The sequence below is a fragment of the Phaseolus vulgaris genome, chromosome 4, assembly GCF_051622355.1.
Source record: "Phaseolus vulgaris cultivar YP4 chromosome 4, ASM5162235v1, whole genome shotgun sequence".
In the NCBI taxonomy this organism is placed as follows: domain Eukaryota; kingdom Viridiplantae; phylum Streptophyta; class Magnoliopsida; order Fabales; family Fabaceae; genus Phaseolus; species Phaseolus vulgaris.
The window spans coordinates 29,543,550-29,615,638 of record NC_143501.1 but is presented as its reverse complement, the minus strand read 5'-3'; the positions used below and the strand labels follow the sequence as shown (position 1 = coordinate 29,615,638).

Below are 72,089 nucleotides of genomic sequence, written 5' to 3'. Positions count from 1 at the left end.
AAAGAATTACTAGCAAGACTAGTAAGAATAGGGGAATGATCAGAACAATTTTTAACAAGAACCTGATAAGTACAAGAATCCCATTCATCCAAACACACTTCGTTACATAACGCCCTATCCAATCTTCTATGAATTCTATGGAGCCCTCTCCTTCCATTACACCAAGTATAGCAAGTGCCAGTAAAAGGCATACAAGAAAGATCATTAGTATTAATCCAATCAAGGAATTCATTGCAAGAAACTTGATTAGGAGCCACCCCTCCTTTACAGTCATCCGCCGAGAGCACAACATTAAAATCACCCATAATACACCAAGGCCCTATGAAGGAACTAAGATCCCTCCACAAAACACGTCTAGCCACGTATGTGGTAGCACCATAAACACCTACAAAACTAAAACATTTATCATGCAAATGACAAGTTACAGAAATAAATTGTTCATTTACCAAGAAATTTCGAACCAAATTAGGAACCGACAAACACCAAAGCTTAGCAACTTTATTAACAATAGGAGACGTAGCCACCAAATGCATATTAACAGATTTGAAAATGACTTCAAAAGCATCAGTGTACGACACCATAGGTTCAGCAAGAAAAACTAGAAGAAGTTTATGTAGTTTGAGTAAACTAATCAACATCTCCACAGTTTTGTGGTTTCCCAATCCTCTAACATTCCAGAAAAATGAAGAGACTTTCATTGCGACGTTGTGGAAAGAACTGCCTTAGCAGTTTTTTTGGATTTACCATTCTTCTTAGGTGGTCTCCCTGGTTTTCTTTTAGTGCAAACTATTTCCTCCCCAGTATCACTGTCATCCTCCTCCATCTTGTTGGGATCAGCCCAAAATTTTGAAAAAACATTTGTATTTTCCAAACCATCAAGAGAGGAAAAGTGATTTTGCAGGACCAACGATAGTGCTTTTGTTGAACCAAGTAGTGTTCAAGCTTTGAAGAATCCAAACCCTTTGAAGGATGTTGAAGGCTAGGTTGTGCTTGTTGTTGCTGAGTTGTCCTAGATAGGATCCGGGGTAGATTGTGTATGTAATCCACTCTTTGATTGAATCCAAAGCATAGGCATTCTCAATCTTTTTAAAAGAAAAGTGTTTTCAAACTAAGTGAAAAACAACCGATTGTTTTGTCGAAACAACCAATTGTTTTATACTTAGGTGTTTTTAGAGAGATTGAAAACTGTTTTTCAAATGGTTGAGCTGTTAAAACCAAAACAACCGATTGATTCGAGGAAACAACCGATTGTTTGTTTTGGTATCATAACAGAAAAACTGTTTTGTGCTTTAACTGAGCATTAAATGATTTTCTAACTGTTTACGCTCCAGTTTTTAATGCTTTGACCAATCTTTAAATGCAATTAATAGTTTGTTAAGATTTGATAACAAACAACATCTTTCATATATTCAAAAAAAACATATTTGAGTTTTGACAATGCAGATTTTAAGATTTTGAGAAGTTGAGATTGCTTAGAGATTGAGATTGATCAAAGTGTGTGAGATAGGATTTATGCTTGTATTGATTTCAGATTTGTTTCTGTAACAAGTGTAATCCTTGTATCTGTTAAACAAGAATCTTTGTGTGGTTGCTGAGAAGTGCTGTGTGTTCTTGAGGGGATCAAGATCAACATTCTTAGTGTTGGTGTGTTGGCCAAGAGAAGTGTGTGTCTTGAGGGGATCAAGGTCACTTTCTTGGTTGTGTTGTATGCGATCTAGGTTTGATTACTTAGTGGAATTCCTCAGTGGTTTCTGAGAAGACTGGTTGTAGCTCTGGGTTTAGAGTGAACCAGTATAAACATTTGTGTGCATTCTCTCTATCCTTAATCTCTTTAAATTCAATTTCAATATTTGTGAATTGGTATAAACAACCGATTGTTTCTGTGAAACAACCGATTGTTTTTCTGGTGCTGTTGTTTTTGCTTTGTGTTTTGGCAAACTGAATTCCTTATCATTTGTTTCTCGAAGTAATTTCATTCTTGGCTTAAAATTTTTCGAAAACCCTCTTTAAACAATTCACCCCCCCTCTAGTTTAAAGCCATATATTCTAACAACTTTAACATTTGCAGAAGATTTAGCCTTCTGAGTTCAACAATGGCACTAGACGTACCAATATAAGGATCACCTCCCACATTTGTAGTGTCTAAACCATCAAGAGAGGAGAAGTGATTTTTTAGCACCAACGACGAGGATGGTACAGTCACAATAGCAGAGACCTCCTCATGATGACCATCATTGGAGTATTGGTTAGGGTTGTAGTATGAACAGGTGATTTAACCCGCTGAGGAGAGATGGGACGTAACTGAGGTGATACCACCACAGGAGTCAAGACCTCCACATGATGAGCATCAAAAAGAGCATGAGACTCGGAGCCCATGGCTTGCATACCAGCAGGTGAATTCCTTAGCGTCCCCCATTTTTGGGAAATCCGAAGTGTGAGTGGGCAATCCCTGCCTGGATTCATGATCTGAGACATCTTCAAGAGAAGGCATATCAGCAAAATCATCCTCCACTCCACCTGGTTTATCAAGAGCAGTATAACCCAAGAGTGACCCTGCTTTAGCTCTGCCAGAAGCATTAATGGTCAATTTATCAGTGTTACCTTCCACGTGCTTCGGATGCGGATCTTTTTTACGGTACTCTTTACGTTGTTTTGGGACCTCAGTCCTCCCCTGATCTCGTTCATAAGAAATTATCTTATGAGAAGATTTATGTTGAGACCCAGGAGCACGACCCTGATCATGAATCACTCGGCACTGAGCAAGCTCATGGCCTATCACCTTACAGTGAGAACAAAAAGGAGGGAGTCATTCATATTCCACACCAGCTACAACGGTAAAGTCTGAGCGTTCAACCCAGAGATGATCAGGAAGAGGAGACAACATATCAATATCCACCAGCACTTTAGCAAACATACCCCTTTTCTTTCTTATAGTATTCTCATCCAAAACCAAAGGAGTACCAAGACATTTTATGATTGAAAAAATCACATGTGGCCTCCAATACTCCAAAGGCAAACTATAGATTCTAACCCATGCCTGAGTTTTTGTACTTTTCATGGTAGTTGGAACAAAATCTTTTGTCCAGGAAAAAAGTCTCAAGAAACCCAGAGATAGCTTCAAGGAACCCACCGCATGTCTTCTAAAGAAGCGAACTCAAACTCATAAAAACCTTTCCCAAGAGGAATTGCTTTCCACGGTCCAATAGCCTTCCACACCGGCTGCAACTTTTTAGTTAAGTCCAGGTGTGTGAGAGGTTTATCTCCCTTAGAAAGAATAACCCGACCATGTAAATGAGTCTTGCAATCCTCAAGGCCAGCCAAGTATTCTATCTCATCGATCCGAACCACAATCATGTCTCCCTTAACATAAGGAGTGGGTAACTCGGACAAAGAAATATCGCATGTAGTTCCCAAAGCTTGAGCAAAATTTTTCTTTTGTCCAGGCTTAGCATATACAGTCTTCGCAGGAGATACTTCCCTATCCTTCAAACAATTCCATGGGATGATGAAACCATTAGAACCCTCCGCCATTCCAAAAGCCACTACTCACCGCACCACCGCCATATAGAGATAATTAATTATCGTACTATTTTTAATATTTATTTATTATATTTTTATTTTAGATAGTTCAAATTAAAAAATATTTAATATTATAAATTAAAGTAATTAATGTTTTATTATATGGTATTATATGAAAATTAATCACCTTGAAAAATGTTAAAAAGAAATTCAATGAAAAAGTAATTTAAATTGAGAAATAAAAAAAATAAATTTATAAAAGAATAACTTTGATTAATATTTATGTGATGGCAGATGATTGTTATTGCTTGAAGTGTCAATCTAACTGAGATGTCAGGTTGCATAATGATGTCTAAAATGAAAACTTTTATAAAAAAAATATTTATTAGATAAACTTATTTAAATGAAATGATTTATCTATAATAAAAATAACATATACAACTTTTTAAAAGTAAATAAAAGTATAAAAACATTTAATAATTTTAAAAATTATTATCATATAATTTTTTTTATAAAACACAAATTTCATTTACTCTTTCCTTTTTTTATTTCTCTCTCTGGATATATATATCCAAAGAAAGAAATAAAAAAAAAATGTTTTTATACTTTTATTTATATCCAAAGAGAGAAATAAAAAAAAAGGAAAGAGTAAATGAAATTTGTGCTTTATAAAAAAAATTATTGCCGGTTGACTGAGTTGCCGGTTGACTTCAGGTTGAATAACCCCTTTTGTATCTACCTCTTCTGGAACCGATTTCGCGTCTCCTTGTCGCACTAGAATAAGGCTCCATTAAGATAGAGGGCGCCCTACCTGTTGATTACACTCTGACGATCAAGTCAGCTAGGACTTATCGAAAGTAACCAATTAAGAAAGTATATTAAAAATAATGTACCTTTACTTGGAGACTTATTCTCCTTTTACTTCCTCACAAGCAACATGCAACCATTCTCCATGGAGATAAGCAAATCTTAACTAAAAATATATTAAGTACGTCAATCTTTTATCTCTAACCGAAAAACCACCTGCCACGGGCACCAATGATCTTCAGGTCCGCAGACCCACTTTTTGTTACCAATGAAAATGAAGAGGTTATTCCACAAGAAAATGAAAAGATTGAAAGAGATATCTGTCTTGCCATTCTTGAGAAGGAACTTAGAATTTTATGGCAAAAAGATGAGAAAAAAGTAAAGAAAAACAAGGTATAAAACATCCAAAAGACCTGGAAAAAGAAAGGAAGATAGGGTATAGATATGAAAAATTGGGCCAAAAAGGAAATAGTCATAGAGATGAGGAGCATAGTCATAGAAGAAAGATTTATAACCCTCATTATCAAAAAAAGGAAGGGATGTGTTTTGAGCCTAGAAGTTTATATTATTCTACCGAGCCTGAAGTATACATTCCTTACTTTGATGGAAATAAAATTGTTGAAGCATATATAGAATGGGAAACAAAAGTTGATCAAATCTTTGAAAAACATCAATTGGATGAATTTAGCAGATTTTCCATGGCTACCCTGTGTTTTCAAGAATATGCTAGGTCTTGGTGAACAAAAAGGGAAATTGATGTTAGAATTGGCAGAAAATCAAAAGTACTTAATTGGGATGAATTGAATATGTGTATGAGAAGAAAGTTTGTTCCGTCTTCATATGTGAGAAAGAAAAAGCTTAAAGAAGAAATGAAAGAGCTTGTAGAAAAAGGAAGAAACTTTATATACGGAGAAAAAGAATATGCTAGAAGAGAAAAATAGTTTAAAGAAAAATTTCAAGCTCTTGTTAGAAAGAAAGAAGGAGAAAAGAGAAAGAGAGGAGAATGAAAGGAAAGATAGAGAAGTGATGTGAGTTGATTTTAGGTTGATTCATTAGGTGACACTTTTTAGAATTAGGATCGAAATTCTTAAGCAATTAAGGTGAGAAATCTAAGGAAAATCCCCACTGAACATTAACTTAACAAGTGTTAAGTAGATGTGAAGGTTCATTTCCAAAGATCAAAGGAAAAACACAAGTATAGGTGATGAATGAATGCTAAACAATGTGCGGAAACATGAACACAAGAACAAGGACAATTTAACCAATTAAAATACCAAACAAATAGATTGAACCAATTAGAATTAAGAATCAAGACATCTAAACCAATTGAATTCCAGAACACAACAACAAAACATGTTTAGAATTTGATATGGAATGGAAATGGAATTAAAAGATGAATGATAACAAAAAATTATGTGGTTGAAGCAAGGGAAGAGGTACACGCCACTTGGAAGGTGAATAGACTCCAAGATAAGTGAAGGATGCCGCCACTTGAGAGTTTCCAAAGACTCATAAGATAAGACTAGGAAAGGAGAACAAATCTCACAAATTCTCACTCAATTTGAGTATAGTAACTTTACTTCAATTTCAATTTTATTTTACATGAACCAAGCACCCCTATTTATACTAGTAAAGGTCCGGTTTTATGGTGGGAAAAATAAAAAGAAAAGCATTTGAAAATGCCGCCCAAACATGGTAGGTGTGACTCCTCGTGGAAAGTGTGACTTTGCTACTACTTCTCATAAGCCCTAAACTCCTATTCACACCTCCCTTTTATGTTATATTTTAAATCTACTATAAAGAAATTACCAAAAGATACATCAATTGATGCTCATCTCGTAATGCTTGTGCCCTACTTGTAGTAATCCTCTGAGGCATGGTAGATGATGTAATCATGGGTTGGGCTTGGGCCTCAGATTAGGCTTGGGCTTGTTGGGCTTGGGCCTCAGGCGTCCTCTCTCCTTGGTCTACATCATGCTCCCCGAGTGAGAGAGAATTCGTCCACGAATTTGGAAGACCTGTAGAGAAAGGAGTTAGATCACTGATATTAAAAGAATGACTACCAAGGTATGTATCAGGCATATCTAACTCATAGGCATTATCATTAATCCTTTTGATGACTTGAAAAGGACTATCACCACGTGGCATATGTTTGGACTTCCTTTGAGTAGGAAATCTATCATTCCTCAAGTGTAACCAAACCCAATCCCCGAGTTCAAAGATTAATGCCTTGCGCCTTTTGTTGGCAAGTTCAACATACTTGCCGACCTTTCTTTCAATTTGCAGCTTGATGTGATGGTGCAAGTCTTTAATAAAAGAAGCCTTTTCAAAACCATCCTTGCACAACACCTCATCAAGTACAAGAATTGGAAAAAGGTCAAGAGGTGTGAGGGGATTGAACCCATAAACAACCTCAAAAGTAGTATGGGCAGTGGTAGAATTTACTACTCTATTATAAGCAAATTCAATATGAGGTAGTAGAAAACAAGTTCCCGAAAATAAGGCATCTTAACATTTGACCCAAAGTTCTATTAACCACCTTAGTTTGACCATTAGTTTGGGGGTGGCAAGCAGTAGAAAACAAGAGTTTAGTGCCAAGTTTTCCCCACAAATTCCTTCAAAAATGGCTTAAGAACTTTGAATCTTTGTCGGACACAATACTTATAGGAAACCCATGCAAACGAACTACTTCCTTAAAGAAGAGATTTGCAATAAAACAAGCATCATCTACTTTGTGGCATGGAATAAAGTGAGTCATTTTAGAAAACCAGTCCATTACCACAAAGATAGAATCCATACCCTTCGATGTCTTGGGAAGACCTAAGATAGAATCCATAGAAATATTTACCTAAGACATTGTTGGGATGGGAAAAGGGGTATATAAACCATGGGGCTGCACTTTAGATTTATCCTTCCTACATGCTATGCATTTATCATAGAAGTTATGTACGAATTTGTGCATGTGTGACCAAAAGAAATGTTCATGCAATGTATCTTAAGTTTTAGCTACCCCAAAGTGTCCCATAAGTCCTACCTCATGTGCTTCTATAACAAGAGATTGTCTTAAAGATCCATGGGGAACACAAAGTCTTTTTCCTTTGAAAAGAAAACCATTATGTATGAAAAAAATATTTGTGTCCTCCTTTGGAACACTCTTGATAGATAAGAGAGAAATCAAGGTCATCATTATAAAGTTCCTTTATGTGATCAAAACCTAAGTATTGAACATCCAAAACATTTAACAAGGTATAACGTCTAGAAAGAGCATCCGCAACCACATTTATTTTACCTTGCTTATGTTTGATCACATAAGAAAATTGCTCAAGGAACTCCACTCACTTGGCATGTCTCTTGTTAAGCTTGCTTTGGCTTTTCAAATATTTAAGGGATTCATGATCACTATGTATCACAAACTCCTTTGGAAAAAGATAATGTTGCCAATTTTGCAAAGGCTCTTACAAGAGCATAAAGTTCTTCATCATAGGTGGAGTAGTTGAGATGACTCCCCTTGAGTTTCTCACTAAAATAAGCAATAGGATGACCCTCTTGAAGGAGAACAACCCCAATGCCTATATTAGAAGCATGACATTCTATATCAAATGTTTTAGTAAAGTTAGGAAGGGCTAAAATGGGGGCCTTAGTCAATTTTTTCTTTAAAGTTTCAAAAGCTTGAATTTGGTCATGTCCCCACTTGAATACCACATCCTTCTTTACTATAGCATTTAGTGGTGCAGCAATGGTACTAAAGTTTTGCACAAACCATCTATAAAAACTAGCAAGTCCATGAAAATTTCGAACTTCATTAACATTGGTGGGTGTTGGCCAATGTTGAATTGTTGCAACCTTTTCTTTGTCTACATGCACCCACTTTTGATGATGAGAATCAAATAAAGGAGGCTTTTATTAATGGAGGAAGAGGACATCCACCCTCACATTTGAAGTTCTTTCTTCTAGTCTTCTAAAAATTAAAAGAAGACATAAAATAAAGATGAGGCCCAAGCCCAAAGCCCAAGCCCAAGCCCAAGAAGGCCAAAGCCCGAAAAGCCCAAGTCCATCCCATGAGGGGAAAGGCCAAGCTTTGAAATACTCTAGTATAGTTTTAGGAGGTGTGGATATTAAATAAAAGAGTGTGAATATGTAAAAGAAAGTCACATTGTCCATGTGACTTAGGAGAGTGGTGTAGGTGTAGTTTTTAGGAGGTGTCATAGTAGAAAAAGGTCACACCTCCCATGTGACTTGTTTTTGGTGGGAATTTCAAATGAGTTTTATTTGAAATTTCCCACCTATTTTTCAGCACCTCTAGGCTATAAATTAAGGTGCTGCCCTTGTACAATTCAGATTTGAATTTAGACTAAAGAAACTATACTCAAATTTTGAGAGAGCATTGGAGAGCTTTGTGCCTTCTTCTCTAGTCTTATCTTGATGGTTCCATGGTTACCTCAAGTGGCGGCTTGCACACTCATCTAGGAGTCTCCATCCTTCTAGTGGTGTAATCATCCAACCATACATCCATCTTCATGAGCTTTCTCCTCTCCTTCCTTCCTTCTCTTTCAATTGTTCATGTTTAGCTTGTTGTTCTTGAATTTCTGTTCGGCAGTTTTCAATTCTTAGGTGTTTTGGTTCGGTGCCTTTGTTTCCTTGCTGTTCATTGTTGTTCTTATTCATTTTCAGCCTTTATGTTCGGTTCTTTTCAGTTTTTAGCTAATTCTATTCGGTGCAATTGCTTCTTCTTTCACTTTAATCGGTTCAATTTGACTATAATTGGAACTTCCATATGAGTTTGGATTTGGTGCTAGTTTTGGTGAGTTCTTGACTTAGAACATTGATCCAATTCTAAGAAAAAGTGCCTAACTATTGTCCAACTCAAGTTGATTCCTAAGAAGGTCAAGAATCATTCTCTATTTTGCCATTGATATCACATCATGTGGTATCATGAGTCTTAGGTTCATTCTTGTTTAATTTTGAGTTGTGTTGCACTTTATTTCAAGAGCTCTTTAATTTCTTGCAATTTACATTTCTGTTTTTAGGCTTATTTTGAGTTTGCTTGCTGTTTTCTTTATTTTGCCTATCAAGTGTTTGAGTATTTTCCTTTTTGAATCCATACAAGTTTTGTCTTAAGTCTTGTTTTTCCATAATTGTCATCACTTCTTGTAGTACTTTTCTTGAATTTTTTGTTTCTTGCTTTGGTGTCATATAATTTTTTGAGTTTGATATTTGATCCTTTGTTCATTTTCTGTTTTAGAATTGAGTTCTTACTTGTATTTTAGACCTATACAAGTTCCTATACATAATTTTCCATTATGTCTTTGCTAGTTCTTAATTCTGTTTTTCATTCCTGTTAGGATTCCTCTGTTTTCTGAAAACGTGCTTACTGTTTTTGCTTATTGCAATTGATTTACTCTCTGAAAAATTCTGAAATTCTGGATTTATGTTCTTCAAAGTGTTATAAAAGCATAGCAAAAAGAAGTACTCAAAAATTCAAAGTACACAAAAAATGATAAATAAAATACAAAAAGTGTACAATTCTGCCGAAAAAAATACGGTAATCTGGCAGCGATTTTGAAAAATTTATCTCAATTAATTGGCTTACTGTTTTTAAGTAATTCCAGTGCCATTGTTGAGTTAAGATCTTGAAGTTTCTATGGTTAAATTTTCATAATCCAGTTCGCTCTATATCATTCCAGTTAAATCAGTGAACATCAAACATAATTTGCATAAAAAATATTTTCCAGTAGCTTGTTTTTGTTTTCTTCATCTACTCTAGTGCTTTTCTTTAAGTATTCTTTTGTGTGCCTATTTTTTCATTGAGTTCCTTCTTTTCTTGCTTGTCTTTTGTTCATTAATCTTTGAGTTTGTCATACATCTAGTACTCCTTTTGTTCTAGCCTTTCTTTGCTTATAACTTTTTCTTGTTTGTCTTTATTGTTTCATTGGTTTTGTTGTGGTTGGCTTTGAGATTGGTGTGCTTGCTTTGACATATTTCATTTGTTGCAACCTTTTCTTTGTCTACATGCACCCACTTTTGAACTAACAACAAACCCTAGGAACCCCTTTGGCCTAACATGTGACTCATGATCTTCTAAAGACAAACTATAGATTAGTATATCATCAAAATAAACTGTTGAACCAAGTGGTGTTCAAGCTTTGAAGAATCCAAAACCCTTTGAAGGATGTTGAAGGCTAGGTTGTGTTTGTTGTTGCTGAGCTGTCTTAGATAGGATCTGGGGTAGATTGTGTTTGTAATCCACTCTTGATTGAATCCAAAGCATAGGCATTCTCAATCTTTTTAAAAGAAAAGTGTTTTTCAAACTAAGTGAAAAACGACCTGTTGTTTTGTCGAAACAACCGATTGTTTTATACTTAGGTGTTTTTAGAAAATGTTGAAAACTGTTTTTATGATTGACTTGTTGTCAAAACCAAAACAACCGATTGATTCGAGGAAACAACCAATTGTTTGTTTTGGTACCATAACAAAAAAATGGTTTGTGCTTTGACTGAGCATTAAATGTTTTTCTAACTGATTACGCTCCAGTTTTTATTGCTTTGACCAATCCTTAAATGCAATGAATAGTTTGTTAAGATTTGATAACAAACAACATCTTTGAATATATACAGAAAAACAAATTTGAGTTTTTCACTGATTTTGCTTAAGAGAAAAAGTTGAGATTGCTTAGAGATTGATCAAAGAGTGTGAGCTGGGATTTTCTGCTTGTATTGATTTCAGATTTTTTCTGTAACAAGTGTAATCCTTGTATCTGTTGAAAGAACTTTGTGTGTTTGCTGGGAAGTGATGTGTGTTCTTGAGGGGATCAAGATCAGCATTCTTAGTGTTGGTGTGTTGACCAAGAGAAGTATGTTTCTTGAGGGGATCAAGGTCACTTTCTTGGTTGTGTTGTAAGTGATCTAGGTTTGATTACTTAGTGGTTTTCCTCAGTGGTTTCTGAGAAGACTGGATGTAGCTCTGGGTTTAGAGTGAACCAGTATAAATCTCTGTGTGCATTTTTCTCTATCCTTAACTCTTTAAATTCAGTTTTTATATTTGTAAACTAGTATAAACAACCGATTGTTTCTGCGAAACAACCGATTGTTTTTCTGGTGCTATGCTTTTAGCTTTGTGTTTTCAAAAACTGATTTCTTAATCAAGATATTCTCGAGGTAATTTCATTAAAGGCTTAAAAAGTTTTCGAAATCCCTCTTTAAACCATTCACCTCCCTTTTAGTTTAAAGCCATACTTTCTAACAATTGGCATCAAGAGCTTGGTTCTTGAAAGTTATTCAAGTTGATCCAAAAATCTTTTTTCTATGGTTGGAAAACAATCTTTTGAGGAAGGTGCTTCAATCTACAAACCACCTTTATTTTGTGGATTAAATTACAAGTATTGGGAAGCCAAAATGAAAATATTTGTGGAATCTATTGATCAAGGAATTTGGGATTCAATTGAGAATGGTCCTTACATTCCAAAAATTAAAAAGAATGGTTCTTTCATTGCAAAACCTTGGTCTCAATAGACCAATGATGAATGTAAAATGGCCAAGCTTGATTGTACTGCTCAAAACATAATAGCTTCTGCACTAGATACTAATGAGTTTTTCAGGGTATCAAGATGCAAAACTGCTAAAGAGATGTGGGACGCACTCAAGGCTGCTCATGGAAACAATGAACCAAAGGAGGCAAGGTCAAAGAGTCAAGCAAGAAGGAAAAGAAGGCAAAACAAGAAAAGCCTCAACCTCTGCTTCATGGCCAGAAAGGAGGATGACTCAAGTAGTGTAAGTTCATCAAACTCCTCAAACTCTGAAAATTATAGTAAATTGCTTCTAGCCTTTCAAGAAACGCATGAAGAAGCCAACCGATTGGCCCTCTTCAACAATCGGTTAAAGGGAAGAAATAGCTGGCTTGAAAACAGAGTAAAATCACTGGAAGAGGAATTAGAAAATTCAAAAATAGATTTTGAAAACCTTGAAATTGTTTACAAAAACTCCTCTTGCAAGTGTGATACTCTTGTTTGTGAAAATTGCGAAAATCTTGAAAAGAATGTCCACTATCTTGTTAAAACTGTGGATAAGCTTTCTAAAGGTCAATCCAACTTTGAGAATGTCTTGGCATCTCAAAACTGTGTTTTTGGAAAAGCTGGATTGAGTTTTAACCCACAAAACAAACAAGATAGATTTTCAAAATCATTTTCGAAAACGCTAGAAAAACAACCGATTGTTACATGCTTCTATTGCATGAAAAGAGGCCATTCTGTGAGGTTCTGTAAAATCAGAAAATATGTTGTTCTTAGGGGCTTTATGAAGTGGATTCCTAAGTGTAATAAAGATTCAATTGATAAATGTAAACCAAATGGGCCCACATTCATAAGGGGACCAAATCTTTGTACTTGAAAATCTTCTTTGTAGGAAATCTTGGAGGAGAGCAAGCAACAATGGTACTTGGACAGTGGATACTCCAAGCACATAACAGGGGACAAATCAAAGTTCCTGAGCATCTCCTTTAAGCAAGAAGGGCATGTCACCTATGGGGACAACAACAAGGGAAGGATTCTTGGGAGAGGATCCATAGGAGACAAAGACATCTTGGTCATCCATGATGTGCTCTATGTAGAAGGTCTAAAGCACAATCTGCTGAGCATTAGCCAACTATGTGACAAGGGATATCAAGTGATGTTCAAGTCAAACACATGTGAAATCTGTCTACCCCACACCAAAGAGGTAATATTGGTAGGTAAGAGAGTCAATAATGTGTATCTTCTAGATATCTCTTCACCATGTTCAATTGGTTGTCTTCTATCCAAGCAAGATGAGTCTTGGCTTTGGCATAGAAGAATTGCTCATATTCACATGAATCACTTGAACAAGTTAATTTCAAGGGATCTTGTGATTGGGCTACCAAAGCTCAAGTTTGAGAGGGACCATATTTGTGAAGCTTGCCAAAAAGGGAAACAAGTGAAAAGTTCTTTTAAAATAAAAAATGTTGTTTCTTCTTTAAAACCCCTTGAGCTTCTTCACATGGATCTTTTTGGACCATCAAGAACTATGAGCCTTGGTGGAAATTATTATGCTCTTGTTATTGTTGATGACTTTTCTAGGTTCACTTGGACTCTTTTCTTGGAATCAAAGAGTGATGCCTTTTCTGCATTCAAGAAGCTATCAAGAAGGTTGCAAAATACAAGGAATTGCAACATAGGCTCTATTAGAAGTGATCATGGAGGAGAATTCCAAAATGAGAAGTTCAGCAAGTTCTGTGAGAAGATGGGGATTCTGCACAACTTCTCTGCTCCAAGAACTCCACAACAGAATGGTGTGGTAGAAAGGAAGAACAAGTCTCTTCAAGAGCTAGCAAGGACAATGCTTAGTGAATCATCTCTTCCTAAGTACTTTTGGGCGGATGCAGTGAACACTTCTTGTTATGTGATGAATAGAGTGGTTATTAGGCCTATTCTGAAGAAGACTCCATATGAACTCTTCAATGGAAGGAAGCCTAACATCAACCATCTCAGAGTTTTTGGGTGCAGTTGTTTCGTTCTTAACAATGGAAAAGAAAACTTGGGGAAGTTTGATGAGAAAGCGGATCTTGGCATCTTCATAGGGTATTCTCTCACAAGTCATGCATATAGAATCTACAATAAGAGGTTGATGACTGTAGAAGAATCAGTTCACGTTGTCTTTGATGAGGTAGATCGCAGAAACATCCAAATCCCGAAGACCAGAGCTGAAGAGGATGAACAGAGCATCAGTTTGGAGAAGCTGGAAATTTGTGCAGAAAAACAACCGATTGATTCGCAGAAACAACCGATTGAAATTTTGCAACAGAGTGAGTTGCCCAATGAGTGGAGGATTCCTAGAGATCTGTCAGTGGAAAACATCATAGGGCAGATAAAGGAAGGTGTCTCCACACGAAGCTCCATCTCAAACTTCTGTAGGCACACAACTTTCGTCTCACAAATTGAACCAAAGTCAATTGATGAAGCTCTCAAGGATGAGAAGTGGGTTGAAGCTATGCATGAAGAGTTGAATCAGTTTGCAAGGAATGAGGTATGGTTTCTTGTCCCTAGAACAGATGAGATGAACATTATAGGTTCGAAGTGGGTGTTCAGGAACAAGTTGGATGAAGATGGTGTGATCACAAGGAACAAAGCAAGGCTAGTTGCCAAAGGCTACAATCAAGAGGAGGGCATAGATTATGGTGAAACCTTTGCCCCTATTGCAAGGATGGAGGCTGTGAGGCTGCTGCTGGCTTTTGCTTGTATGAGTGGTTTCAAACTCTTCCAAATGGATGTCAAGAGTGCCTTCTTGAATGGTTACATCAATGAGGAAGTATATGTAGATCAACCACTAGGTTTTAAGATCATAAGCATCCCAACCATGTCTTCAAGTTGAAGAAAGCTTTGTATGGACTGAAGCAAGCTTCAAGGCAGTGGTATGAAAGGCTTAGCAACTTTCTGCTATCTCATGGTTATGAAAGGGGAATGGTAGACAAGACTCTCTTCATCAAAAAGTCAAATTCAGAAATAATTCTTGTGCAAATCTATGTTGATGACATCATCTTTGGTGCTACACAAGATAGTTTGTGTGAAGAATTTGTGGCTGCAATGAAAGGTGAGTTTGAAATGTCTATGATGGGAGAACTGTCTTTCTTTCTTGGATTGCAGGTTAAGCAAACAAAGGATGAGATCTTTCTATGTCAATCAAAGTATTGCAAGGAGATTCTCAAGAAATTTGAAATGGAGAGTTGCAAAGAAGCAAGCACTCTAATGCCATCAAGCTGCTATATGGATGATGATGCTGCTGGAAAGAGTGTAGATCAAACCAAATACAGAGGATTGATTGGCTCTTTGCTATATGTAACAGTTAGTAGGACGAACATCATGTTTGCGGTGTGCCTTTGTGCAAGATATCAAGCAAATCCTAAAGAGTCACACTTCAATGCTGCAAAAAGAATTCTGAAATATCTCAAAGGAACATCATCTGTTGGGTTATTGATATGATTCCAATAGCAAGATATCGATGATTCTTTGACATTTTATGGAATCAACTTGAGTTGGAGAATGAATAGGCACTTTTAATAGAAATGGATCAATGTTCTATGTTTCAAGAACTCACCAAAACTTGCACCAAACACCAAACTCACATGGAAGACCCATTTCTTGCCAATTGAACCGATTAAAAGAAGTAAGAAACCAAATGCACTGATTAAATTGCTTAAAAACTGAACTGAACCGAACAAACAGTAGGAAATGAAGAAGAACCAAACGAATCCAGCAAAAGAGAAGAAGCACCGAACTAAAACAAGAATTAAGCTAAAGTACCGAATGAAATTGCAAGAATAGGAACCTAAGACATGTTTTAGCTTCGTATGAACATGGAGATGAAATGAAAAGATGGAGAAGAGAGGAACTTATGTGAATGAAGAGCTTGGTTGATGGACACGCCACTTGAAGTATGAATGCTCCAAGATAAGTGTGCAATGCCGCCACTTGAGAGAACCAAGGCGCTCAAGATGAGACAAGGAAGAGGAGAAGACAAGTTCTCACACACTCAATCACCAATTTGGGAGAGTTTTGCTACATCAAACATCCATCCTCCATTATGAAGGACCTAAGCCCTCCTTTTATAGGAGCAAGGGCCGGTCATTTGCTTACAAAGCTTATTCTATAAGCTACCCAAAATACTCCTAAGCTCACGCCCCTACTAAGCTCACTCCCCAAGCTTCTAGAATTTTCTAAACTAAAGCCTATAGATGCTTTTACAAAAGAGGTGTCTAATGTTTCCCTCTAAGCACCTTTTAATACAAAAGATACTATAAAAAGAGAAAACAATCTTCCACTATTCCCTAATTCCTTAAACTTGCGCCTTGTAAGCCTATGAGGTGGGCTAATGACTTCTTGAGTGTCCTCAACTTGGGCCTCTACCTCCTCTTGTCCTTGATTGTTGGCTTCTATTTCTTCTTGATCTTGATCTCCAACAGTTATGGTATCCTTCTCACTCTCCAATTCATTTAATTGGTTATTCAAATTCTGACTTTGCAGGTTGCAAGCTAGATAGAAAGAGCACAAGTGGCACTTGCCACCTTCTTGGCTCAAGCCTAATCTCATGGCATAGCAAGAAGAAAGCATGTATTGCTCTCTCTACTGCTGAGGCTGAGTATATTGTTGTTGGAAGCTGTTGTGCACAAATTTTGTGGCTCAAATAACAACTTGCAGACTTTGGATTGAAGATCGACAAAGTCCCTTTGATGTGTGATAACACAAGTGCCATCAATCTTACCAAAAATCAGATTCAGCACTCAAGGACCAAACATATTGAGATAAGGCATCATTTCATCAGGGATCATGTAAACAATGGGAACTGTGAAGTGAAGTTTGTGGAGACCAAACTGCAGTTAGCTGACATCTTCACGAAACCACTACCAAAAGAAAGGTTTTTCTTCCTAAGAAATGAGTTACGTATCATTGATCTTAATAATCTCTCCTAAATCTGTTTTGATACATGTTAAAGTCTATTTGTGAAGACAAATAGGGGGAGAATAAATTGGTCTTGTGTATCTTATCTGAAACTGTTTAAATAAGTTGAAATTTCTGATATAAAACTATTTTATGTTGCTGCTGATAAAAACAACCGATTGTTTCGAATAAACAACCGATTGTTTATCAGGATTTATGCTTTTAATGTGTGAAAATCTAACCTGCTGCTGTAAGAAGCATTGGATTGTATATCTGTTATTTTTTTGCAGGTACTGCTTCAGATTCAATCAGATCAAACACAAGCACCAGGGATTTGTCTTCATCAAATAGGGGGAGATTGTTGAACCAAGTGGTGTTCAAGCTTTGAAGAATCCAAAACCCTTTGAAGGATGTTGAAGGCTAGGTTGTGCTTGTTGTTGCTGAGCTGTCTTAGATAGGATCTGGGGTAGATTGTGTTTGTAATCCACTCTTGATTGAATCCAAAGCATAGGCATTCTCAATCTTTTTAAAAGAAAAGTGTTTTTCAAACTAACTGAAAAACAACCTGTTGTTTTGTCGAAACAACCAATTGTTTTATACTTAGGTGTTTTTAGAAAAGGTTGAAAACTGTTTTTATGGTTGACTTGTTGTCAAAACCAAAACAACCGATTGATTCGAGGAAACAACCAATTGTTTGTTTTGGTACCATAACAGAAAAATGGTTTGTGCTTTGACTGAGCATTAAATGCTTTTCTAAGTGATTACGCTCCAGTTTTTATTGCTTTGACCAATCCTTAAATGCAATGAATAGTTTGTTAAGATTTGATAACAAACAACATCTTTGAATATATACAGAAAAACAAATTTGAGTTTTTCACTGATTTTGCTTAAGAGAAAAAGTTGAGATTGCTTAGAGATTGAGATTGATCAAAGAGTGTGAGATAGGATTTTCTGCTTGTATTGATTTCAGATTTGTTTCTGTAACAAGTGTAATCCTTGTATCTGTTGAAAGAACTTTGTGTGTTTGCTGAGAAGTGATGTGTGTTCTTGAGGGGATCAAGATCAGTATTCTTAGTGTTGGTGTGTTGACCAGGAGAAAACACAAGTTAAATATGCAGAAAATAAATATAGGAGAATTAAAAAAAATATGAAAAACCAAAATCAAATTTGGAGGCACAATTTTGATGGAGCTTTGGTATAAAGGGGAAAGGCAGGAAGCAGAGGCTGCTGGAGTAGGGTACATAGACGGATGAACGAGAAACCAAAGTTGGTGTAGAGGGCTTGGACACTAAGGTGCAAATTGGGGAGCTGTTAGAACGCTGGTGCATAATGCTCGTTGAATATTAAATATTAGGTGATGCAGATTTTACTTTTCTGGAACAGTGTTTGGGTTTTGGGTGCTGCTATGACCTTGTAGGTTTGCTGTCATTATGGTGCAATATGTGTGTTGGTTGGGGTTATAACTTTTCTTTTTGCAGGATAAGTCACACTTTGGTTATCTTCCCTTATTTTGGTGGAGTACCTTTGTGGCTGTTGTATACGGGTTGGGATACCCCTGAAGTATCCCTCTTAATTTCATTTATTTATTGCTGATAAAAAAAAAATTGGATTCCCCAACAACGACGCCAAATCCCCAGCAACCTCATAACTCAATGGGAAATTACAAAGAAATCAACCAAAAAGGTTTAGCTTTCCATGCCGAGGAAAAGCAAAAGTATTATAAAGAAGAAAAGAAAACTAGGTTTAGAATGTGTTTGCTCCTATGAAACACGATCTCAAAAGTTGCTTTTTCCTTCCACTGAAGTCTCTTCTGTAATCTTCTTTCCCATCACAAAATCAAATTAAAATCTGCCTTATGATATTGTTTTACAATTATCAGATGTTTCCTTTCCTGTTTCAAATTATTAAACATATATCTTCATTCCCGAATAGTCTCAGATTTTATTCTTACTTTTCTTCCAGAAATATTGTTTCCATTTTTCTTCAGATTTGTTCTTTGATTGTAATTGATTTCAACATCGTTCTTAGAGATATTGCAGAAGATTTTCTTGAATAATATCTTCAAAGTATATTTTCTCTATTTTTGAAGGATTTTGCAGAGGAATTTTAATTGCAGGATTTTTATAGAATACCCCTACAAAAATTTGCATTCAATTCCTTTTCTCAAATATTTGCATATTTAATTCTCTCATTCTTTATTTCAAATTTTGATCCAAAAGAAGCAACTTGGTTTAAAAATACAAAATAAATATAAATAATAATTAAGACCCAAATAAACCCAATTAGAAGTATATTAATTAAAACAATAGATTTATTTATTATTGCATTCCAATAATTTATGATTAAAGTTAATAAGTGATGTGAGTTGAATTTAAGATTGCACATTTATGGGTTACTCTTTTGTTTGAGTTTTGACATTAGCAATTATGGTGAGAGACCCAAAGAAGATTCCCACTGGACACGAACTTAACCAAGTGGTTAAGTAAGTGGAAGGTGCACTTCCAGAGGGCAAAGAGAAAATACAAATATGGTTATTATGATGATGAAGGTGCGAAAATGAAAGACATGAAAAGAAGAATAAGATGATGAAGAGGGTCAAACATAAATGAATAAAAGTATGAAAGAATGGCATAAGGAAAAAGGAAAGAAAAACACAAAGGTGAAGAGATTAAGAGATGTTTATGGAATAAGGAATCACGCCATTGGAAGGGGAGGAGACTCCAAGATAAGTGGTGAAGAGCCGCCACTTGAAGTGCCCAAATACCCAAGATAAGACCCAATTTCTAGGAGACAAAGCTCACTAAACACTCCTGCAGAGTTTCCTTTCCATTCCAAATTCAATGTGAAATACATGAGGCAAGGCAATCTATTTATATAGGAGAGAGTGTCTTGCAGAACAAGATAGAGGGGTAGGCGTGTCATTTGTGCAAAGAAACCCAAAACCTAGAAGCACATGTCATGAAAGGTGGGCTTGCCACAAGACCAATTTATGCTAAGTACACCCAATTTATGCTAATTGAACCCTACTCTAGCTTATTCTTATAATTGGACCCCCAAAGTGAGCATAATCTATTTACATAAACTTGTCTTTTTAAAAATACCAGAAGAAAGAACATTTGATGCTCTGACCTATGTCCAATTCTTCTTTTACCGAGGTCCTTTTAAAGTTTGGTGGGACCTTGTCTTGGATGTTGAGATCACTGACTTAATTGTGAAGTGTTTATTATTGAAAATGAAGCTTTGATACCTCCAAATCTGTTAAGAGAGCTTGATGCATGTGCTGTTATGTTTGGGGTTTAGTTCTAGGTAGTTTAGAATTTGTAAAAATCATTCTTAATCCAAAGCACAGCTGAATCAATCTGGTTTTGACAATAAAAAGTGTTTTTCTAAGCTAAGTGAAAAACAACCAATTGATTTCTCGGTTTAGTCGGTTGTTTTCCACCCAGTTTGTTTGGAGGGTTTGAAACTGTTTTGGCTCGTGTTTAACTTCCTAAAACGGCTAGTTTGAAAAGCTATAAATCTAGGTTACCCCCATATTTGAAAGACACAGAAAGAGAGATTAAGAAACAATTTTGAGGAAGATTTAATTCAAGCTTTGCTAGATTTCCTAAGGCTGTGCCATTAGTTCAAGAAGTGAATTAAGATCTTTGTGATTTCCTGTACACCAGGTGTAATCTTTTCCTTCTATTCTTGTAATTGTTTTTCATTTTGTATACATGTAAAACAGTAAATCTGCAAGTCAGAGGGTTGTTCTGACTGTGTGTGTGAAAAGGCAAAGAGAGTGTGTGTTCTTATGTGGTCAAGATCACCTCTTTGTGGTGTTTGTGTGTTGTAGTCTGTTGTTGATTACCTAGTGAATACCCAGTGGTTTTCTAGGGACTAGATGTAGCTCTGGTAAGGAGTGAACCAGTATAATTGTTTGTGTGATCTTCTCTCTCTCACTCATTTAAAATCTGGTTGAATTGTGATTTTATCTCTGCATTCACTAGCTAGTGATTTAAAATCCTGTCACTTGCATTCAACTGTTAAAGTAACTACATCAGGTTATCAAACCTAGATTTATATTTTTTTTATTGCTTTTGGGCTCGCAATTGTTTTTGGGGCTCTTTCTTCACTTTAAGTTGCAGGTGTTACGCTCTGCTTCTAGAATATAGTAGAGTAGAAAAACAAGATGATGTTGTTGTTTGGGGTCTGTCTTTGTTGGGAAAACACAAGGGAAGGTAATATGTAGTGATGTATAACAACAATATAGGATTTGTTAGGTTATGATTTTATGGACAACTTTTTTTATGTTGATTATACATACTGTTTGTTTAGATTATGGATTGGGTTTAGATAGAATCGATGATCACGTTTATTAGCTTTATGTCGAGAGATTGAAACAAATTTGTAAAAGCTTGAGGATTCGATAGAATCATATTTTTTTTGTTTTATTGTAAGATTTTGAACGTCTTTTGAAAGGTTATGCTGACACCATAACTTATGTGCATAGGATTAAAACATTTCTAAAATATTTCATATTTATTCATTTATTTTTATTGATAATATATATATATATATATATATATAACTCAATAAATAAAAAAATATATTAATTTCTTAAAAGAAATTTTTGAATAATTAAATATAATGATCATGAAAATTGTTATTGAATGGAAATTTATATATTAGACTTTTATTTAAAAAAATGTTTAGTAATATATAGGTAAATTATTCACGTAATATATGTGTTGTAAAGTCATTGTCGTATGGAAAAAAGTCATACAATTATTTTTCTCCTTTTCTCCTTGACAACTTTTGAAGTGTATAAAACAACCTTATAATAATATTATCGGTTAAAAAAGTAATTATTATTAAATATGCACATCCTTAATATTAGATAGTTTTTTTTAATTCTATTATTTATTACGTTAATATTAATATACTATAATTGGTATGTAATCGATTTAAATCACAATACAACTAGTTTCGATATTATCTTGAATTATAAACACTATATTCAAGCTTCACAACAAACATTCAACATACTTTGAGAAAACTTGTCGTTGAGTTCTTTTCCATTCTCTTTTTTCGTTCGTGTATAATGATGTAAAATTCTTTGTCGTCTCACAATTATTTCATATCTTTTTTTAGTGGAAAAAGTTTGCCCACTAAGTTTTTTTTTTTTTTTGCGTGTTTATCAGTCTTGTTCTGCTTTTGGCAATGCTCAAAGTTATATATGTGGTTGTTATATGTATGGTTGTGGTTGTGGTTCTAATTTTCTTCTTTCTTCTTTTTTTTTCATCTTTTTGAATTATTATTGTTTATTTTATTAAAGAATAAATTGAATAAAGTTGGATTGTTATTGTACTCTTGTGAGTATTATTGTTAGATTGTTACATTCCTTATTTGCCTGTTAGTTTGGTTTATCTCTCCATAGGAGTTGGAGGGAGAATTTCTTGAACTTATATGTCCTTATCAAATAGTAGGTCCAATAGTTTTTTAGTTAAAAAATTAATATCATAGATAAAAAATATATTTGGAATTTTTTTTCTATACAAACTTCTGATACGAAAATGGAATATTTTTTTTCGTATATTTTAAAAATAAAAATGTCCAAAAGTTATATAAAAATTCAACAAATAACTTTTACATAAACTATAATTTAAGTCATAAATATTTTATTTTTATTTTTTTCAAGAATTTTCTTTTCCTCAATCTAACCTGTCTCGGTTATACATTATTTGACATCTTTATTTTAGCATATTCTCCACAAGGTCTGTTGCATTTTAGTTCTTTCAAAACTTAAAAATCCCCAATTGAAATCTGAGTTATCATTTCTTATAATGTGATAATCATGACCTAGAAAGAGATTATTGAATTTGCCTGTATTCATTTTAGTTGAATTTTTCGTCATTAAGAGTGAGTTTGTCTGTATCCATTTTGTTTCTAAAAGGTGCTTTCTGATGAAATAATTAAGCAATTGTTTTAGCTTTTTCATGCATTATATAATTTTACCTTTTAAAAAAGAAACAACTTTATGCTTTATTTAAAAATAAATTTTATTTATTTATTAAATAAATAATTTTAATTATAGTAGCTAAAATCTTAGTATTAATTAGATATCAATCTAAAATTAGTTTATAAATTTTATTATTAATAAAAACTATTTTAAATATTAATATTTTTTTTTAATTTTTAGAATAATATTTAATTTAGTTAGTATTGTGATTAAGGCCACAACCGGTGTAATATGTTACCGTAGTAGTGAAGGCAAAAGCAAGAGAGAAATAACTTTAAGCACGAGTGAGCAGTGAGAGCGTAAGGCAAAAAGTAGGATAAATATTACACTGATTGGATTAACCAACAATGTAATATGTAGCGCCAAAATCATTTTTTTTAAAACTTTATTTTTTAACTTTGAAAAGAACATATTATACCAGTTGGTCAACCGATGTAATATATGTCAAATATTTATAAAAATGCCACCTCATTTTTATTATATACTTTCTTCATACTCTGATTTTGTTACATGATACTTTGATTTTGTTACATGATATTATCATTAAATATAATTATGCATAATAAAAGCTATTAAAAATTAATATTAATTGTCCATGTTTACGAAGATCTACCACCGCATCCACGAAGTAATCTCAACTCATATTTTTATTTTTATTTTTTTAAACTCTTAAGGACATATTACACCGGTTGGATTACCAATCGGTGTAATATGTGTAGTGCCCAAATAAGTTTTTCTAAAAAAATTATTTTTTAACTCTAAAAAAAACATATTACACCGGTTGGTCCTTACCACTAATGTAATATATTTCAAATATTTACAAATATTACCGTGTTTTTATTTACATTGGTTATCAATTAACCGATATAATATGTCGACTTGTTGTAAAATACTTATTTTTTGTACTAGTGTAGTGACTTTATATTCTTTGTTGATAGAGTTTAATGTGATTTATTGGTTAGATTTTATATTGTAATTAATCAGAAATAATAATTAAACAATTTAAAATTAGTTGTTATAAAAATTAATAAATTATTATTATTTCCAGAAATGAAAGAAGTATTGGTGCTGTACAATTTAAAATCACTCTACTGTTATTATTAACACAGCCAATATAATGGACGTGAACATTACAGCATATGAGTTAATACATGATGTAATTAATCAAACATTCTTCAAACTTGCTCAGAAATTATTTGAAGACACTCCAAATTATAAAATAAAAGAGACACACTGGTCATAGTTCTGAGCTTGAATATTATTATGTTGTTCATCTTCCTTCAGCCAGAGTTCTTTCCATGAGCTTCTTCATCTTCTTTCTTAGCTTCCTTTTTCTCATTTTCTGGGTCTTACTTTGCCTCTTGCTTCTTATGCTACATCAAACAATTCACATATATATAATTCTTTTCAGATTAAAAGGTAGTCCATCACTTTATTTATGATGCATCATAAAAAAAATTATATAAAACAAACCAGAATGACATGTATAGAAGATGCATAACAAAGATTTTACATAAATATATTTGAAATTAAGAAAAGGGATGATGAGGAAAAATATGATTGATTGAAGGAAGATAGATATGTGATTACATGAGCACTAGCTGGAGTAGCACCAACTTCTTCAAGAGGCTTGTGATGCTTCACCTCCTTCTTCTGATCAACTTTACCACCCTCTTTGTGGTGGTGCTCCCCAGCCATGATGACAACTTTATCACCCTCTTTTTGGTGGTGCTCCCCAGCCATGATGACAACTTTATCACCCTCTTTTTGGTGGTGCTCCCCAGCCATGATGATTGATTGAGGTAAATAGAATTTGAAAGTGTATAATTAGAGAAATGGGTTTGAGGTGTGATGGGAGAGTTCAGAAGCTTAGTTCTTCTATTTATAGAGCAAAATGATGATCATGGTAACCATGTGTGATTGGTTGGTTACGTACACCTTTCTTAGACCACAATAAATAATGATTTTATGGAAGATTTACAAACTTCTCACCCAATTTTACACTTAATTTATGCTTGGTGATATGATTACAAGCCAATATTTGAAAAATATTATTTTCATAACTCAATCAATTAATATTTAATTATATTTAATTAAATTTTTTTCTCGAACGGGATTGAGACCCAAAGAACTATTGAGACCCCTCCTTGGTCGGTCGGTCGTGCACTTCAGTTACTCTCTCCACAAGTTCCTTCCTCTCCTCTGCTCGCTCCATTCCTCAGCCTTCTCGTAATCCAGACTCGGATGGTATCTGCAGAAGACACCTCGACGCTCAAGTCAGTAAAGGTATTTAACACTCAGTTATCAATGCACTGTACTGGATGATGATCCCCTTATTCTTGGAATGTGTGCTATTTATATTACCTTTACCTTAGTCAGTAAAGGTATGCGTCTCTCTTCAAAGTTATGCATTCTCCAATCTTGGTCTTCTTCTTGACTCCCATAGTGCATGTAACTTCTAGAGGCTCTTCTTTGTTCCCATCTCCTTCCTCTAGGTTGTCTCTCTTGAGCTGCTTCTAGTCTTTGTAACCTCTCCACTAATTGTTTCATCTCTTCTTCTTTTTGGGTCAAAGTCCTCTTGGTTTCTGCAAGTTCTCCCAAAAGAAAAGCCTTTTGAGGAGATTGTGGCTTTGAAGATTCTCCCGAAGACAAATGCACCATGACTTGCACCAAAAAGGAAACAAAAAAATTAGTGAAAAAAAACAACAATTTTACCCACTCCTCACTTGTGTCACTAGGAAATTTTAGTAAAGGAGGGAAGAATTGTAGGCACTCAATAAATATTTGCACTCAAAACACAAAGGTCTACACTTGGTAGCAATCACTTCAAGTTAAAGATGACAAAGCTCTTACACTTGCTTACTCAAGATTCCCACAACAAAACTTAAGAAAATTTGAAAGACAATTAAGAAAAGATCAAAAGTAAGAAAGCTAAACCAAATTGGAAATAAGATGAAGACAAAACTTTAACAAGATAAGCAAAAAAAAGCACGAAAAAGACTCAAAGAAAACTTACTTAAACTTTAATTATGAAGATTTGGAATTTCTTATAAATTGAGAGACTAAGAGGGATTAAACTCCACAATTATGAACACAATTGGTCATATACTTAGAATCCTCTTTAGAAATTTGCAAAGTGAAAGTTGAAATGTGAATGCTTCTCAAAACTCTTTTATCTTTGTTTTTCTTTATGGATTCAAAAGTTTTGTATCCTTTTTGTATGCATATTTTTTGTTGTCATTCCACTTTTTACTTCTTAAAATGATGTTAGGTTTGGATTCAAATCATATGAACACTTGCATTCTATGTTTGCAATTAAATCAACCACTAATCACACAACTTCCAATTTGTTTTGAACTCTGCACAATTAAAATCAAAATAAGTATAAAGACTCCTAGAACACTAAGAACAAAGGACTCAAGCAAAAGATGTAAGGAAAAAAAAATTGAGACAAAATAAAATTCAAAAGCGGAATTTAAAGTGCTTAATGAATAAAAATTGTAGAATTGTAGATGACAAGAATGTAAAAGCGGAATTTAAATTTCTTAAAGGTAAAAGCAAAAATTTAAATGTGCTAGAAAATAAATTGTCAAAATCAACTCAAAGCAAATAAGCACAAAATAACCACGCTCTAAATATCACATGATGTGAGTTTATTTTAGGATTGCACATTTTAATTGGTTGCTCTTGTTTATGATTTGAGATTAGCAATTTAAGGTGGAAACCCTATGAAGATTCTCACTGGAAACGAACTTAACCAAGTGGTTAAGTAAGTGTGAAGGTTCACTTCTGAAGGGCAAAGAGAAAAACACAAGAATAAGGTGATTATGATGCAAGGGGCGGAAATTAAGAACAATGGAAGTAAAGGATTTTGAATATAATATTGCAGGAACAAAGAAGCCAATATAGCATGTCTTTTGGGTCTCAATAGTCTTTCATTACCTTCCCATACGTCTTTAGTAACATGTTTATCTTGGAGTCGCAATAGGGACATATTCACGGGAAGGCGATGAGATGTCATAGAATTCTAATAAGATGATTCTTGAAAATACAACCAATTTTTAGTGTACCTTTGTAGATAATTCCAAAAAAAAAAGAGTATTCCTTTGTAGATATCAAATATAAATACATTTTAATTATTTTTATTTTATTTAATGAAATTATATTTTAAATTATATTATACACCATTATCGATAAACATTTATCTTATTATTATTATTATTATTATTATTATTATTATTATTATTATTATTATTATTATTATTATTAAAACTCGTCTGTGGTAAGAACTATAATTAATAAATAATCTATATTTGTAAATTTAAAACTCTAACACTATAAGAAATCTGGTTTCTGTAAAGATTATTTAAGTTCTTTACTTCTATAAATGTTATTTAAGTTCTTTACTTCTATAAATGTTATCTATTATTTTTATAATTCAGTGATAAATGTATCAAATAATTAATTATTATAAGTAAAGAACAGTAATAATATAATAAACAGAAAATAAGTAATAGTATTTGTTTTTTAATTTTATGGTGCATACATGCATCTTTCTTTAAATATCATATTAAAAACATTATTAATTAAGCATTAAATACGAATATCTTCATTAAATGTTCGAACATTGATTCACTATTTTGTTCAAATATTACCTATTTTATTTTTAAGTGGTTTATATTTATTAATTTTTTTTATAATTTTTTTTCTAGATCTAGTTATAATTTTGTAAAGATAGATAAAAGTTATTTTTAAAAGTATATTTAAAATAGGAACTAAGGTGGTAAAAAGTGTGAAAAACATAACAATATTAGCTGTTTGGGCTTTTCTAACTCAATTGATGATTTAATTCAAGTGAGACATTGTATACTCAATTGATGATTTAATTTAAGTGAGACATTGTATATTTCTTAACAAATTTCTCTGGGGTGGCAGGAAAGCTGGTTAGGATACAAAGGAATTTTCTCTAGGGATGGGGTGCAGACGGAAGAAAGATTGTTTGGGCTTCCTGGAACTTGGCTTGTAAGCCTCGTGAGTTTGGGGGCTAGGAATTATAGATCCAAAGCTGTTCAACTTGGCTTTGCTGGGGAAGTGGATTTGGAGGTTGGGTTCGATTGAGGGCGGCCTTTGGAAGGAGGTTCTCATTTCTAAGTATGGTGGGTGGAGAAGTTTGGGAGAGGAAGGTAAAGGTAGGAGATGCTCTCTTTGGTGGAAAGATTTGAAAGAGGTATGGTCTTCGGAGGGTTGGGGGAGAAGTTTTGAAGACAGTTTCAAGTGGAAAGTAGGTGACGGGAAGGACATTTACTTCTGGAAGGATAGTTGGTTGAAGGGTGAGGCGCTGAAGAATTTTTATCCAAGATTGTTTTCTATTAGTTCTAACAAAGACGCAAAGCTGACGGAGCTTGGTTTTTGGTCTAATGGAATATGGGTTTGGCAACTAGCTTGGAGAAGGTCGTTTTTTGACTAGGAGAAGTCGATGGCGGATCAGTTGAGTCAGCTTCTGCTTGGGGCTGGGGTTGCCCCAGGAGAGGATGATAGTTGGATTTGGAAGGATGGAGGTCTCCAAACTTTTATAGTTAGCTCCGCCTACAATCTTGTTAGGAAGGACAAAGAGGCGGATTCTTCGCCGATTTTTCGTAAGTTATGGAGGTGCAAGGCAGTACCTTCTGAAGCGCTTACGGCTTGGAGGGTGTTGGAAAACAAGCTTGCTACTAGGGTAAATCTAAGTAGAAGAGGGGTGCTGATAGAAAGCTTGAGGTGTTGTTTATGCGGGAAGGAGGAAGAGTCTTGCAGACATTTGTTCTTCGGTTGCAGTTTCGCTTGGTGAGTTTGGTGTTTACTACAGATGGCTTGGGGTTCTGTTTGTGTCTCACATTGAGCCGAAGTTTAACTTTGATCAATTTAGGATGAATCTTCCTTCAGAGTCGGTTCATATCGTTTGGAACACAATCTGGGTAGGGGTGGTTAGTGAAATCTGGAGTCACAGAAATCGTATAGTTTTCAAAAGAGGAGTGACTGATGCGTCTGAAGTATTTGCTTTGGTACAAGTAAAAGTTTGGTCTTGGGTCTCTACAAATTCTCGATTAGCTTCGTTCTCCTTTTCTGATTGGTGTTTGGAACCTATGGAGTGTATGAGGTTAGTTTCTTGAATTTTAGTTAGGTGTAGTAAGGGCAAGGTTTTTTTAGTTAGTTTTGGAGGTTTTTGGCTGAAATTGGTGTTTGAGTACTGTGTATAAGGGTTGAACCACCCCTGAAGTGGTTCTAATTTATTTATTTTTTATTGCCGATAAAAAAAAATTCCTGAAAAAGCAAAGCATATTTAATAGAAAAACTAAAATGTTTAATATATGAAAAAGTAAAAAGGGTAACCAGTATAATTATAAATTACTAAGTAATCAGGTACTTGTAGAGATTGATCATTGCAAAAAAATGTGAATTACTCTATTTAATTAATTATTTAACTTACTGTTAACATATTTAATTTTCTATTGCAAATTATTGGGCTCTGTTTCTTTGGCCCAACTTTCCTTTTCTATTTTAGTTAGGTCTTAATCTTTCTCTTATATATACACCATGTATTTTACTCTTTAATATACAAGTGAATAAAAGTTTATTTTATATTTAGTTTTCTCTACAAGTAGGGTTTATCAAAACCCTTTTTTTCCATTACGATTACGTACAATTACGTACACTACATTAAAGCATCACATCAGGCAAGGAATATTCATCATCTTCATTTACTGTAATATGGTATCAGAGCCATTTCGAGCCTATCCTAGCGAGTATTTGTGTTGGGCCTATCGTGCCACCCGCTATCGGGCCGCTATCGGACCACCCATAATATATAGTCTCACGCACGAGCTTCTATCTATCACTCTCGGCGTGAGGGGGTGTGTTGGAGATCCCACATCGACTAGAGATGAGAGCCTTTCATAGTATATAAGTGGGTGCAAACCTCACACCATTGAGCCGGTTTTATGGGGTTGAGTTAGGCTTAAAGTCCACTCTTTCGTAATATAATTCACTAAAAAAAATAGTTTGAACCTGAAACAAGTCTATCCTAATAGATACAAACAAAATATAATGATATCAACAAATATTATATTTAATGTATTTATTCCTGTTGACACATATTTTCTATTGTGTGAGCTCATTTGTAACCATTAAAATAATGGTAGTATTTTGTAACTAGAAAGAAAAATTATAATTGTTCACGGCAAAATTATTACTAAGAATAGAAATAAAACCCACAGCAGATTCAAATTTTCATAGCAAAATTATTACTATGAATAGAAACAAAACTCACATATGATTGAGATTGTGCAAGATTGTGCATGTTGTACATAAATGAATATTCTATCAAATTTTGTACTTGCACACACAAATTAGTCATATTAGTTTTTTTTTCTTTTTAGCATAAAGTAGGTCAAATTTTAATTATCTAACATTATTTGTTTATACGATTTTAACTATGGTATAAAATTGGTTTTCTACTTAAAAAAGTACAAAGAGTTTGATTTAAAGGTTGAACTTTTGTCTTGTTTTTAGTAAGTAAATTCAAGTGTCTTTATTAATCATCCATTATAGTAAGAAAATAAGAATGATTGTACGAGGAGATTACAAAAACTTACCCCAAATATCAACACGAATCAACTTAAATATTGTATAAATAAAAAAAGAACTAAAGAAAAAAATTCACTTGTTTTGCAATGGAGAGGCTTTCATTCAGAAGAGTAATCTCTTCGAACTCTGGTATCATAATAAAATAATAATTAAAACTTAAATATATGAAAAGAATGTAACAACTACCAAAACAAAATAGCTAAAGAACTAGAAAAAAGAAAAAAAAAACTAATATCTAATTTAACCTTTATTACCAAATGAAAAGGTAACAAAGTTTATTTAAAACCTGATTTTTTTGTCTCCCCTCCTCGAAAAAGTGGGACAACTATTTATTTTCTTAAATAATTGTGTATAATATTATATAATAACGTACAATAATTATTATTTCCTTAATCAAATTCGACCCCACTAAAAAATATAATAGAATAATTTGAAAAAAAACAATTTGAAACTTTATAATCATTTCAATGAATGATACCCAGTTTTGAATAAGAATTAGATGTGGACAAAGATAATTGATTAAATATCATTGAAGTCTGATTTTAAAATATTTGCTAATAATATTATTTTATGAAATGAAAAATAAATAAATTTTTATTAGCAATATGTACTTAAAATGTCTATGAATTTGAGAATACAAAATTTCAAAATAGTGAATTACTACACAACCATTTCTTCTCTAGAATTCAATTAATCATTTGTAATACTAAAATATTATTAAATATTAATTGGGTAGGACCAAGTAATACAATGAGTTAAGATAGTAAAATGGTCAAATTAGTCATATTAGTTTTTTCCTTTTCAGCATAAAGTAGGTCAAATTTTAACTCTCTATCATTATTTGTTTATATAATTTTAACTATGGTGGTATAAAATTGGGTTTCTACTTTAAAAAAATTACAAAGAGTTTGAATTAAAGGTAACTTTTGTTTTGTTCTTTAAGAATAAAAAATGTCAAATTTCATAATAAAAAGTGCTTGGGTTGATTTTTAAAATTAAACTTTCATTAAGTATATTATATTCTTTTAATAATGTATATTTACTATTAGAATATGTAAAACAAGCGTGAAATATGCAATTTTATATTGCAGAAATCAAATCACAATTAGTTTCCTGCAAACGCGTCTGAAATATAGTAGTGCAGAAAAATAAGATGATCTTATTGTTTGGGTATATGTCTTTGGGAAGGTAATATGGGATAACGTATAATTGTTGTTGACTAGCTCCAATAATTGTATAAAGTCATTGTTGTATCCGAAAAAGTCATACAATTATTTTTCTACCTCACAACTTTTATAGTGTCTTTTTTTTTTCGTGTTTATCAGTCTTGTTCTGCTATTGGCAATGCTAAAAGTTATATATGTGGTTGTTATATATGTGGTTGTGATTTTCTTCTTTTCTTCTTTTTGGATTATTATTATTATTTTTTTATCATTAAAGACTAAATTGAATAAAGTTGGATTATTATTGTTAACTCTTGTGAATATTATGTTGATTGTTAGATTCTTTGACTGTTAGTTTGGTTTTTTTGAGTTAGAGGGAGAATTTGTTGAACTTATATGTCCTTATCAAAGGGTAGGTTCAATAGTTTTTGAGTTAAAAAAATTACAAAACATATCATAGATAAAAAATATATTTGGAAAAAAATTTCTAGAAAAACTTCTTATAAAACAATGGAATATTTTCTTTTTGTGTAAAAAATTTAAAACTTAAAAAGTCCAAAAGTTATATAAAAAAATCAACAAATTACTTTTACATATAAACTATAATTTAAGTCATAAATATTTTATTATTATTTTTCAAGATTTTTCTTAACCTCCAGTCTAACCTGTCTCGGTTATACATTATTTGACATCTTTATTTTAGCATATTCTCCACAAGGTCTGTTGCATTTTAGTTCTTTCGAAACTTAAAAATCCCCAGTCGAAATCATTTCTTATAATGTGATAATTATGAAGTAGAAAGAGATTGTTGAGTTTGCCTGTATTCATTTTAGTTGAATTTTTCATCTTTAAGAGTGAGTTTGTCTGTATTCATTTTTTTCTAAAAGGTGTGCTTTCTGATCAAATAATTAAGCAATTGGTTTTGCTTTTTCATGCATTATTTAATTTTACCTTTTTAAAAAGAAACAACTTTATGCTTTATTTAAAAGTAAATTCTATTTATTTATTTATTAAATAAATAATTTTAATTAGTATTAGTGCAGAAAACACATATTACATCAGTTTTAGGAGATATATTACGCTGATTGGAACAAACAACCAATGTAATATGTGGAATATTACACCGGCTAAGGCCACAAGCGGTGTACTATGTTAAAGAGTTTTTTTTATAAATTTATTAAAATACAATACAACAATTATTGTTGCTCATACATACCATTAGTGATATGCAAACAAATACTGTAATAATCACAAGTCTAGACATGAAAACAAAAATAAGAAATGCACTTACCATCAAACACAAAATCCATATTTTCATTTCACATCATTTACGGTAAAAAAAAATGATCTAGTAAAAGATGATTTTTCAAACAACATATAAAAATTTATCTAAATCTAAAATCACAAATCTGAGAAAAGAAAGGCCTAGCGAGATACCTTTAGAAAGCAAAGTGTCTTCCTTAGCTTTTTCAACTATATCCATAGGCTCCACCCTGAGATCGAAGAAGAGTTAGCAAAACGAGAAACAAAGATAACACAAAATGTAGATTTATAAATATAATTATGGATATTGAAAGCTATTAAAAATCAAAATTGTCCGAATACCTATAAATAGACCACCACACCCACCAAGTAAACTCAACTCATTTTAAATTATTTTTTTAATTTTTTTTAAACACTTAAGGATATATTACACCGGTTGGTCCTTACAACCAATATGTAATATATCCCAAATATTTACAAAAATGTTATTATGTTTTTATTTACGTCGGTTATCAATTAACCGACTTAATATATCGTTATAGTATATGTTTTTTGGACTAGTGTAGTAGCTAAAATCTTATTAATTAGATATCAATTTTAAATTAGTTTATAAATTTTATTAATAATAAAAACTATTTTAGATACTAATAATTTTTTAAAAATTTTAGAATAATATTTAATTTAATTAATATAGTGATTAATTTTTTTAGTTTATAAAATTAATTTTTAGTGACTAATTTAGAATCTAAAATAATGATAAATAACAATTTAAAAACTACGTTATAAATTTTTTATTAATAATAAAAACTACTTATAAATTTTATTAATAAATTTTTTATTAATAATATAAAGTAGTTTATATAGCAATAATTTTTTTAGTTTAAACAACACTATCCAATTTAATTAATATAAAGACTAATTATTTTTTATCTTCAAATTAATTTATGTTTAATGATTTTTTAATAAAAATAAGAAAAAAAATATTAAAGTATGAGAAAAATAAAAGATTAAATAAGTTAGCTACTAGAACTATATAAAATAAATGAAATTATTTTAAAATATTTTACCAAACATATTTTTGTGTTAGTAAAGTTAGTGTATAAGGTAAAAAATTAAAGAAAAAAATAATTTGAAAAAACAAAACAAATCTACTTGATCACCTATTATAATAATATAATAATATTATGAATTTATTGAGTTATAAAGATAATATATTTGAATATGGGCTTGTAAACATATGACGAAGCATAAATTAAGTGTAGAATTGGGTGAGGAGTTTGTAAATCTTCCATAAAATCATTATTTATTGTGGTCGAAGAAAGGTCCACGTAACCAACCAATCACACAAGGTTACCACGATCTTCATCTTGCTCTATAAATATAAGAACTAAGCTTCTGAACTCTCCCATCACACCTCAAACCCATTTCTCTAACTATACACTTTCAAATTCTATTTACCTCAATCAATCATCATGTCTCACCACCTCAAAAATTATAATAACGTTAATCCTCCTAAGGAGCACCAGAAAGGCAATGGTAACACTAATCCTCCTGAGAAGCACCAGAAAGGCAATGGTAACGATAAGTCTAAGGAGGACAGCCATACGAAAAGTCCTGGAGAAATTGTTACTACTGAAGCTGGTGCTGATGCTGGTGCTAATGCCTTGGTAATCACACATGAAGAAGATCATGGAAAGAAGCAAGAGCCGAAGCAAGAGCCAAAGCAAGACCGAGAGAAAAAGGAAGATAAGAAAGAAGGTGAAGAACCTCATGGAAAGGAAGCTACGAAAGAAAATGAAGAAGAAAAAAAGGAAGCTAAGAAAGAAGATGAAGAAGCTCATGGAAAGAAGCAGACCATCTCTGTGGCTTAATGAACATGAACAAGATAATAATATTATTGAAGCTCAGAACTATGACCAGTGTGACTCTTTTATTTTATAATTTGGAGTGTCTTCAAATAATTTCTGAGCAAGTTTTAAGAATGTTTGATTAATTACATCATGGTACTAACTTGTATGCTGTAATGTTCACGTGCATTATATTGGCTGTGTTGATAATATAGTAGAGTGATTTCAAATTCTACAGCACCATTGCTTCTTTCATTTCTACGTGAACTCACTGAAAATAATAATAATTTTTATTAATTTTTATAACAACTAATTTTAAATTGTTTAACTATTATTTCTGATTAATTACAATATAAAATTTAACCAATAAATCACATTAAACTCTATCATCAAAGAAAGAAATATTTGCATTTTGTAAATTTTATTCGGTTACTTTGCTTTCCTTATTTATCTGTTCCTCTCATTTTCCTATTTGTGGTCGGATAATATATAATACTTAATTTAAATTGACCTAAACCTAATTAAGATTGGTCAATTCTCATATTGATGCTAAAAAAATCAAAAAGAATTCAAATGGAATAATCACGAGTGTTTGCACTAATTTAAAAAGGACAATAGTTCTTTTATAAAAATAGTTCGTATGATCACGGTAAATTTTTCATTAGAGTTAGTACTAAAGTAAGTGAGAAGGAAGGCTAAAAAATTGGAACAAAATAATATAAAAGTTAGGATTAATGCTCTTTTAGATCACTTACTCTCTATCTAATAAAAGTATTAAATTTGCATTAAAAAAATTAAGACCTAAATATTATTAAAAATAAAAATTTAAGTAAATAATGAATAGAAGGTCTATAAATAAATTTATATATTATTTTTTATTTTATTAGAAATTTATCTTATTAAGATTTTTTCTTTCTTTATTCTTTAAAGTTTAGAGAATAACCAATATTTTATTATGTTATCACAAAATATTAACAAGAGATATAAGATAAAGATCAATTCTAATTGCTTTTATTCTTTTATATAGGTAAGTGATTCATTCTCTATTATATAAAATAAGAAAATTACATAAAAGAATGGTTCAATTGTGTTTTTTTTTTTTAATTTTAGATTTTTTATAAATATCAGTATAATCACTACAAGAAAAAATATTTTTAATGGAGGTTACATTTAATATTTTTGACGATTTTAACTTCCGTTAAATTACCCGTGATTTATTTTTTCTCTGATACATCCAGCGTCGTTAACGGATTATCGGTGATTTTAACTAATCTATTGAATGACAATTACTTCTCGATAATTTTTGGAACCCCTGGTATTTCCGATGGTTCTTGGAACCTCTGATATTTCTGGGGGTTTTCAAACCCTTGATATTTCTGGGGGGTTGTCAAACCCTTGGTATTTCTGGCAATTTTCAAATTCATGATATTTTCAACAGTTTTCAAACCCCTGGTGTTTTCAGCAATTTTCAAACCCCCATTATTTCCAACAATTTTCAAACTCCATTATTTCTAATGTTTTTGAAACTTATAAAGATTATTAAATACTATAATAGCAACTAAATGTAACACAAAAACACAAAATGAAACAATTTAGACAACCAAAATCACACTAATAGAGTAATAACTAACAATTGTGTGAAGAAACTAATTACAAACTTAAATTTCCTCAATATTTTTCTACCTTAAACATCTCATTCCCTTTTTTATGACGATGCACCAGTGGAATTGGGCAATTTTATTGTTTGGGAAGTGGATTTGTGCATATTCTATGTTTTTTCTTCTGATAAGGAGATACACACTTAGTGATACTCTACAAGATAAAATAAATATATATATATATATATGTGTGGGATTATAAACAATTCATAAACGTGATAGAACTATATGGTATGGATGACTACAGAATAATACTTATTGTTTTTTTTTTACGTTTAGGACATGTGTGGGAAATGACAATAGTTCTCCAAAAAATATATCATTTTAAAATAAGTTAATAATGAAATGCATTAGTGAAATACCTTGAAAGGCACATGAAGAGGCCTATTGGCTCCCTGGCAAAGGCTGTTTGCCCACTGTCACAATACAACCACAAGCCATGGCAACCAAAAAAAAAGCATGTAAAACAAATGATACCCAAAAGTTTAAACTAATATTCAAATGAATTAACCAAAAGTTTAAACTTTTTCTTACTCCTTACGAATAATACCAATTTTAGTTTCATTATTTACAAAATTGTATCTCATTGATTTAGATCCTTATACATTGTAATTTTTATATATAATCTAGAAAAATAGTTATAAAAAAAGGTTATATAAAAAAGGTTGATCTAAGAATTATGGGGCAACAATTGTGTGAAGGGAATATACATTTGAGTAAAAGATAGAGAAGACGCACAGTATAAACAAAACAAAAGAAGCACGAAAAGCGAAAAAAAGAAAGGTGAAAAAAAGATAGCATAAGAAATAAAGAGGGTTTTTAACCATCATGAGTCTTTTTTTTTTTTATCAAAATGGGGTTGCTATAAAAAAAATTACAAATTTGGGGCAAGTCGTGTCAATATGTAGAAGTCGTGCTAAGTTGGCACGACTTTGCCACGTCAGCTTGAAGTTGTGTCAACTTGACACGATTTCTGCCATGTCAACCTGAAGTCGTGCCAACTTGGCACGACTTTGTCCAAATCATATTTTTTTAAAATTTTTTTTTTGTTTTTAAATAAATATATATTATAATAAAAGTTATATGTTATGTAATATTTGAAATTAATTTGATAAATAATATTTTTATGAAGGAATAAATACTTAGGTAAAGAAAATGAGGAAATTAATAATCAAATTTAAAATTGAATTTTATTATCAAGCTTGTTTGTGCGGATAATTGCTTCTATTGTGACCTTCGGTTTTGCAATATGAACATTTTTTTGTTTATTTAGAATTGAATAATCTATTTCATGGATTGAATTAGACCTCATATGCTTGGAAATATTGTGGAAAATGTACACTGGGGCGATAAATGTCGTTAGCTGTAAATGACAAAATGAGTAAATAACAATTATAGTGGACAAGGGAGACGTACAACTTGAAACTTCCCACAATTCTCTTTTTATTTTCCAAATAATTAATTCTCATTTCTATTTATTTCCAAATGCAATAACAATTTTTTCATATTTTTTATTAATTTAATAACTAAATTAATATATTGCATTACCGTCAAACATGATCCATACACAATTATTCATTTTTTTTATTGCTTAAAACTAACACTCATAGAAAATTATGTATCAAATTAATTTTAAATATTACATAACTTACTACTCAATATATAAATAAGAAAACTTTACAAGAAAAATAAAAAAAAAATATACATATGACGTGGACAAAGTCGTGCCATGTTGGCACGAATTTCGGAGTTTTGGCACGACTTTTACATATGAAGTCGTGTCATGTTGGCAGGACTTGTCAAAATTTGTAATTTTTTTAAAACCGATCCCATTTTAGCAAAAACGAAAAAAAAGACTCATGATATCAAAATCCCAAATAAAGAGGACACAAGGTGCAAGAAGAGACAACGGTAAAAAGATGGAGTTAGCTGAGAGAATGAACCAAAATATTTGAGACGCATTCCAAAACATGACAAACTCAACAAATTGCAGAGAAAAATATAGAAGAAGCCACCGCTCATGGCTTCCAAACGCTGTCATTCATGTGTCTTCGCCAAATTCTCCTCTCTCGTCGTGCCTTTGTCGCCGACCACGCTCTCTCCACTGCAGTAAAAAAATATTATTATTAAATAATACATATATATAATCTCCAGTCTATTTAAAGAATTAACATTATCTTTAACTTAAAACATCAAGCTAAGCTATTAACTTTGTGATTTTTTTTTAATATATTACCTTTTTTTAATTTCTACAGACTTAGGATATATAACACTTGGATTTTCTAAACATATTCCCTTAAGAGTAATATTGATATGAAACTAGTGAAAATATTGTTTAATTGTTACCGTTTTCATGAATTTTTTTAAAATATTTTACATTATAATAAATGTAATAAAAAGTCAGTCATTAATTAGAATTAGAATGTGTAAGAAGATTCATTAAATAATATAAAAGTATTTAAAGTTTATTATATTTTACATAGATTCAAATTATAAAGAATTTCATGTTTTGTTTGTTTACCTGAAAGATCAAGGAATCAAATGCTTCGGTTGATTGCGATGCTTTGGGAAGGAGTAGCATTGTGGTTAATAGGTAGGAGAGAATCGGAAGACAACGAAACATGGAAATGAAATCCACCCACCCTTCGCCACACACTTTGCCTTAACAGAGGTTTTTAAAACCTCAATTATAGGTGTGGATCTTACTAGACTCTTGCTAGAGGTTAGATAATAAACCTCTGGTACAATTAAATTTATTTTTTTGTAGTGAATAATGTAAATTTAGACGATATTTTTATATGCTAAACAATTTTTATATGATGTTTGTTTAGATGTATTAAACACAACTTCAAATTCTAACAAATTTACTTCTCAAATTGATTTTCAAATTTTACTTTTCACATTGATTCTCCCTCTTATATTTCCAAATAATAATAATATACAAATTAAAAGAATTCGACAACATATTTTTATATTAGTTTGTTTCACATAACAGACTTACATCTAGTTCTCAATAAATATATTGAATTTCATTAAGCAAACTAATACTACAAAGTACAATTGGGTATTGTTTAGACTTGTAACCACTTCTTACTAACCCCTACAAATATTATTTGGGCTCGTAGCCACTCACGACTAACCTCATGAGTATTCTTTGTGTTTGGAGCGTAGCTACTCCTAGTTAACCCCTTCAATATTGTTTGGGTTCATAGTCACTCTTAATTAACCCTTGAGTACTGTTTGGGCTCGTAGTCACTCTTGACTAGCATAAGTATATTTTTAAGATTGATGTCACTCCTGACTAACACCGTCAAGTATTGTTTGACGCTTAGTCACTCTTGACTAACACAATTAGTTTTTGGATCATAGTCACTCCTGATTGACCCTGTTTAAGAGTATTATTTGCCAAATAGTCACTTCTGGATAAGGAGATTACAAGAGTGATGATAAAAATAATCATAGGATTCTACCACAAAGTTACTTTACTTGAAAATCCAAAATTCTAATTGATTTCACTTTAAAAGACATATCTTTTATTTAACTAAATTCGACACTAGAATATGATTCTGACCATATATATATATATATATATATATATATATATATATATATATATATATATATGTCTACAAAAGATGTTGTGAGTGTTGGTTAGAGGAGAAGGTAAGACAAGTTCATAGGCAACAAGTCTGAGGATCTTACAAGATCCTGTGAACTTTAAAGTCAACTTCTTAGATATGATTGCTTTCCCTACACCAGTGAACAGTGTAACTTTTAGAAAATCATGTTTGTCCATTGAGAAACCTAAAGTCTTCTTCCTTTATCTACATCAGATTTTTGCTTGCTCAAAGATGTCTTTAATCATCACAGTTTTCGAAATTTGACTCATAGTTGTTCATAACTAAAGTGATAAAAAAATACATTAAGTTTTTGCTTGACTAACTTCCTCCTATTGCATATCAATGGATGCTTCGATGTCTTTATCTTCCATCTCAAATAAACAATCTAGGTCAACCCCATGATCTTAGAGTATTTCACAATATTTTTGTTGAAAGGTTCTTGTCAAATTGCCTAAGAGATGTTGATGTGACCTACTCATGATGTGGGTGTCAACGTCATTAGCTCCTTTTTTTCTTCATCTCGAACGATAATATTCTCATATTCAAAAGAACGTGTAACACCAATTACTATAGACCTCTACTTAGAACTAAGAGTAGAATTTACCACCATCTCACTCCACCCAATACCACAAGCTAAATGATACATCCTCACCTTTATGAAAAGATAGACATAACCCAACCAAGTACAAACTTTCTTAACATTAGTTACAATACCCAATGCTACCTTTTCACCACTTTTGTCAAACTGAGATCTCTTAGCTCACACAATTATCTACACAATCTTAAGCATATAGTTCTTTTCCATAGGTAGAATGTGAGTAGTCTTCATTAATTCATCCATTATTACTCACATTGACTCATGTTTCTCCATTGTATGTAATAAGTAGATGATAAAACTCATGAAAATATTATTTCACTCCCATTTTGAAAATGACAAACAGTTAACATACTTTCTAATTGTTATTTATTTAACCTTAGATTTTTTATAAATAACTGAGTAGTTACATACTTGTATGTATCTTTCTTCGTACCATGTCACCAAATAAACTTCTTGAAATCTTAATATTTTTGAATCACACCTAGATATAACTGAAGCTGCTTTCATGACTCAAATAATATATCTACAATTTATCATCCCATGGTGTGCATATTTTGTTTCTAAATTTTGAATTACCATTCAATTCCCATATATGTTCACATACACAAACTCATGAGAGAAATAGGACATTTTTACCTTAAAAAAAATAATATCTATCTTACAAGAGATTATTTGGTTCTTAGCGGAACATATTGTTTTTTTTCAAGTACTGATTGTTTAATTTCATTTTTAACTATATTTTAAATAATAATTTATATATTTTTTTATTTATTTTAAAAACATTAAAAATTATAACACAATGTAGCTACGTAACTCTTGACAATATATATGTAATAAAAAAAAATGGGCAATCAACAAAAGAATAAAACACGAATATTATTTTAATTCAAGAAAAAATGTGCTACAAAATTACTTTTTGATCAATAGTTATATATTCATCAATTTAAATATATTAAATTATATTATATTAAAAGCATTTTCAGTGTATTATTTTATAAATATGTTATTATTTCTTGTAATGATTAATTTTTATTTAAATATCATAAATATTGATTAAACAGAAAATCACAGAAGAAATTGTCACCAAGAACAAGTCTGTCAAACGAACTACCAAATACACCCTGCTGCCCACTTCTTTATTTAGGAACATTTTCTATACAAATTTTACATAATAATTGCTCCCAAAAACCTAACAATGGTATGCCATCAGACCTTCTATATAATAACTGCTAAAATACATAACTGAACCCAGTAGCCCACTCCAAATTTCTTTCATAACTATCATAAGTGCCCCTAATCCTATCACAAAACAATACCATTTCATAAAAAGTGAAAGGTGGAGAAACAATCAGAAGAGCTAGCAGAATACCATTTCTTCTTCAATGGTCATATATGCTTTCAGTCTTCCATTTTACTCCCTGTCATGCTGTAAATGAGCCGTACATCTATCTCTTCTCCAATGCATTCCCAAAACTTTGTCTGCGGCTACCTAAAGCAAACCCCTACCAAATAAACAATCCATCAACTTCATCTTGATATTCATCCATTATCAGTTATCAAGCTAAGGTCAACCCAAAATTCGTGCTGATATTGGATCTCTCACAACAAGGTTGCAGACATGAATTTTCAAGATTCTTCACGAGAATATAATAAAATTCTTTTCACGGTCTAGAACATTTTGAACATGACAAACCTCGTGTGAATGGGGACCATAACAAATACTGCCCAACAATCCCCCATAAGCTAAGCAGTGTAAACCAAGCTGTAAAAGGCATGCTACTACATCATCAGCGGAGGTTGGTCCTTCACAAATATAGATGCTGTTTTCAGGTTCATGTGTCATTGTACTTGAACTTTTGGTAGACAATAGCCAACTGAAATTTATAGGATCTTTACATGATATCAAAAATTGGGAATCAGAGATAAGGAAACCCCAAACTTTCTGTGTAATATTAGAGACATAATAAATAAATTCACTTGATACATTCTCAAAATCAGAACTGTTAATTTGACCATTTGATATACAGGTTCTAATCCTATCAATTAATGAACACTTCGACAATTTGAATTTAATGGCTGAAGCAAGGTTTGGAACCATCAGACCCAAATTAACACGCATACTCCATCCAGAACTTCTGCTTAGGAATAACAAAGATTCACCAGCTCCTATCCAAAAATTTGCGACTGATGCAATAAGTGAGGATTCAGAATTGAAGAGATGATGAGTTGCACCTGCAAGTAACAGAGAATATGCAGCACTGGTCCTGCTCATGTCAAAAGCCTTTAACTGATTTATATCTATGTCAGAATCTACAGACAATAAATCACTAGCACAAACTTTATATGCTGAAGCCAGTGTTGTGTACGCTGTTAAAGAGTGGTGATTTAGGGGATGCAGCATGAATTTAGAATCTGATTTTTCTTTAATGTCTTCTAACTGCTCATTTAGACCTTGCGTGAGTATCTTCTCAAGCTTGTCACGACAAGACTCAGGATCACCAACCGAAAGATACTCTGATATGACATCATCAATGCACTCGGTCAATCTTCTATCAGCCATGTCTTTGAGGAACATGGAATATGAACTCGTTGAATCATAACTGAAAGCTGAAATTTCCTAAAAAATAAATTGACCATGATGTTAGGCTGTCTAGTGTCCAACAATCATATCAGTAAGTCGTGGTACTTCCCTTCCCAAGTTTAGTAATAGGAATTTTTATTAGAAAATTGCAGAATGACAAGGCAAAAAAACTGTAGTCGGGTGAGTAGTGGAAAATGTTGGTAAAGGCTGGCTTAACTAAGAGTGGAATATCAATTTCAAAGACTTACTTGCAATGCATGGTCCACGTATGACAAAGGAAGATCACTACATCGTTTGCAACAACAAACAAACCTATACTTTGACCATAGCTCCCACTGTCTCGTTGCCTAGAAAAGAAAAATACAAGTTGAGATTAATAGAATTGATCAATAAATGACGTGAAAGAATGCAAGAACGAGCCAAGAAAAAACGAGGACAAAAACAAGACCAAAAGAGAAAAACTAGAAAGTTTCAAAGAGAAAAGTAAAACTTTAATTATAATGAGAAACACGTTTACATTTATTATTTACCAGACAACTTAGTGTTTAAGTGACAAATTCCCAAATGGCTATGTTCTTATGTAATTCTTATGACAAATAATATAACAATTAATAAAAGTAAAAAAATAGTTCATACATGCCAGCCAGAGAGGGAATATATTTTATATTTAAAAGCAACTACTAGTTTTCAACAAACATTCTTTCCAAGGTGAGATATTAAACAATGAAAAAGGATAAATACAATATATGCAGAGATTTATCAGTACTAGAAATGAAAACATCATAAAATTGTATTCATGTTAACAAATGAGACAAGCTACAGTGTGCCTGTCAAAAAAGATGCAATTCATCCATTAAAGGACACCAAGGAATAAATAATTAGCAATCCCCTCCCCAAGGATGTACATTAGCTTCTGCAGTATCACCCACCAGTGCTGGATAGTAGCAACATTAACTCTTTCTAAAGTCTGAACACATGATTCAAGTCACTCGTGTTATGCTACAAAGGTCAGGCTAACAAAAGTGATGTAGGACAAAGCAGTAAAACAGAAGCACATCTTCACATTTTAACTATCATTGGTTACATGGACACTTACACTGTCCATTAAGATTTCAAGATTCTATTTCTATAATGTGACGGACTGAAAGGAGTGTCCGAATCCAACACAAACCTGCACCTTCTGATATTAGAGTGTTCAAACTCCATACTTCACAAGTGCATCATATTTCATTATTTGTCAACGTCCATCCAATGGAAGTTAAAAATTACATAACTAAACTAAAATAATAAGAATGCTCCTCAAAGGTCTTAACTCAACAGAACAAGAGCCAACTCGTATGAATAATCCATGACGTACATCTATAACAATTACACCGCTAATACCCACTTTTGATTTGATCTCCATCTTGTTTGGACTATTTTACTCCTTAATTAATATGATAAAAAAACCTACAACAATGTAATGTTTTAACTGCATATGAAAAAACCACCATAATAACTACATATAAAGTCAAATTCAAAAAATGAAAGCACTCTCTCATTTCCTATTTAATCGATTGAGAGTGTAAAATTATTTTAATTAACAGAGCATGAATAATAAAAATAATTTGAAGCATACCTTGGTCTGCAAGATATCCGTATAGGCTACAGTGACCTCTTCTCCCTTTTTAATTTTCTTGATACTCCTCACAACCAATCTAGGGCCATAACCCAACATCTCTACATTTTCATGCACAAAATCACATTCGTTAGTTTTCTATTTTTGAAAAGGTAAGCAAATTAAACAATGAATTAACTAACAACAATGACAACCTTTGGCAAATTCATCACTGCTAACACAAACCCCACCACTACCCATCTGCAAAACATAACTATTGTGTCAATATAGGGGAAGCAAAAAAAGTAACATAACGAAGTAGAAGAAGTGTATTTCACTTGTGGATGTGGAGCAATGCGAAGAAGTTCAGGTTCATTGGAAGGAAAAGAGGATAGGATGAACCGGTAGCATGCGTTGGGGGAGCAGCTGTGGTTGATCCAAGAGAAGGTGGGATCGAAAACCGCAATTCCAAGGGCGCGCCCTTCGTTATCGTGCACCTCCACGGCGTTCGTTAGCACAGCGCATAACGCAATGGTAGCTTCCTCCAAAACGGCGTCGTCGTGGGGAACGGCGCGCTGCTCGGCGATGGCTTCGGCCATGACGGTGGCATCGAGCCTGATCCTCTCCGAGACATGGTCGTGGTGATGAGAGGTGAGGATGCGGCGGTTGGAGAGGAGGCCGGCGAGGCGAAAGGAGGGGGAGGGGCGGTGTGAGCGGAGGAGGCGGAGGGCGGCGCGGAGGTGGGAGGAATGGGCGGAGGAAGGGAGGAGGGTCTCGGCGGAGGCGTGGTGGAGGGGGGAAAGGGCGGCGGAGCAGGGAGGGGAGCAGTAGATGAGGGGATTGGGAATGGGAATGGAGGGAGAAGGGCTGGAAAGAGGAGAGAAACAGGCGGAGCAGTGAGTGTTGAGATTGGAATCGTGGAGAGAGAAAGTGAGAGGAGTGAGTGTTGGAGTTATGTCTCTTCCTATTTCTATCTCCTCACTGCTTCTCATCTCCATCTTTCTCTTTCTCTTCTCCACATTTCCTTCATTATCTTAAGCTTTTGCTTGGAATCTCTGAGGGAACATTGTGCCAGTAAACGGGGAATAATCAATAAAAAAATAAAATAATTGATGGAATAAAATTACAAACTATATATATTTTTCTTGAAACTTAATTATAAACATGAATAGAATAATCAATTATGAAGAGAAGTCTTTGAAGCTAAAGAAAGAAAAAATACAAATTATGAATGATCTTGTTAAAATAATCTTTATAAAATATTTTGGCGTCCACACAAATAAAATTAAAAATTATTCATGCGTCACTTCTAGTTTGGATAACAGGGACAAGAAGTGCGGATAGCTATGAGGGAGGAGAGAAACATGATCCTCCATCACTCCAATAGCTTAAGATGATAATGGAGATATAAATAGAAACGATCCTAAAAAAAATAATGATTTTATAATCACAATATTTAAACTCTACATATTCATTGTTTACTTGAGTGTAAAAATGTTTTTGCAGGTACGCAATCCTAAGACATCGAGGAACTGAAGAGACGAAAAGCTGAAGGACCGCATAGTCGAAAAGATTTGAGACTTGATGGAGGAAATTTGACCTTGTTTAACCGTGTAAGAACATTTTTGGCACCCATCGTGGGAACGAAATAAAAATCTATTGAGAAACCACATGGTAGGTAAGAGAAGTATGATGGGAAGCGAAAGACAGGTGATAAAAGAGGAAGATCACCGGATAGATCCCGTGGAAGCAATGTTAAAGATGAAAAGGGAGTTGGAGAACCTAAAGAAGAAGAAGAATGTTGAGGAGATGAATGCATTAATGGTCGATAATTCCGAGATGAAACAAAAATTGGAAATCGGAAGGACGCCTATTGTTAACGAGGAACACCGAAACCACGAGGACTCCAATGCTCGAACCGTTACAAGGATGGAAGGAGAAAATAGTTCGTACCATCACGCCACAAACCGCATATGTCTGTCATTACATTCGGTTGTCGTCAAGAAGGCACCATTTCACGTAAGGGATCATGGAGGTATCACTCCCAAACACATGGAAAAGTCCAACAATGGACAAGTATGACGAAACCACGGATCCGGATGAGCATGCGGATGCCTATGTTACACAAGTCAGTCTGTATATGACCGAGGACGCCCTGTTATGTAGAATATTCCCGACATCCCTCAAGGGAACCGCACTAAACTGGTTCACCAGACTACCCCCACACTCCATAAACTGTTTTGACATTTTAGTATCTGATAGTTGTCGTTTTGTTGTCAAATTAAAATGATTCCTAACACTAGAGAGATGATAGTATAGGAGTGGTCAGATGATCTCAAGTCGTCTCTCAACGAATCCAATAGTGAAATTAGTAAATCAATGTTTATAATATATTTGCAAGTAATAGAAGTTAGGAATAATAATAATGATAAAAAAGGGAGTTGAGATAGTTGTGCAGAAAATATAAAAGAGATTAAAATAGCAAATAAGATCCTAGCCGAAAGGTCGAGAGATCAAAAGACCATTATCTCACGAAAGTTAAGTAAAATTAGAAAAAAAAATAGAAGAATAAAATAATCTTAATATTGTATCAAGATCTAATGGATAAGTCCAAAACATTCAGATAAAGTTGATGAAATGTAATAGCGAACATTATAAATAGGTGATCTAATTAATAGGTAGGTAGATTGTTTATTATAAAGATTACAACTTAATTCAACTAATTCTGACTTTATCATTGGAGCACCTTACAGGTACATCCACCCAATGGAGGAGAGAGTCCAAGCCAACGTGACCAAGAGAAAGTCCAAGCCCATCTAACCGAGAGAAAAAACCCAAGTCAATCTGTCTAGGAACTAGAAGCCTAAGTCATCTACAAGATACAGGAAGGCCATGAGGAGGAGAATAATGGAAGTTATTTTACTTCATATTAAGCCCTTTAAGAACATTTTGATGTCCACCGTGAGGCTCAAAATAATTTAACTGAAGACTAAAGAATGACAAGTAGAAAGGGAGGTCAAGCAGGAGGGATGGAGGATAATCCAAATGTTGTGTCAATGGTTATGCTTATGAGGTTACAGAAGGAGTTTGAAACTTTAAAGAAAACAAATGAAGAAGAGATGAGTATGTTGAGGACTGAAAATGCATATAAGTAGCAAAAGTTAAATGAAGAAACAATTTTAAACACAACTTCTTTAGAAACTGTTGAACCGAGAATACGTATCCATCAGAGTACATATAATGAAGCAAGTTTTGAAGCAAAATAAAGGAGGTGACAAGAAACATCAAGTATGTTCTTTGGAACATCTATGAGAAAGCATCCCTTATTGTACCGCCCTGGTGGTCGGGAGTGATGACGTGGCACCCTGCTACAGTATAGGCGTGTTGGCAAGGCGCCAGGTTGGCAAGAGGGAAGGAAGTCGGGGGGCTCGTGTAGTCGCCAATTGTTAAATTGGCGTGTTCCGATCTCCAGTTTACCAGAATCGGCGATCACCAGGTTAAAGATGAAGTCGCCAGGTGTAGATTCAGGCGACCTGATCATTGGAGATCGCCAGAGCAAGCACATCGCCAAAGATAAAAGAGAAGCAGATTATGAAGGCGGCCGGCGAGACCACAGGGAAGGTGTATGAGGGCACCCTAACTCGCCAGTTCCAGTAGAGATCGCACTCCCAAGTTAGCTATGCACTGGGCAGTACCATGCATAAGTAACTTAGCCAAAATGAGAGTAGAAGCAGCGCCAAGTCAAGGAGGCTCCAGATGATGGCACGTGTACGACTGGATGCGAGCCACGTGTCCAGGTCTGTAACTGCCAGGAGAGAGAAAACAGCCAGGTATATAAGAGTTCTCAACAAACTTTCTGAGGTACGCACGTTCAGTTTACACTCTTTACGCTTGCGAGTGATATAGCTGACTGTGAGAGAGGATTTGCACGGTTCTTGTTCTCTTAGTATTTGGTGATACCGTCACTGACTTGAGCGTTGGAGTGCGATCGGCCGCAGCGGCGCCGCTCTGTTTCTTTGCAGGTTCTTGAGGTGGATCTCGAAGAGGAACGGAGGTGAGAAGCGGTGCGCACGTCGATCCTTTGACGAAGCAGTTTCCAGCGTTCCGGTCAACAGGCAAGATCATCAGGCGCCCACCGTGGGGCCGTGTAAAACTTGCTCCCATCCACAGCGTGAGTTTTTGGAAGTTTTCGAAGTTTTCTGCGTGGTTGTGTGCTGGTGCAACCATCGTTCGCTGTTTGCTTGAGTTTCGTTCGGTGAATTTGCGTTTTGTACCGTTCGTTTGGCTTTTCGATCGGTGGAGTGAGGTTTCCTGCTGTTTGCACGTAATCTGTTTGGTGGAAGTTCGAGTTCTTTCGCTTGTTTGGTTGTTCGCGGGGAAGCAGTGGTTTCTGGTGAAGTGGTGGTTTTCTTTGAAGGCTTACGGTGTTCTTGAGTTTTCTTGCACAGTTTCGCACTGTTTTCTCCGGTTGATCGCTGATTCGATCGTGGTGGAAGTGTTGTTCGCTGCATCCTGTGATTCGCTGAAGTTCATGAGAAAAATGAGAAGCAATCGTTCAAGCCCCGTGGCGCCTGTCGCTGCTGAAGGCGACGCCGCCATGACCATGGCGCAGATGGCGGAGATGATGCGCTCGTTGCAGGCGACTGTGGAAGCCTCACGCGTAGAGCAGGCGAGGATACACGAGGACCTGGTCGCCTCTCGCGCCAGGAACGAGGAGCTTAGCAAGGTGACTGAGGAGCTGCGTCAAGCTCTTCGGGAGCAGCAAGGACGTTCTTCTGCTGAAGAGGTGGCGCCGTCGACGCCACCTCGTGTTTTCCCAATGCCTTTTGTTCAGGCGATTACCGACACGCCTATTCCCACGAGCGTGGTTCCGGTTAAGGCTGTCTTTACCGGCGTGGAGGATCCAGAGGCTCATCTGACCACGTTCCATACGCAGATGATGCTGTCGGGAGGGTCAGACGCCGTCTACTGCAAGATGTTCGTAAGTACGCTCCAGGGAACGGCGATGGAGTGGTTTGTGAGCCTGCCTAACGGCCACATAACCAATTTTCAACAGTTCTCGAAGATCTTTCTTGAGCAGTACATCGTGAATAAGGCACCGCCCAGGGTGTCTTATGATCTGTTTGATATAAGGCAGTACCAGGGAGAGTCCCTCAGAGATTACCTGAATCGCTTTGGAGCGCAGATGGTCAGATCGCCGGCCAAGGATGAAGAAATGCTGGTCTATGCCTTCAAGAAGGGCGTGCAGCCAGGACCATTCTGCGAGGCCTTGATCAGGGCTCACCCAGCGACGTTTGCTGAAGTCAGGCGACTTGCGGTGGCTCACATCGCCGACGAGAGTGAAGTCGCCGAGAAGAGAGGCAGCGTGGCTTCCGCCAGGCCACGCGCCCAGACCAGGATCCAGCCGCAGAGGGTGCTGGAAACAGTGGCGGCGGCCAGGAAGGACCAAAGGACTCGCCATCCTTACGACAGGAGGAACAAGGGAAGGAGCCAGGGGCGCCAGCAACCAGCACGCCGGGAATACAATCGCCCGCCTAAGCACAAGTTTGTCATGGGATTAGCGGATCTAATCGCCATTCCTAATATATCTGCTAGGTTGAAAGCGCCTGAGAAGGTGGGCGACAAGGTGCTGGGGTCAAAGCCGGATGCTTGGTGCGAGTTCCACCAATGTTTTGGCCACACTTTGGACTCATGTTTGTCTTTAGGATACCAGCTCGACGATCTGGTTAAGAGCGGGTTCCTAAATGACTATCTGCTGGACAAGAGGACGGGGGGAGCGTCGGGTTCCCAGCCAGCAGGAGGAGAAGCCCAGCAACACGAGATGCCTATCCACGGGGAGATCCACACCATTGCAGGGGGCTTCTCAGGTGGTGGATGCACCGCATCGCAGAGGAAGAAGTACGCGCGATCGGTGATGACAGTGGATATGTTTGAAGATCACTCGCCGGAAGTGGACATTACGTTCACCAAGCAGGATCTTCGGGACGTTGTGCCTCATGACAACGATCCCATAGTTATTTCGTTGGTTACAGCGGGAAGGAAGGTCCACCGAGTTCTGGTGGACCAAGGGAGCTCGGCAGACGTGATGTTCTGGCCGACTTTCACGCAGCTGGAGTTGCCCCTTGACCAGCTAAGGCCCTATGGAGGGTGCTTATATGGGTTCGCTGGTGACCAGGTGGAGGTTAGGGGGTACATTGAGCTGAGAACCACGTTTACAGATGAGGCTGGTTCGAGGACGGAGAAAATCAAGTACCTCATCGTAAACGCTCCTTCAGCGTATAACATCCTGTTGGGGAGGCCCACGCTTAACAGGATAGGCGCCATTCCGTCGACTCGGCACATGAAGGTAAAGTTGCCGTCCATGGAAGGGGTGGTGATCACGATCAAGTCTGATCAGAAAGAAGCGAAAAGGTGCTATGAGAATAGCCTGAAAAACAAAAGATCAGTGAGTTATGTAACAACCACCCCACCTCCCGGTGTGAAGCCCAGATCGACGGTAACAGAGGAGGCCGCCGGAAGAGATGTGGAGATGGTAGACGCTGAGCTAGGGGAGAGGAATGCTGGCCTGGAGGAGGAAGAGGCGCGAAATCGCCCCGAGGAAGCAAGGGAGCAGGGAATCGCCAGGGCGGTGATCGCCAGAGAATCCAGGCCTAAACCTGTCGAGCAGTGGCTCGAAAAGGAGATCAAAGGAAAAATCTTCAAGCTGGGAAAATCTCTGGAGGTCGAGCTCCAGGACCAGATCGCCAAGGTGATTGAGCGGCATCTGGACGCGTTTGCATGGTCCGCTTCGGACATGCCCGGGATTGATCTCGACTTCTTGTGCCATCATCTGGCGATGGGCAATTTGGTGAGACCGGTGCGACAAAGGAGAAGAAAGTTCAACGAGGAGAGGAGGCAGGCGATCAGGGACGAAACACAGAAACTCCTCGCTGCGGGCCACATCAGGGAAGTCCAGTACCCTGAATGGTTGGCAAATGTCGTGCTGGTGAAGAAGAGTAACGGGAAATGGCGCATGTGCGTCGATTTCACCGACCTGAACAAAGCTTGCCCAAAGGATTCGTATCCTTTACCAAGCATAGATGCCCTGGTTGATAGTGCTGCAGGGTGTAAGTTGCTGAGTTTCCTGGATGCCTTCTCCGGATATAATCAGATCAAGATGCATCCCATGGATGAAGAGAAAACAGGCGATGGCTAAGAGTGACTCGCTGCTAGTCATGGGGCAAGTAACAGGCGAGTTCCAGGCTAAAGATCCACAAATGGCGGCTTACTTGGCGTATGTGCAGGAATTGAAGAGTTCCTTTGCCTCCTTTGAAGTAGTACATGTGCCCAGAGAGCAGAATGCCCGAGCTGACTTGCTTGCTAAGCTCGCCAGCTCAGGCAAGGGGGGTAGGCAGAGGACGGTGATTCAAGAAACTCTGAAGACGCCAAGGGCATTTGTAGCAGATCACCTGGTCCTTCAGATAAGCAAGTCGACGGAGAAAGCAGCTAGAAGCCATAAGTCCTTGACGCAAGAAACTCTGAGATCGCCGAGAATTAGAGCATGTCGAGGAGAGAAGGTGGATGTGATGCAGGTCTGCGCCACCCATGAGCCAGACACTTGGATAACACAGTACAAGCGGTGCCTGGCAGATGGCCTCCTCCCGCTGGATCCGACAGAAGCTAGGAAGGTAAAGAAAAATTCCAGCAAGTACACATTGATTGATGGCGATCTGTACAGGTTTGGGTTCACTCACCCACTCCTGGAATGCGTACACGGCGAGAAGTGCACGAGGATCATGGCAGAGCTCCACGAGGGTATATGCGGAAGCCACGTTGGGGGTCGAGCTCTGGCCGCGAGGACTCTCCGTGCAGGCTACTACTGGCCATCGATGAGAGAAGATTGCAAGAAGTATGCCCAATGTTGCAAACAATGCCAACAGCACGCCGATTGGCACAAGGCACCTCCCGAGGAGTTGAAGTCGATCTATAGCCCTTGGCCGTTTCATACTTGGGGAATCGACATCCTGGGACCTTTCCCGCTGGCGATCAGGCAGATGAAGTACTTGGTGGTGGCGATTGAGTATTTCACCAAGTGGATTGAAGCAGAACCAGTGGCCCAGATCACCGCACACAAGATCGAAGGTTTCGTGTGGAAGAACATCGTGTGCCGGTTTGGAGTGCCTAAACGCCTGGTGTCGGATAATGGGACGCAGTTTGCAAGCCACCTGTTGAAGAAGCTTTGCGAAGGGGTGGGAATTCAACAAGTGTTTGCATCCGTCGAGCACCCTCAGACAAATGGCCAGGTGGAGTCAGCTAATCGGGTGTTGTTGAGAGGTTTGAAGAGAAGGCTTGAGAAAGCCAAGGGAAGTTGGGCTGAGGAGGTGCCCCGTATAGTCTGGGCGTACCACACCACCGAGCAGTCAGGAACCCATGAGACCCCGTTCAGCTTGGTCTATGGGTGTGATGCCATGATTCTGGTGGAGATCCAGGAGAGCTCGCCGAGATTCCAGAACTTCGTAGAGGAAGACTCGAATGAAGAGAGAAGGCTGAACCTGGATCTACTGGATGAGGTCAGGGAAGAGGCAAGGTTGAAGGCTGAAGCCGTGAAGAGAAGGGTCGAACGAAGATACAACTCGAAGGTGATGCCAAGGCAGTTTAGAGAAGGCGACTTGGTGATGAGGAAGGCCCACCAGTACGAGATGGAGAATAAACTGTCACCCAAGTGGACTGGACCGTTCAGAATAACCGAGGCGCTCGGGAACGGAGCCGATCGCTTAGAGACGCTGGAAGGAGGGGCGATTCCTCGCACCTGGAACGCCATACACCTGAAGTTGTACTATAGTTAAGAGCTTTGTAAGTAAAGACAAACACAAAGTCATATTACAATGTCTCTGATGAAACAGTTTCAAGGGGGCGTTCTTTTTTCCCTAAGGAGGGTTTTTAATGAGGCCACCCAATAAAAGAAGAGTTTTCGAAGTATAAGGCGTTTTCAGATTGCATGTTTGCTTTTTTCCAAGAGTTTTGAAGAAAGACCTTGTCGCTTGTACGTGATTTAAGGCAAGAAAAGATATTTCGCATGCTTTCTAAAAAGTTTTTAAGTCCTTATCGTTTTTCGGCGATTGGAGGCACCAGTTAAAGTTTTTAAGTCCTCATCGTTTTTCGGCGATTGGAGGCGCCAGTTAAAGTTTTTAAAGTCCTCATCGTTTTTTGGCGATTGGAGGCGCCATTTAAAGATTTAAAGTCCTCATCGTCTTTCAGCGGTCGGAGGCACCAGATGAAAGACCTCAACGCCCTCGCGCGTTTTGAGGCAAGATAAAGACCTCCTCGCCGTCGAGCGTGTGCAGGCGAGAAAGAGTAAAAGTCCTCCGTGTTTCTGGGGGCGAGAAGATGTAACCCCTGGGGCAATGTAGAGGCACCAGTGAAAAGTCCTCCGTGTTTCTGGGGGCGAGAAGATGTAACCCCTGGGCAATGTAGAGGCGAGTTAAAGACCTTCTCGCCGATGAGCGAGTTCAGGCGAGTTAAAGACCTTCTCGCCTACATGCGAGCTTAGGCAAGATAAAATCCTTCTCGTCTCGAACGAGTTCAGTACGGTGCAGAGGGTGGAAGAAGTTTGGAAGGTGGCTAAGGTAGGTTCGAAGAGAACGCCTAGTCAACCGGTCTTTGTTCTGAAGTTCAGGGAGGTAAAGAAAGATCCCAAAAGGCGTCTCTGCCCCCATACAAAGAAACAATGGCCAAAGCATGAGGTTAGAAAGAAGCTGATGTCACCAAGAGTCCTTGGCGATCGGGAAGAGTTCAAACAGCGGCGAGAAGGTTAAAAGACCTGTTTGATGAAACAGGTCGAGTGGAGCGTGTTTAAGCCAGCAACTGAGTTACAGTTCGTTGCTTGAAGGGTATTTTTACGATAAGGTTAATTGCCTTAAGGTTACGAATTGTTAAGTGTTTGTTGCTTAGGGCTGAAGTGATCCGAAGCGGTTAAGTCAAAGGTTGTACCTACCGTTTTCCTAAGTCATTTCTTTGAAATTAAACAAGCAAGGAAAGTTGAAGCGAGTGAAGAAGTTATAAAGGGAAAAGCGTAAACCTTTGTCATTAACAGATAGCAATGAATAACAGTTTAGAGCATATATACGAGGGGACATAAAAGTTTATTACAAGTTATATACAAGGGAAAGCACAAGAGGTGGCAGATGAAGAAGAATTGATTAGTCTTCAGCAGGAACGACTTTTCCATCCACCACTTCATTGTTCAGCGACACCATGCTGAGATCCAGGTCGGGGAATAGGCAAGCAAATTGTTCCCGCGCAGCCTCGAATCCAGCAGCCAGAATTTGAGCAGAGTTTAGCTTGAGTTCTTCAATTTGCCTTTGAAGTTCCTCAATCCGCTTCTTGAGGTCTTCAGTTTGCTCTTTCAGCTCTTTATTCTGTTGCTCCAGCTCTTCAACCTGTTTTTTGAGTTGTTTGTTGGTCTCTTGAGCTTGGAGAAGGTCTTCAGTAACCTTCTTGGATTCCGCTTGCACTTGGGCCAATTCAGCAGCCACCTCTCCCTTCTCTTTGTTGGCCTCGGCAAGATCAGCTATGGCGTCGTCCCTCGCCTTTTCCACTTGCCCAAGTAATTTCTCTCGGTCGATCGACCTTTGCTCCAATTTTTGCACCTTAGCGGCGTCAGCTTTCATGAGAGCCTCTAGGTCAACCGCCCTGGCGCGAAGAGGCACGATCTTGCTCTCCAATTCGACTTTCTCTTGAGCAAGTTGATGAACCTTGTGGCGAAGGTCAGTGGCCTCCTTGCGCGCCAGCCTGAGCTCGGTGTTCATTACATCCTCCACTCGGGAGTGTTCGATTTCTGCGAGCGTCAGGCTGAAAGACAACTTCTCCACCTCGACCCTCATGGTGCTGTTTTCGGTTTTGAGGTTGAAGAGGTCGTCTTGGAGCCTCCTGGTTGTGCCCTCCACAGCCCTAGTTATGATCGCCGGGATATCCTCTACTATGGTCTTCAGCTTGGCGGTTAGAGGCTCCCACATCCTTGTGACCTCCAAAGGGAGGTTTGCTGCTTGGAGGGGCACCAGGTGGGCCTGTTGTGGATTCTCGTCGCCACCTTCCTTAGCGGGTTCTTCAGTAGTTGCTTCTTGGCGTGGCGACGGAATCGGGGATTCGGTGATCAGAATCGGAGAGGTATGAGCAACCTCATCCCCGATTGGAGCATCTTCTGCAGCTGAAGCGTTTGAAGGGGGACCCCCTTCAGCTGACACATATGGCGTTGAAGCGCTTGGGGGGTCCTCCAGGAAGTTTGGCTCTTGGGCCTCAGCTGCAGGTGGCGTAGTGGCCAGTGGGACCGCTTGGACTGGAGAGGCAGGAGCCTGTGGGGGTGGCGATGCTGGAGGAGGAGCAGGCGTCGACGGAGGTGTTGAGGTTGGAAGAGGGGGTGGAGCAGGCGGTGAGGAAGGTGCCACCCTCTTCCTCTTTGAGACCAAACCGTCCTCGGTGGCCTCGTCATCTTCTTCCTCTTCCTCATGGATCACCTGAGGGGCTTTCCTTTTAGGTCTGAGGACCAGTTTCTTGCGTTGGGTGGGTTCCTTGGGAGGTGATCGCCCTTGGACGATGGCTGTCTCCACCACCGAGTTGGGCACCGTTTGCGAACCCGTCGCCAACCCATGGTTTCGGGCGAGCGCCTTTAGTTCAGCGAGCATGTTTTTGGGCAACATGTTGTCTGCATGGAACGAAAATGCATGGGTTAACTCAAGGAAAACAAATAAGTGCATAAGGTAATAAACAGCAAAGCAGATGATATGTGCAGGAAAGGTAAAACCAAAGTCTTGCGCATAACGCACAAGACGCCCAGAAACAGCTAAACAGAAGCAGTATCAAAGCAATAGTTTAATGTCCTAACCTATTCGAATTTCTAGCTGATCTTCATAGAATTCGAAGCATATCAAGGTGGTGGTAAGGAAAGTTATATTGGCGTCCGCCACCTTTTTCCAGAAGAGACAGAGGTCTCTGTCCAATGCTCCCATGCTGTCAGGACTTCTGGGCCTCCTGAAGCAGCTCTTGGACTCCTTCTTCCCCTTGTCCACCCAGTACAAGGGGAAGCCATCGAGAAGGGAGGCGTCCTTGTCGTTCGCACGCACTTGGACGAATTTCCCCTTCCAGTCCTTGTAAGATTGCTGGAAGATAGCAAAGATGGACCTCCCAGCAATCGCGTTCAAGCTGACCCATAGGCGGTCTCCTGGGTGCTTGGCTTTGAAGAGGAATAAGAACACGTCCACCGACGCGGGCAACCCCAGGTGGTCGCACATCACTTGAAAAGCTCGAACAAACGCCCAGCTGTTGGGGTGGAGCTGGGCGGCAGCAATGTTGAGCTCGGTAAGAAGTTCCCTCTCGAATCGGGTGAAAGGGAACCTGAGCTTGACCTTCTTGAATAAAGTCGTATAGACAAAGCAGAAGGGCCCGTCGGCGCTTACTTTGTCATCAGCACAAACAGGCAGATCGGGGGGGCAAGGCAGCACCATCATCTTCTCGTCGTGCTCCTTGTGAAACGATTGATAGATCTCGTCCCCCTTTGTCAGCCGCAAAACTGCTCCCGCAGTGTTCACAGAGGATGTCTCCCTCAGAAGGGTCGAGTTGGCCCAGGGATACAAAGTTTTGAAGTCTGGCAGAGGAACGGGGGCTCCTCCAGCGATAGGTGGAGTCGCCTGGGCCAGGACAGGACGGGAAGACGCAGGCCTCTCAGCCTGCAAAGATGAAGCGCCACGAACTTGTGGTGGGTCGTGTGCTTGTGAAGGGAGATTTCGTGATGAAGGAGGAGGATTCGGGGTAATCTTTGTGCGAGTCATGGTAGCAGCTGCAAAGGAAGAAGAAAGGAAAAATGATCAGGGGGTTACAGAGGCTGACTCGATCATAGAAGGAAGGTGAAAAACGAACGAATGTAGGTTCGTTGCGACGATTGACGAAGCCCTAAGTTACGCAGAAGGAGAAATGGAAAAACAACCCACAACGTATGCACCAGGCAGTTACAGGATGATGCGAATCGGTTAAAATGCAAGGAAAACCAGCAGAAGAGGGAAAGTAGGTACCTTTTGATGATCAGGAAGACGATGAAGGTTGATGGTGATTCAGAATGCTGGAGAGCGCTGAAAGTTTTTCGCAGAAGGAAGTTAGAGCGTTCATGAATGCGAGGGAAAGTGATGGAACAGTGTTGAGTGAAAATGGGTTTAAGGGTTTTTTCGAAATGGGTTTAGGAAGCGCAAACGGCAACTGAAGAGAGCCGTTGATGAAGCCACGCGTCAAGCGATGAGTGAGGGGTTTGGTGGAGCGTCAGAGCAGCAGAAGGTACAACCGCTTGGAATTCTGCGTCAGTGCCACGTAGACCGGTGTTGACGTGACTCTTTCAGTCTTTTCGCTAGACAAGTCTTCGCTTAAGACTAGGGGGCTTGTGTACCGCCCTGGTGGTCGGGAGTGATGACGTGGCACCCTGCTACAGTATAGGCGTGTTGGCAAGGCGCCAGGTTGGCAAGAGGGAAGGAAGTCGGGGGGCTCGTGTAGTCGCCAATTGTTAAATTGGCGTGTTCCGATCTCCAGTTTACCAGAATCGGCGATCACCAGGTTAAAGATGAAGTCGCCAGGTGTAGATTCAGGCGACCTGATCATTGGAGATCGCCAGAGCAAGCACATCGCCAAAGATAAAAGAGAAGCAGATTATGAAGGCGGCCGGCGAGACCACAGGGAAGGTGTATGAGGGCACCCTAACTCGCCAGTTCCAGTAGAGATCGCACTCCCAAGTTAGCTATGCACTGGGCAGTACCATGCATAAGTAACTTAGCCAAAATGAGAGTAGAAGCAGCGCCAAGTCAAGGAGGCTCCAGATGATGGCACGTGTACGACTGGATGCGAGCCACGTGTCCAGGTCTGTAACTGCCAGGAGAGAGAAAACAGCCAGGTATATAAGAGTTCTCAACAAACTTTCTGAGGTACGCACGTTCAGTTTACACTCTTTACGCTTGCGAGTGATATAGCTGACTGTGAGAGAGGATTTGCACGGTTCTTGTTCTCTTAGTATTTGGTGATACCGTCACTGACTTGAGCGTTGGAGTGCGATCGGCCGCAGCGGCGCCGCTCTGTTTCTTTGCAGGTTCTTGAGGTGGATCTCGAAGAGGAACGGAGGTGAGAAGCGGTGCGCACGTCGATCCTTTGACGAAGCAGTTTCCAGCGTTCCGGTCAACAGGCATGATCACTTATCAAAAGCAAATATAGAAACTTCATTGCTTGATAACTGGAAGAATCCAACCATGGATAAGTATGATGGAACTACAAATCCTTTTAAGCATATAACAATTTACACAATGCAGATCAACTTGTATACATGGAATGATGTCATTCTTTGCTGAATATTTCCAACAACATTGAAAGGAGCGACATTAAGCTTTTTATTCACCCGTTTACTGATGACTACTTTATGACAAGTACACCATGTTGTTAGAAGTAATAATTTATCCCTAAGGACGGATATTGAATCCACATGGAAAAATTGAATAATCAAGTAAAAGATTCACTAAATAGAAAACAAAACAATAAAGTTTATTGGGAGTTTGTTAAGATTGCAATTATTAAAAGGAAAACAAGTTAAAGAGTTTGTTGGTTCAATTGGGAAAATTGGGATTGAGGTTCATCCTTCTTACTCTTTTGTATTTTTATTAGCATAGTAATTGATGTGAGTTGATTTTAGGATTGCACATTTTATTGGTTGCTCTTTGTTTATGATTTTTTATTTTTAGCAATGTAAGGTGAGAACCCAAAGAATATCCCCACTGGACACAAACTTAACCAAGTGGTTAAGTAAGTGTGAAGGTTCACTTCTAGAGGGCAAAGAGAAAAACACAATTATATGATGAAAATGATGCAATGGTGTGGAATTGAAGAGAATAAGGCAAAGATAACCAACAATTTAAGAGATAAACGTGAAAGTATAAAGAGGAATGGAATGGAGGGCACAAAGAAAGATAAAAAGAGGAAGAGATGAAGAGAGCTTATGGAAGAAAGAAAGATGTCACACCACTTGGAGAAGAGAGGACTCCAAGATAAGTGGTGCAAAGAGCCGCCACTTGAGATGTTACCCACCCAAGATAAGAGTAAAAATTGAGAGCTCACAAGTCTCACAAAATCACTCATGTAGAATTTCTTTACTATTCAAAATTCAATGTGTTAATACATGGAGGAAGGGACCCTTTATATTAGAAGAAATGACTTGGAGGGCAAGATGAGCGAGGGGTAGAAAAGGAAAGGGAGAGGGTCTGCCTAGGGTGTTAACCATGGTCAAAACCGCACCATAGGCATAATTTCTAGAAGTTAGGTTAAAAACCCTAATTCTAGGTGCATGTGTCATGAAAAGTGGGCTTGAAACAAACCCATTTTGCTAAGTACACTCCTATTTATGTTATGTAAACCGACTCTAGCTTATTCTTCTATTTGGACCCCTAAAGTGAGCGCAATTTATTTACAAACATTTTGTCTTGTGAGAAGATCATAAGAAAGAACATTTGATGCTCTTATTTATGCCCAATTCTTCTTCTACTAAGGTTCTTCCAACATTTGGTGGGGCCTTGTCTTAGATGTTGAGATGACTTATGAAAGTGTGAAGTGTTTCTTGTGTCCTTGGTCATCTTCTTGGCTATTTGGGTTGTATCAGCAATATTCTATCATTTGATTGATATTGATGCCCGTATAAATGTCATTTATATCGATTCCTCACATATAAAATTATTAAGAGAGTCTCCTAAATATTTATTCCTCGCATATTTATAAAAATTTCTTATCATTACGATTAGACGTTGATAGAAATTAACATTTGAAATCTATTCCTAGAATTCAAATATGTTAAGTATTATCATTTGGGTCAGAAACTTAGAAGTACTTTCTAGTCAAATCTAAGAAACACACATTACAAATAAAATGACACAATATCAATCATCAATCAATAAAAAAATATTATAATTAAATATCACTTCAATACATAAGAGTTTGAATGGATTACTCACAATCCCAAAGGGTAGAATTAGCCACTCATGTTGGTTATTACAAGCATGAAGAACAGGAAAATAAGATTCAGGATGTTTCTCCTTAACGGTTGCCTCCTCTAGGATTTCTAATACCTTTTATTCTCCCAATTGGATACCAATCCACTAAAGGATGTCTAGGGTAGTGTCTCATGCCTCATATTTAACCTAGTTGAGCTTGGGCTAAGTGACTTCTCCGCTGGGCAAGTTGCACGAAAACAGACCCAACATCACTAGAGTGATCTCGTTTGGGCGATATTGGGCTCGCTTGGGCGAGATCCTCTGGGAGCTTTTGGCTTGGGCGAGTTTGGGTGAGTGCTGGTGCGTTCCAACTTTCCCTTTTAGCTTTGTATATTCTCCTTTTTCCTTTTCATCTCCAAACTTCCCTATAATTTTGAAATTAACACAAGTTTGGGAATAAATCGTTCTTATTTAAATTATAATCACAAAATATGTAAAAATGTATAAATTCATAAATTAGGGGTTATATTATGTTTATTTTAGTAATTAATATCCATAAGTGCATGTATTTTAATATGAAATATTACTTAAATCTGACACTTATCATTTACTACCTTTATCCATTGATTGTTTTTTGATATATTTGTTGAAAAGTTCGGAGCACAATTTGCTACAAGTCGTCCACATTACTTAACTTCAATTGTACCTAGTCAATATAAGGCAAGAAAAAGGAGAATCGCTCAGGTTGTTCATGGAACACTTTGAAAAAGTTGCATTGAGTATATGCAATTTAAGTCCCGAAGTGACAATGCATCATATGATCACAACGTTGAGGCCGAGACCGTTTGTCGACAACCTCTGTAAGAAACCAGCCATTAATCTAGATGATTTAAGACAATGAGCCACAAAGTTTATGCAGATGGAGGAGTTGAGGTTAGAAATCAAGTAAGAGCAGATGGTGAAGTTGAAAAGAAACAGGATGAAAGAGAAGGAGGTCAGCAGCATAAAAGAATGAGAGAAGTGCATCGTGGACCAAAATTCCCACAATACACACCTTTGAGTATTAACCAAACTCGAATATTACAAGAAGTATTGACGACAGAAATAATACCCGCACCAAGAAAGGTTCGAACACCAGAACGAGTTAATCGAAGTAAACATTGTCAGTACCACTAGAATTATGGTCATCATACAGAAGAATGTATAACATTGAAAGACCGAATAAAAGAACTGATCCAAGCTGGGCAGTTGAGGCGTTTCATAAGACATGTAGGAATTCCGAGAAGGGGAAGAAGAAGCCCATAACAAAAGGAGAGAAGGTATGGGAATAGAAGGGAAGAAAAGTTTGATAGAAGAGATGAGAGAAGGGAGGAAAGGGTAGAGAGAAGGGAAGAAAATGAGAGGAATCGTCAAAGTCCTCAGAGGAGAAGAAGTCGAGAACGAATTTCGGGAAGACCTATAAGAGGATTTATTAATACAGTTTCAGGAGGATTTGCCAGAGGAGGAATATCTTCGTATGCCATAAATAATCATTTAAGAATGGCTCCAACAATGTATTCGATCTTTCGAAAAAGAAGTATGTCGCCAATTACATTTACTAATGAAGACTTTCAAACAATTGATCCAGATCAGGATGATCCTATGGTGATTACGGTAGAGATAGTAGAGTATATAGTGATGAAAACTTTGGTAGATTACGGAAGTTCTGTTGATATCTTGTATTGGGAGACATTTCAGAAGTTAAGATTGAGGGAAAAAGATATTATGCCACACCGAGAGCAAATAATCGGGTTTTTGGGTGAAAAGGTAGATACAGGGGGATACATAAATGATACAAACCAATTAGACAAGGAGATAACCAAGTACACAACAGACACTTCACAATTAAGTCAGTCATCTCAGCATCCAAGACAAGGCCCCACCAAACTTCAGAAGGACCTCAGTAGAAGAAGAACTGGACATGTGTCAGAGTATCAAATGTTCTTTCTTCTGGTCTTTTTAAAAGACAAGTTTATGTAAATAAATTGGGCTCACTTTAGGGGTCCAAATAGAAGAATAAGCTATCACTTAGAATAAATTGGGGTGTACTTAGCATAAATTGGGCTTCTGGCAAGCCCACCTTTCATGAAAATTGCACCTAGGTTTAGGGTTTCTTTGACCTACCTTCTATAAGGTTTCTCACAAATGATACCCCTACCCCTCTATCTTGTTCTCCAAGACACTTTATCCTATAAATAGATTGTCTTGCCTCATGTATTTTTACAATTGAAATTGAATAGAAAAGAACTTGGGCTTTAGTGATTAGTGAGCTTTGTCTCCTAAAGTTCTTGGGTCTTATCTTGAGAGTAGTGCACCTCAAGTGGCAGCTCCGCAACACTCATCTTGGAATCATCCACCATTCCAAGTGGCGTGATTCTTTGCTCTATATTCCATAAGCTTTCTTCAACAATTCATCTTTTTCCTTTCTTATTTGCTGCCATTAACATTCCTTTTATATCCTTGGTTTCTTTCGTCTTGTTTCTTTCCATTATATATTTTTTATTTCCACACCTCATTATCATCAACACCACATAATTGTGTTTTTTCTCTTTGCCCTCTAGAAGTAAATCTTCACACTTACTTAACCACTTGGTTAAGTTCGTGTCTAGTGAGAATCTTCTTTTGGTTTCTCACCATAATTGTTAATTCAAAGAAAATCCTAAACAAAGTGCAACACATAAAATGTGTTATCCTAAAATTAACAAAACCGACATTGAAATATTATGAGAGAACATAACACAAGAGCAAATTCTCTGCTAAGTTAGCAAGTTACAAACGACAAACTCAACATAATTCGGTCATACAACAAACCATGAGTAGTCTGAAAGTTGGGGTAGAAAAGTGTTTGACAACAAATATAGCTCAAAAATGATTGGATTAAGATCTATAAATAATTTATTAAGAATCAAGAGAAGGGTGCAGAGAATGACGTAAATATTGCAAGAAAAGCGACGAAGTTTGTTATGATAGGAAATGACTTATACAAAAGAGGACACTCAACTTCATTGGTAAAATGTCTTTCACAAGAACAAATTGAATACATCCTCCAAGAATTACATGAAGGAATATGTGTTTTGCATTGTAGTGCTCAAACAATGGCAACAAAAGTCTTATGTGCGGAATATTATTGGCCGCCAGTGCGAAAAGATTGCAATATATTTGTGAGGTCCTATAAGAAATGTCAAGAATTCAACAATCTCAACCATATGCTTTCTCAAGAGTCGCAAGGAATTAATTCACTGTGTCCATTTACAAAATGGGGAATGGATATCCGAGGTCCATTTCCTCCAGGACGAGGTTAAACTAAGTTTTTAGTTGTGGTAATAGATTATTTCACAAAATTGATAGAAGCATAAGCCGCGACAAAAATAACAGGGCAACATGTCCAAACCTTTGTTTAAAAAAATATTGTTTCTATATTTGGTATACCATATACCATGATAACAAGAAATGGCCGACAGTTTACTGATAAAAAACTTGTGGAATTCTATGTAAATTTGGGAATCAAACCGATAACAAGCTTATTCGAACATCTACAAAATGAATCGACAAGCATAGTTAGCAAACAAAATCATACTCGTCTAACTAAGAAGAAGGTTTGAAAATGCAAAAGGGTATATGGGCAGAAAAATTACCAGAATTGTTGAAACATCAATTGGAGAAACTCCTTTCAACCTTATATATGGAACTGGTGCAATGATACCCGTGGAAGTCGGAGAGCCGACACTACAAAGAAAAATTGAAGATTTGGGAATAAATGATGAATGTCTTCGAAGAGACTTAAATTTACTACAAGAACTCCGAGAGAAGTGAAAAATTCGAGAAAAGGCTGTAAAGAGAAGAGCAACAAAGAGATTCAATGCTAAAGTCAAACCGAGAACCTTTAATGAAGGAGATTTAGTATGATGAATGAGAACATAAGAAAGAAAATATCCAACCCAATGGAAGTTTGCACCAAATTGAGAAGGACCATTGAGAAGGACCATTGAGAGTAATCGAAAATCTACAAAATGGCATTTATATACTTGAATGGTTGGATGGAAAAGTGATTCTGGAAACATGGAATGCAAGTCACCTGAAGTTTTATTTTAGTTAAACAATCAAGATTGTAATTTTTGCTTAGTCTAGGTTGATTTCACTAAAAAACATGAATCCCTCTAGAGATCATCAATGTATATATTACCTTTTGGTCAAGGAAGCTTTCACTCCAAGTGAATCCCTCTCGAGTTGGTATCATCAATGATGATTTATATAGATAATAAAGGCAATGTGACTCACATCCGATGCCAATCGTCCGACTTGATATATGATTCTGCTAGGTAACATTATTTTAAGTGAAGGTGAGGACAATATCATGGTATTTAATCAATCTAGAAACAAACAACAAATTTAAAAGGAAGGCGAGGACATAAAGATTTGAGTCAATAGTAAGAGATGGAAGGGGTTAAGTTGTACCAATGTTCCAAGCTTGTGTTTATGAACCACTGATAACAGTTATAAAAGGAAAGTTGCCATCTTTAGTGACGAAAAAGAAAAAAGAACAATTGTCATATATGTGAGCAATTGTAACATAGTCAATAACCCAATGACCAATGGAAGGTGATTGATTATAAGTATAGGAACAACATGTGACTCATAAGTATAGGAACAACATCTATTTTTTCAAGATCAAATCTTAAGGAAGAAATAAAATTATAATTTTCACAAATATTAAAATAGATTATCAAATAACAATTATATAAATATCAAGTAATTATTGAAAAAAGATAAACAATTACATATAATTAAAATTTCATAACAATCTCAACATGTATTATTTTTACAAATGTTGAGGTGAAAAACACATCAATGAATTGATGGTGGATATCAAACTGATTTGCTTAGTAAAATAAGTGATCTTAAAAAAAAAAAAAAAACTAAGAACCACAAAACAAATAGAACATAATACCTTTAGATTACGCAATGAATTAAAATTTATAGAATTAAACATTCAAAATTGAGAGTTATTCATTTTTCACGTCACATAAAATAAATAGTAACTAAAAATATTTTAAAAAATAGAAATAATCAAAATATATATCTTAAAAGTAATTTAATTTAATAAAATTGAATTTTATATTTCCTATGAAATTGCATAACAAAATAATGATTACTCAAATGAATAAAACAAAAGATAGAAGAGAATAATAAAAATAAGTTTTTTGAATTAACTACTCAAAGCAAAGCATGAATTCTTATTAAGATCATTCCTCAACAACAAGTTGATTTACTATCTTTAACGAAACTTCACCTAAAGTAGCATCTCAATTGGATAAGTTCACAATTGGATAAGTTCATGTTCCAACGAGAATCACAATATTCTTAATTATTTGATGTTCCAATATGAATGTTGGTTTGACACGTCTCAAGGTATATGTGAATGCCCATTAATAAGTAGTAACTCCCAACGACCACGTGAGGACATAGACCAGCACGCACCACATCACAAATTCCAAGCTTTTCAAAACAAAAGCAAAATATATAAAGCAATGATAACTTTACAAAGAAGTGATTTTGGATCTCCACAACTTCATTTCTGATATATGTACACACTAATACGAAACGGAACTTGGACACGAATATGTATTTAATATATAAATTAGAGATACTATATCAATGTATATATTATATAACTATAAATTATAAATTAATAATAAAAATTTATGGTATAATTATGTTTCAAATTTTTAAGTAAAAATTTTATAATTGATTTAAAAGATTTATTTTTTATTTTTATAATTATAATAAAAATTTATACAATAAATTTAAATTTTTAAAAAATTAATATATTTTTTCTTATTTAAATTGTATTAGAACGAAATTAAAATTTATATTTTTTAAATGAACATTTCATATCCATATTCGATATATTGTTCGACACAGATTTAAAAAATGTATTTGAACTTCATAATTTTTTATTTTTTATTTATTTTAACTTTAGTGGTTATAGGTGTGTAAGAACACGAAGAAGAAATTAGAAGATGTTCGATGAACCTTTAAGAAATAATATTATAAAAATTTAACAAAAATAAAACAAATCTTTTAATAAATTAACATTAGTTTATAAAAAAATAAAAATAAATTTTAAATTAATTATTATAAAAGAGTTTTTATAAGAAATACTTATAGATACATATTTTAAATATATGAACAAATATTTTTCTTAATAAAATAGTCCTTAACGTTGTTAATTTTAGAGATCAAATTATAAAATGAATTTTCATTTTTAACCATTTTTAAATACGAAAGATAAAACTATTTTTAGTCTTGTTAAATCAACTACATTTTTTTTTCTATTTTTATTGTTATTCCTCTAAATTACTGTTTCCTAAATTTTATTTACAATTTATGATGATTTATACTATAAAATAAATTAAACAAAATTTAAAACCATTATCATTTTAATCAATTATAATTTGAATTTAACAACTGCGTCTTTATGTGAACCTTTGAATTTTCTGTACCAATCTGAGTCGGTGCGTGTTCCTTATCCAATGAGTTGATAAATGTCGATAATACATTTTTTTTACACATATTCTTTTTCTCTTATTTAACATTTTAGAAATTACAAAAAATATATATTAAATTTAGTAATACATTTTATATAGTATATTTGGTTGTTTTTTAGCTTTTTAGTTTTTTTGAATGCTTCTTTTAGTTAAAATACTATAAACCTGTGGGTGTAATTTAAGATAAATTTTAAATATAATTTTTTTTATTCTGACTAATAAAATAAGAAAATATATATTGACAAACCTCAACAAAATTTACTAATAAAAATAATACAAATAAATAGGAAATATTTTGTTACTAATAATAAACCAAATTCAACATATTAAAAATTTGAAAAATTGAGTAATTTAAATTTGATAAAATTTATTATTTTGATGTCTTTTTTTTATGATTTCCTTACCTATTTGTGGATCCCACTACAACCATGTTCAACAAAAAATGTGGCTATAAAATTGCTTCATCATCAAACTTTTTCCTTCAATGCTAAAAGAAACAAACCAGAACACTGCTTACACACCTAACAATGGTTATGTCTGTGTTGTTGAGCTTCATTTTCCCGCCGCCACCTTCTCTGGTGGTTTCTACCATGTCAGTGATAAGTCTCGTGTCACTGGCAAATGCTGGTTTGTCAGAAGTTAGAGGGAAGCATTTGAACTATTCAAAGTTTTGGAATGCTAACCCTTCTTCAGAAAAGCAGATCAAGTTGTCAAGTAAAGCTGGCATGCTTCTGTTATACACTCCTGCTTTTCTTGCTAGCCTTGCTTCCTTCTGGATCTTTCCTCATGAAGGTCTCAGATCCACCGTCCTTCAATCTGCTGTTACCTTGCATTTCTTCAAGAGGGTCTTTGAGGTGAGTAACACTAATGCTTGTTATGCTTATGTAGATATGTTCTCACACTGATACTTACTAATTACCATGCACAAAAATATAAAAAAATACCCACTAGGTTTGGAATTTGGAATTAACATTGCATTATATATATGGAAGAAAAAAAAAGTTAGTTGGGTTTTAAATATCATTGCTTTAGGTTTTGTGAGAATGTTTATGTGAAGTTGTTGCTGATACAGTCACAATTGTGGTTTTGAGTAAATAAAACCTTTATGTTGCGGTTGCAATTAAATTGTAGAGTGCAATTTGAAACCCTATGTTTTAATGGTTTGTGATGATGAAATGAATTTTAGGAGTGTTTAGTACAAAGTTGTTTTTTCCCCTTTTTGTAGTGATTTTTTCAGTTTATGTTAGCATTCAATTTTGAAAACCGTCTTGGTAGTTTGTTTGGACGATGGAATATAGAATTTTGCAGGGTTTTAGAATTTGGTTCGGGGTCCATTGTATTTGTCAGCAATTGTCTACAATATTAAAGGTCGTGTTGAAAACTCGTAAACCTTGGAATCTAGTAACATGTAAAAGGGTTCAAGCATGTTACATGGTTATAAAGAACAAGGTTTTATGTTGGGGTTAGGGTTTCATTGCTATCTTTGTCATTGCAACGATAATGATTGCAATGAATCCAAAAACCTCGAGGCAGCAGCTAGAATCACGGTTCACAAACCTTTTTTAAGAACCTGGGCAAAGAATAATCGTTCAATGTTTGGCTGGAAATGGCTGGGTTTTTGTTTTCTTAGTGCTGAAGTAGTTTTTCTTTTTTTCTGTTTGGTTTCTGGTACCTGGGCTTATTGTTTTATTGTTGCTCTATGATTGCTTTTGGGAGTTGTAGAGTACACAAAAGTGAATGCAGTTGTTACTCAACTGTGTAGATTCTGTTTGTTCACAGAGTTGGAATAGATGGGATTGTGTGGAAGAAATTATATGCCTTGCTTATGATTCAACTGGGTTTTAAATTATGGTTTTTGGTCACAACTGGGTTTGATGCAGTCCACAATCATGGCTTGGTAGTTTTCTGGAGGCTGCCTCATCACCATGATACAATCTGCAATCTGAATTTAAATTATTCATTTTTTCTACTTTTCTAATTTAATTTCTCATTTATTTTTAGAATCAGTCTTAAGGAACTTCTAGAAAGGAGCACCCTTGTACAAGGCTTTTATCAAATACTTGATAAGAAAGAATCTAAGCTCTGTTTTGATGGGAAATGGTTGATTCTTGTTTTTATAACACTAAACAACCCGTGGTGCCTTATTTGCTTGTTATTTTATTTGATTTCAGATGAAGTAAGAATGTTTGTTAATGTGCAGGTTCTGTTTATTCACAAATATAGTGGAGGCATGACTCTTGAATCTGCAATCCCCATCACTCTGAGTTATTTCCTATCAGCTGCAACTTTGATCTATTCTCAACACCTTACAAATGGCCTTCCAGAACCAGCAATGAATCTGTTGTATCCTGGCATTTTGATGTTTGTGGTGGGCATCCTTGGCAACTTCTACCACCACTACCTTCTATCCAACTTGAGGGGAAAGGGTGAAAAGGAGTACAAGATTCCAAAGGGTGGCTGTTTTGAGCTTGTGATCTGCCCCCATTACCTCTTTGAGATCACTATGTTTTATGGAATCTTCTTCATTTCTCAGACATTATATGCACTATCATTTGCTGTAGGCACTACTTTCTATCTGCTTGGCAGGAGTTATTCAACTAGGAAATGGTATCTTTCTAAGTTTGAGGATTTCCCTAAGAATGTTAAGGCCATCATCCCATTTGTCTTCTAAATTGGCAGGAACAACTAGTTATTCTTGAGTTACATGAAATAGGTTGTGTTTTTTGGAACTATGACTCACCAACATCAGAATTTTGGTGATTCAATCTGTAACTTTGGGTCCTTTTTTAAAGTGGATCTATTGAAAGAGGAAAAGAAGAAAGTACCTAGTTATATCTAATGTCATTTGGTGGCTTTAGAAAAGACTACAACTTTAGAAGAAAAAAAGCGTATTCTGCACAGAAAACCATTTAAAAATGCATAAGATATCTGTCCTAAAGGATATTTGGACTCCAAAAGCCCATGCTCATGTGTTGTAATTGTAATTCAAGGTGTGAAAAGGTCTAAGAGAAATCTTCAAAGTGTAATTGTAGTGCAAAAATGAGGATTTCTTAAAAGAAACATGGTGTCAAGCCCTAATTTCTTAATTTTCACTTTGATAAAGATATTAATGTAGTAAAAATGCTGCTGGAGTTGTTTGAATTGGGATACGGGTATCGTTATCTTAATTCGACTTAAAAGTATTAAGTTAAAAGTTAAAATTTACATTTATTTATACATTTAATTTGTTCCAATTATTATATTCAAAAGAAGATGAATATTTTTTATTTGATGTGGTGTATCAAAAGGAGTGCACATAATAGTAATGGAGGAAGAGAGGGAGGAAGAGAGGTTCTAATAAATCCTAATTGCAAATGAAAAAGAGACAATGACTTAAGCATAAAGAGAGAAAAGTAAAGAAAAGAAAATACAAAAGAAATTTTTATTTACTTGTGTATGTGAGAATAAAATACATAAATAGAAAAGGAAAGTTGGTCAAACAAACAAAGTTCAATAACTTAAAATAGAAAAACTAAATATGTTAACACCCCCTCAACCTGGGGAGTAGATATTGGTCAGACCCAGCTTGGATTTAAGAGTAGAGAACTGTGTGAAAGCAAGAGGCTTGGTGAATATGTCAGCAATTTGCATGATAGAAGTAATGGACAACAGTTTGAGGAGACCAAAGTTAAGTTTTTCACGAACTAGGTGACAATCAATTTCGATGTGCTTGGTGCGTTCATGAAAGACTTGATTGGATGCTATTTGAAGGGCAGATTTATTGTCACAATACAGGGTTGCAGGCTGGGAGAGAGGAATATGTAAATCCTGAAGGTGGTAAGACAACCATTGTAGCTCACATGTGGTGGTGGCAAGGGCTCTATACTCGACTTCGGAGGAGCTGTAGGAGATAGTTGGCTGCTTCTTTGATTTCCATGATATTAGGGAATCTCCTAAGTAGATGGAATATCCAGTGTCAGATTTGCGTGTGGTAGGACATGTTGCCCAGTCAGAGTCACTAAAACCACAGAGGTGAAATGAGCTAGTATGAGAAAAATAGTCCTTCACCAGGGGTGCCCTTGAGGTAACGCAAAAGGCGCGAGACAACTTGTTGATGATGAGTTGTGGGTGCAGATGTGAATTGGCTTAAATTGTGGACAACGAAGGCGATGTCTAGTCGCGTGTTGGTTAAGTAGATTAGACGTCCAAGGAGTCTTCTGTATTGGGAAGTTTCATCAACATCAAGAGGGGAGCCTTGACCGGGAGAGAGACGGAAGGTGTGAGTCATAGGAGTGGCCTGTGCAGAGTCAAGCATGTCAGTTTCGTGAAGAAGATCAAGAGTATATTTGCGTTTGTTAGGATTGATGCAAGAAGGGGGGGGGGTGAATTGTTTATAAAATATTTTCACAAATAGTTTCTTTAGAATGAATCTTTAACAATCAATTCAGATAAGCAATTTAGAAAGCCAATCAAATAGTCAAACATAAACTGATATCAGAATTTCAATTGGTTAAAAGCACGATTTAATCAGTTGTTTATGACAGCGAAAATTTCAAACAATTATGGAGAAGAGAGATAGAGAGATTTACACACAAGGTTTATACGGGTTTACAAACAGTTTTATAGAGTGTAATTTGAACAATTACAAGAAACTAAGAAAGGGTAGAAAACACTTGAAATTACATTACACCAGAAACCCTATTGATCAGTTCTTGAATCATAGCAAATCCCAAAAACAATCTTGCTAAACTTGGAAAAACACATTTTCTCAAACAGTTGGTAATCTCTCTTTTTTATCTCAAATCAGAGTGTAAAACTTCTCTCTTT

General features: G+C 35.7%; 3 protein-coding genes and 1 long non-coding RNA gene across 4 annotated transcripts; 2 read left to right on the top strand and 2 right to left on the bottom strand.

The window, feature by feature from the left end:
* Positions 1 to 23,842: 23,842 nt before the first annotated feature.
* On the bottom strand, positions 23,843 to 24,696 carry LOC137837492 (uncharacterized). Its single transcript, XR_011085477.2, has 2 exons — positions 24,357 to 24,696; positions 23,843 to 24,139 (listed from the first exon to the last, which is right to left on the bottom strand). It is a non-coding gene; the product is annotated as an uncharacterized LOC137837492 (long non-coding RNA).
* Positions 24,697 to 28,242: 3,546 nt separating this feature from the next.
* LOC137838568 (uncharacterized) lies at positions 28,243 to 28,915 on the top strand. The gene is made up of 2 exons (XM_068647815.1): positions 28,243 to 28,523; positions 28,612 to 28,915. The coding sequence occupies exons 1-2, from the start codon at positions 28,243 to 28,245 to the stop codon at positions 28,913 to 28,915; spliced, it is 585 nt and encodes a 194-aa protein (XP_068503916.1).
* Positions 28,916 to 41,646: 12,731 nt separating this feature from the next.
* LOC137837493 (SET domain-containing protein) lies at positions 41,647 to 46,098 on the bottom strand. The gene is made up of 5 exons (XM_068646499.1): positions 45,055 to 46,098; positions 44,932 to 44,977; positions 44,738 to 44,838; positions 43,368 to 43,466; positions 41,647 to 43,155 (listed from the first exon to the last, which is right to left on the bottom strand). The coding sequence occupies exons 1-5, from the start codon at positions 45,712 to 45,714 to the stop codon at positions 42,175 to 42,177; spliced, it is 1,887 nt and encodes a 628-aa protein (XP_068502600.1). The 5' UTR covers positions 45,715 to 46,098; the 3' UTR covers positions 41,647 to 42,174.
* Positions 46,099 to 67,749: 21,651 nt separating this feature from the next.
* On the top strand, positions 67,750 to 70,122 carry LOC137837494 (steroid 5-alpha-reductase DET2). The gene is made up of 2 exons (XM_068646500.2): positions 67,750 to 68,137; positions 69,484 to 70,122. The coding sequence occupies exons 1-2, from the start codon at positions 67,811 to 67,813 to the stop codon at positions 69,952 to 69,954; spliced, it is 798 nt and encodes a 265-aa protein (XP_068502601.1). The 5' UTR covers positions 67,750 to 67,810; the 3' UTR covers positions 69,955 to 70,122.
* Positions 70,123 to 72,089: the final 1,967 nt, after the last annotated feature.

Bases quoted from the DNA above. Each gene is read 5' to 3' on its own strand.
- LOC137838568 (XM_068647815.1), top strand. From the start codon at position 28,243: ATGGCGGATCAGTTGAGTCAGCTTCTGCTTGGGGCTGGGGTTGCCCCA. The intron at 28,524-28,611 runs GTGTTGTTTATG...TGTTTACTACAG, and splicing joins GTGCTGATAGAAAGCTTGAG to ATGGCTTGGGGTTCTGTTTG.
- LOC137837493 (XM_068646499.1), bottom strand. From the start codon at position 45,714: ATGGAGATGAGAAGCAGTGAGGAGATAGAAATAGGAAGAGACATAACT. The intron at 44,978-45,054 runs GTGAAATACACT...TATGTTTTGCAG, and splicing joins GCATTGCTCCACATCCACAA to ATGGGTAGTGGTGGGGTTTG. The intron at 44,839-44,931 runs GTTGTCATTGTT...ATGAAAATGTAG, and splicing joins CAGTGATGAATTTGCCAAAG to AGATGTTGGGTTATGGCCCT.
- LOC137837494 (XM_068646500.2), top strand. From the start codon at position 67,811: ATGGTTATGTCTGTGTTGTTGAGCTTCATTTTCCCGCCGCCACCTTCT. The intron at 68,138-69,483 runs GTGAGTAACACT...GTTAATGTGCAG, and splicing joins TCTTCAAGAGGGTCTTTGAG to GTTCTGTTTATTCACAAATA.